This window comes from Nuphar pumila, chromosome 15 (genome assembly GCF_984573655.1).
Source record: "Nuphar pumila chromosome 15, dmNupPumi1.hap1.1, whole genome shotgun sequence".
Taxonomy (NCBI): Eukaryota; Viridiplantae; Streptophyta; class Magnoliopsida; order Nymphaeales; family Nymphaeaceae; genus Nuphar; species Nuphar pumila.
In genome coordinates, this window is record NC_143263.1 from 74,313,114 (window position 1) to 74,385,202 (window position 72,089).

Below are 72,089 nucleotides of genomic sequence, written 5' to 3' on the forward strand. Positions count from 1 at the left end.
TCTAAATGTGGCAACGTCGCCCATTCAAGGTGATCTCTCTCTCTCTCTCTCTCTCTCTCTCTCTCTCTCTCTCTCTCTCTCTCTCTCTCTCTCTCTCTCTCAGCCTTATGCCCTCCTGGTCGTCACCGATAAATCAAAATCCAGAGATTACGAAAGACTTCCTCGGCAAGATCAGTGGACGTCCTAGGAGTTCTGCTGCGGTCCGAATAAGAAGGGAAACAAAACAATTTCTCAGTAAACGACCTCTGCTGGAAACCCTAAACTCTTAACAAATCCGACAATGTGGAAATCGGGTCATGCAAAGAGGCATGACCACTTAATTAATAGCCCAAACGAGATTCTTGTGTACCAGTTTTCTCTTGCGAATTCATCAGAGCCTGTCATGAAACACAAAATATAAAACACTGCCTTAAGTTTTACAAGAAATGCAAACATCATCCCAACATTGATTACATACCAAAAGACTTGCAAAATTGAAGCTATCGTTGCTGGAAATCAGGTCGGGAGGAATGAAGGTTAGCACGTTGGGTATTACGTCTTTAGGGTATTGCTGCATGTTGGACATTACACGAGTTAGATATTGACAAGCTTCACTTAATCGGAAGCAATATAATGTCTTACATACCTGCTCATGAGAAGAGTTTTGTTGCTTTTGATTAGAGGTTGGTTGTTTCTTAGACCTTTTCTTGCCAATCAATTCTAGTGCACCCTTTGTCCTCCGACGACTGCAATCAAAGGCAGGTTTTCTTTTGATACCCTTCGCTTCATGAATATGTCCATCATAATCAACAACGTTCACTATCGACTTGTTGAACCTGATGTTTAGGCTACACCGCAACTTCTCAGGAGTTCGAGCGAAGCATGATTTTCACCTACACTGTTTGATCCCATTATCTTTGACTGGTATTCATTCACTGCAACGGACTGAAGGTTAATTAACTGCACGTTTTCAAGTAACTCCCTTGACGCTTTTCTTATACATATATAGCCTTCTTCACTTCTCGATGCCAAATCAGCAATATGCATAAATGACCTACATAGTTGTTGGTAACGGAAGGCTATGTGACACTTCTCGTCGACACCAGGTTTACTCATATTGTCCATATCAAGCATTTCAATCTTTGCTTGTCTTCTCCATCTTCGTATTACATAAGATTTCTGTATTTCTTGTATCTTCTCTTGATTAAGTGCCTTTAATGTATGACAGCATAAAATACTTTTGAATTCATACATTTTGCACGAACATTCAACTCATCCATTGTCCACATTTTACGTGACATGTGCTTCTTGCCTTTTGTGATGCTTTTCGCCCTCCCATAAAATACAGTATTTGCACATATTCTCACTTTGCATGGGTCCTTCAATATTGCAATTCATGACATGAAACACCTCTTTCTTGGTCCATTCAAATACAGTTAGTGTATACAGATCTGCAGGTCGCATCAATATTTTCATCCCAAAAGTTGAAGGTCGTGTATTGAAGCATTTCACGTCTTGTTCAAGCTCATTTTATCTTAGACCATCTATAAATAATTCATATTATTCCATGAAGCGAAACATTGTTAAGCATGAATACAAGATTTTCTTCAAAGTGACATGCATAGATTCAGCTCTCTGTGTGCTTATCATACCAGCACAAAAGTATTGTCTTCCATATGTCAATGCCCACTTCTTTTTTTCTGCATATAAATTTTGTAACCACAAACAATCTTCAAGGTCGTATGTCTGAATCATTTCCTCCCAATCAGACATAAAGGTGATCTTGTCTACGCTCTCAAGCACACACCTAATAAACTTTTTATCAAACCCTGTTTTCTGATTGAATATGTGTCCTATGTTCTTTGCTGCATTTTGAAAGACATGCCACAAACATAGCCGATGATGTGCATTTGGCCACACATGAAGCACTGCAGCCGCAATTGCGTGATCACCATCCGTAAGTACAGCTTCAGGTTGCTTCTCGTTCATTGCCTGTGTAAATACTCTAAACAACCACTCAAAACATTCCTTGGTCTGGTCATATAAAAACGTGTCGCCTAATATACAACTCTGTGAGTGATGGTTCACTCCGACAAACTGCGCAAATGGCCATTGTTCAGTATTAATCTTTACTGTAGTATCAAATACAAGCACATCATTGAAGCATTCATAATCTACTCTTGACTTTGAATCGGCCCAAAACATATTCACAGTATATCCATCTTCATCCAGTTGAATTGCACTAAAGAAACCAAAGTCATTGCTTGATTTCTTTTGTAAGTAATCAACTAAAGAACATATTTCTCCATTCTTCATGTTATCATTCATCTTCCTTCTCAAGTGGTTTCTTACATCCAAAGGTATGAATGACACATTATCGCGACCACCGTCTATGTGGGCAAACAAATTGTATGTCTTCCTTGGTGCAATGTCAGCGCTATCGGCTATTTCAGCCATTGCAGCATGCACTACAGTTACATTATGATGTGACCTTAACATAGGAGTCATAAATGATGCAGATAAATCATGATTATGATCACTGATTAAAGTACGAAGTAGAAAATTTTCATTCGGATGTCTTCTCAAAACCATTCTAGTTTGACATCCACATCTTGATTCTAGCATGCTCCTCGTTGGATTTTCCATTGATTTCTTTCAACCTTGCTTGGAACAAACATATGTCTTTCTCACCACGACACCCTGTGGATTTTTTGACCAAGAAAACCTTCTCACACTGAAGCCAACTTTTAGGGCATAATCATTGTAAAATTTATATGCAGCTCCCTCACTATTAAACTGCATTCCTTCTACCGGAACATAGTCAAGTGTACTTCCATGTTCATTCACAGTGCCTGCACTTTTATTATGTATATTGTCATGATAATCTACCTCATTATTGAATTGCATTTCTTCTACTGGAACATTCAAGTCAAGAGTGGGTCTAATGCCTGCACCCTTCTTATCATGTGCATCATTAGTGCAGATGTTCAATTCTTCAGTTGCGTCATTACTATAGATGTTCCATTTTCCACAACTTTCAATTGGTTGAGCTACATCATCTTCATTACAACCTGATGATAAGCTCAACAATGTTATAAGCAATATATCAGTTTGTGTTGCTAGCAACATGGCAAACAAATCGATATTAACTAACAAAACAATATCTCACAAATCGATAGTATGTTACTAATACAGTGGTTTGAGATACAAAGCATATAATGAGTAAATGTAGGATACCTGATGGGTTGGAGGCCCTTCCTAGCATTTGCAAACAAGCATTCTTGTCAACAGGTCCCAGCATCTTACAAATATCGATAAGTTTCCAATCATCGTAAGAACATGATCTACCTGCAGTAACAAAACAATGCCTTAATGGCACACAAGACGACATGTGTCCTTCATCGACAGCATGATGAGATGAAAAGCTACTCACGATGCTTTAATGGCACTGGTTGGAATGTTTGTGCGTCATTGCTTTCTTCCATAATGCCTAACGACAACACAAAAGAAGAGAAGACACGGGAATATTTTGTAAGCAATATATCATGTTGCGTTAGCAAGCGCATACGTTTACTACGATTTAATCACGATGCATATAACAACGGATACCGATAAGGATTAGCAAGTCAAAGAATCGATTTAAAGAATTACAGTATAAAAGCAACTGCGGTTTGATATCTGCTTATACTAAGCATCGAGTTATCACTTACCATGCCAATAAAAGATACGAAATGTCGTACATGTGTGTTGACGATAACGCTATCAGTAGATCCAAGAGGTTGTGAAACGAGTTCAATACAAATCACTGACAGAGCAGCGATTTGAATGCGTGTAACGATGTGTTTCTGCAAGCACACGTTTTCAAAGTTTGTGTACAAATATCTTATGAATAGATATTACAAAACATATAATATCTTACAAATAGATATGCATATCGAATAATATATTGAAAATCGATACGGCAGTTAAGCATAATAACCTACAAATCAACAATACAAAACCATAATATCTAAAAGGTCGATAAATATATCGCACAATAAATTACAAATCGATATGGAAGAAATTGGGCATAATAGCAAACAAATCGATATTAACTAACAAAACAATATCTCACAAATCGGTAGTATGTTACTAATACAACGGTTTGAGATACAAAGCATATAATGAGTAAATGTAGGATACCTGATGGGTTGGAGGCCCTTCCTAGCATTTGCAAACAAGCATTCTTGTCAACAGGTCCCAACGTCTTACAAATATCGATAAGTTTCCAACCATCGTAAGAACAAGATCTACCTGCACTAACAAAACAATGCCTTAATGTAACACAAGACGACATGTGTTCTTAATTATAGCATGACGAGATGGAAAGCTACTCACGACGCATTAATGGCACTGGTTGAAATGTTTGTGCATCATTGATTTCTTCCATAATGCCTAGCGACAACAGGATATTTTAATGAAGAGAAGACACAGGAATGTTTTGTAACATAACGTAGGCACGAGAAGGGGACAATGTGTTGTAAAACAAGATACAAAACAAGGCGGAAACCTTGACTGGAGACGAAGGCAAAGCTTGCGTTGACAATGGGAGCTACTGTTACAGCAGATGGCGCAAGAGTTTAATGAATAGAGAACGTCCACAGCTTAAATAGTTAACATCAAACTTTCTGGATGGAGGACTTTTTTGTCCTTTTCTCAAACCGTAGTTTCACAACTTTTGAATAGAGGATATTTTTGTCATTTCCTCGAACCATCATTTCAGGGCAAGAAAAGCAAGTAAGGGTGATTAAGTCTTTGCAACAGCACCAGAGTCCGATGCAAAGTTATGTCATCATACACGGGAATACGAGCCCCATGTGCATAAATATGTGGCGCTCATTTGCCCCCCCCCCCCCAACACAGACGTGGGATTCAGTGAATCATCGGGGGCGAACATACACCACCCTCCCAACGATTCCTGAATACGGTCGATTCCTATTCACCTCTAAATCGAACTGTATCGTCCAACTTTTAATCAGCAGTTGACATTTGTCACGAAAACATTAAAATATTTAAAAAGTATTTTAAGCATTTATTATTATTTTTTTGGAAAAAAATTAAATCTGAATCAAGTCATTTTATATCAATTTTTCCAGTGCTATGATACATATAGGGCAATTCAGGCCGATAATGACAACACTGAATCGGCCTAAAGACATACAAAAAAAGGGTGCAAAATTTTTTGAACAAAGGTTTAAGCCATTAAACGTTTTTGAAATCCAATTTATTGGCCATCCTATAGAATGTGGCGTGAGATGCTGATGGGGGGAGTCATTAAAAATGTGCGCAGTCTCAGCTACTTCCGGACTGCCCACCATGCTGAACACATCCAACAGCACCATACTCATTTCCAACACCGCCAGATCCCGCAACAACTACTCTTTCCTAACTACAGCTTCAGGAAGTGACCAGGAGGATCTGAAGATGCTTTGGAAGATTTCACACTCCCAAAAGCGCCGTCAATGAAAATAGTCCACGACTTCATCCATGCATGCCTCTTGGGGGTCTACTAATTTTCCAATCATGGAAGTGATCCTGGAGCCTATTCAAGAAGGCAATGTTAGACTTTTTGGATCGGGTGTAACCGAATGTGACCTGGTTTGACCTAGGGCACAACAAGAGGCTCAATCAAAGATTCACATTCTTGAATGTCATGCATACTCTTCTTCGACTATATAAGGAGATCCATAATAGCTTGATGAGGTCAAGGTGATTTATCTCTCTCTCTCTCTTTGGGTTCACACGTCTTGCTCACCTTTCAACCTGAGCTCATCGAGGGTGTCGATTGGCTGAGGAGAATGCTAGCTGATCACCCACGTCTATCAAAGCTTTGATCAGATCAACCAAGGCGGCTTCCCATAAGTTGCGTTCTCCATTGATTTTATGCCAACATTGGGTTATGGGCTCAATCCACACCGTGTGTGTGGGTGTGTCGGCGTCCATGTGATGTTTTCCAAAAAAATATTGGTCGGTGTTCTTTTCCCTAGCCGGATTCTTGTTTGTTTTTGAGAATTCGACAGCAAGGGGGGAAGCGCTAAACAAAGACCTACCGCTTGCCATCCATTGTAGCCGCAGCGCAGCGACTGTGGCTGTGCATAGCTGGAGATTTCTCAATGATTCAATTGGATTGGGCGCCTCTCCAATTCCAGTACAACTTAAATAGAGTTTTCACAAATTCTTTGTGTGGCCAATCGAACTTGGCAAAGCCTCTAATCGATGGCAATCACTTGCACCCAGTATTTGGAGGTTGGTCAATTGTCCAATGGATTCTGGAATTCTTCTTATTTGGGAGCATCCAACAAGGTCAAGTGTTTCAAGAGAACTCAGTTGGCAAACACTATGGGGCAAAAACCTTTGGACAGTCCTACCAAGGATGAGGGATTTTAGTGATGTCAAATGTCCCAACCATTCAGGCAAAAATGAAATTTTGAAGCATCCATCAAGGTCAAGTGTTTCTAGAGAACTCAGATAGCGAACGCTATCAGGCAAAAACCTTATGCCAGTCCTACCAAGGATGAGGGATTTTAGTGTTTCAAATTTGAGTTAAATTACACAACACCCAACTGAGGCGTCGTTTGGATGATGACAGGCAAAACTAGGTTTCTCAGAAACCTGGTTTTGCTTTGCAACCTGCGTTTTGGGAAACCTGATTTGCCAAAAACCAGGTTTGTTGGTGTTTGGATGACCCAAAACCTCAAAGAACAAGTTTTCAATTTTGAAAACTTAAGAAAAAAGGATTGCAAGCCGTTTTCAGCCTTTTTTCAAACAAAAAAGATTTTAAAAAAAATGTTAAGAAATGTAGAAAACATGAAGAAGAAAAAGAAAAAATGGTGTAGCCATGTTGTAGCATAAAACAAAACAATACAAAATTTTTTAAAAAAGATAAAACAAAAAAAGGCCCTAGTCCGACTGAGAAATGATCGAGCTAGTGGTAGCTGGCAAGAGAGGCACTAGTCCGACCATGTTTCGGCTGGTGGCTGGCCGAAAAATAGCAAGATATCAAAAAAACAAAAGAAAGATAAAAAAATGTTTAAAATTACAAAAAAATAAAACATGGCTGGGCAATTTTCCGGCCAGCCACCAGTCAGGACATGGTCGAGCTAGTGCCACCTGATAAGGGAGGCACCAGTCCAGCCTTTTTCTAGTCAGTAGCTGGCAGAAAATAGTTGGATATAACAAAAACAAAAGAAAATCTTTAAAAAAAATTAAAAATCATAAAAAAATAAGAAAAATAACCAGATCATTTTTCTTCTACACACCGGTTGGAAAATGGCCGGGCTAGTTCCACCCAGCTAGAGAGGCATCACTCCAACCATTTTCCCTCCAATGGCTGGCCAAAAGATAGCTAGATAGCCTAAAACAAGAAAAAATGTAACAAAAAAAAAACTTGGTAGAAAAGACCCGGACATCTTCCAACCAGCCACCAACCGAGAAATGCAGGTCAGTGTCTTCTTTTACCCAGTGCACCAGCTTGGCCATGTCCTGACTGACAGCTAGCCAGAAAATGGTCGACTGTAAAAAAACAAAAATATCAATAAAAAATGTTAAAAATCATAAAAAAAAAGAAAAAATAGCCAGGCCATTTTTTTGGCCAGCTGAAAATGGCCCGGGCTAGTGTCACGCAGCTAAGTAGTCGTTAGTATAGCCATTTTTCATCTAGCCGAAAAATGGTGGGATAGCCGAAAACAAGAAAAAATGTAAAAAAAAAAAAGGAAAATAACCAGGCTATTTTCCAGCCAGCTGCTGACTCCCCGAGCTGGTGTTTTCCATACCCGGTGGCACCAACTCCGCCATTTCCCAGAGAGCGGCTGGCCAAAAAATGGCCAGATACATGAAAGAAAAAAGCTTTCTAATTTCCCATCCGACACTCCCTTTGCTAGATGGGCCAACCCGGTTTTTATTAGAAGTCGTCATGTACGAGACAAGAGAGTTTGGGTTGGGAGAGAGGATCGTGGGTAGGGGTGGCAATCCGGTCGGGTTGGCGGGTTGGCGTGTCAGCATACCTCAACCCGAACCCGACCACTTTATTAAACGGGTCAGCTGTGGCAAACACAAACCCGACCCGTTTAATAAACGGGTAACCCGACACGACCCGCCAACCCATTTAATAAATGGGTTGGGTCGGGTAAACGGGTTTTCAGGTTCGCGGGTCAGGTTGGCGGGTTGACGGATCGGGTTGGCAGGTAGTCAGGTTGGCGGGTCGGGTTGGCGGGTTGACCCACCCGCCTAACCCGTTTATTAAACGGGTCAGCCGGGTTGGCATACCCCCAACCCGAACCCGACCTGTTTAATAAACGGGTTACGCGAGTCGACCCGTTTATTAAACGGGTTGGCTTAAGCCCAACCCGAACCCGCCTAAGAGTCGGGTTGGCGGGTCGTGTCAGAAATTGCCACCCCTAATCGTGGGGTGAGGATAACTTGACAAATCGGGTTTTCCTTTTGAAAAAATTCATAACCTGGTTCAAACCAAAGTTTTGCCAAAACCTAGTTTTCATGTTTACACCCAAAACCAGGTTTAAAACTTGGTTTTGGGTGTCATTGGAGGCCTTAACTATTTATATTGTTCTTTATTCGGAAAATGATATTGTATGATTAATTTGGCACATTTTAAAAAATGCCCCATATTTTAAAATTCACCCGGTGTCTAATTTTGCAAGTTCTTGATTTTTTTAAGACTTTTTTAACCTTTGCATGTGCTAACTTCACAAATTTAGCATCCCAAATACTCGAATTTCCTCACAAATTTATAGAACAACTTCTCTTCTCAGATGTATATTTCAGTCATTCACCATTAAAAACCAAAATTTTCATAGACACTGGCTGAGATACCGATCTCAAACTTTCCTATTTTGAATTAGAACAAAAAACTCCTCTATGGTTCTCATTTCTAAGATGCAAAACAAAAACATAAAATTGTTTTGCAGATTATTACAACCAAATAATGTGTTTCAAATAGCATTTCTCCTTAACTGTCCATCAGATTGATGTGGTGGCGTTGAAAAGTTAACTTCTTGATCTTTCTCTGTTATTTTTTCTATTTTTTCAAATTCTTGACAAAGGTGGTCGAAAAATAACATAGGATCACTAGAATAAGCGCAATTGTGTCTATTCATTTCTTGTTTTAGAAACGTTTTTAAGGTTATATCTCAGCGCTCGATCATTGATTTTCAATGAATGAAATATTGTTGGAAAGATATTCTCATCTAAAATCATTATTTTTTGGTGTTTTTTTTTTACTTTTTCATTTTTTGGGTCAAAAAGTAGTGGCAAGATGAAGTATCGTCGATGTGTGTTTCGCCAAAAATAATCACCAAAAATCGTGCCAACAGAGGAAAAGGTTTGGAAACCACCAGTTGAGGATCACAAGAAACCCTAGGTTATGTTAAAATAGCCCTGAGTTGTGCAGAAAAAAGTTTTAAAGAACAAAATATCGCATTTAGTGTCATGATTTTTGTACTATAGTACCACGCTTTTCTCTAGTGTCATGATCTTCAGGAATTTTGCAACCAACAACATGATACTCTTTATGAAATCCGTAGATAGAATATAGCAATTTTCTTATTATAGTATCACAATTTTCACATCACCGCATGTGAGACTTCGTAAATTTCATAAATTGTTCAAAATTTTCGTTAACTTTTCAGGAATTTCACAATCAACAACATGAAACTCTTGACAAAAAATTCTATTTTTGCATCTAAAAAGGAATTTTGCCTCTATAGTACAAAAATTGTGCCACTACTTACAAATTTCGTCAAGAGTTTTGCATTGTTTATTATGAAATTTCTAAAAAGTTTGCATTATTCCTGAAAGGTTTGTGAAATTCATGAATTTCACGAGGTGATGCGAAATCATTTTCAAATGTAAAAATCGTGACACTACTTGCAAATTTCATCAAGAGTTTCACGTTGTAGGTTGCAAAATTCTTGAAAATCATGACACTACTTGCGAAAATTGTGGTACTATAGTACAAAAATTGCCATAATAAATGCGATGTTTTATTTTTTAAAACCTTTTCTATACAACCCACGACTATTTTCACATAACCTAGGGTTTTTTGTGGTCCTCAACCGGTGGTCCCCAAACCTCTTCCATTTTTGACAATTATTTCTGACAAACATACATCGATGATATTTTATCTTAACAATGATTTTTTACCTAGAAAAATACAAAAATGAATAGAGATTTTAAACAAAAATATCTTTCCAACGATATTTTATTCACTAAAAAAAGATGAACGAGCACCAAGATATAGGTCTGAGACCATTCCTGAAACAAGAGATAAAGAAGTTTTTATGTGCCTATCCCAATGATTCTATACTATTTTTTTTTAATACCTGCAACAAGAATCCGAAGAAGCATAAAAACTAACAGAGGAAGATCAAGATGTTAGCTTTCTAATGACAATAAGATCACATCCATCTGATAAATTGTTGGAGAGAAACTCTTTCTAAAACACAAACAGTTCAACTGTAACATTCTGCAGAATAATTTTTTGTAGTTTTGTATCTCATAAACGAGAAACCTAGAGGGGTTTTTTATTCTAACTCAAAACAGGAAAGTTCAAGATATGTTTCTTAGATTTTCAAGGTTTTTGATGTTAGATGACTCAGATATAGATATGAGAACAGAGGTTGTTATGTAGATTTATGAGAAGGTCATCATATTTAACGTATTCGGGATTTTATCTTCCTGGGGTCTGCAAGATAGTTTTGCAAATTTGAGTAGGTTTGCACTCTTATCTACACATACGCTTCCATTTTAGCAAACTTCATGAAGTAAACTTATGAACTTAGGTCTCGCAATCAGGAAGTTGGTTTCAATTTTTACAATTGGGAGTCAAGCCATGAACATGAACACGTGCTTGACCTGCATCTAAAATTAATGAGCCAAGCCCGGACAACCCGAGCTCAACTTGTTCAGCTCGTTTACCTGCCCTACTTGTTACCATGACCAAACTGCTTACGCCTTGGAGCTTGCTGATCTAGCCTCAACATTGTACCAATCTTTCAAATCTCAATATCCAGATTTTCTCAGCAATCCATCTCCCTGCCCCAAAAAGAGCTTGGTAAAACTTAAGCATGTTTAGAATTTAAAATTTTAAGAAAATATGTAAAACCTATGCAAGCGTATTGAAAACATAAAATATAAAATGTTTTAAGTGCAGAAAGTGTTACTAAGGTAGGAAGAATTAAGTACAGAAAAGAGAAAAGAATACGAAGAAACAGGGTAACGAGCGATCATTCTTTATGAATAAAATGGTTTTTTTTTAGAATTAATATAGCAATGAAATCACAATATCTTTAAAGTAGGACATATCATGAATTGTTGTGATTTTATTATTTCCTGAAAACAATGTGATTAAATCATGATAACTTTTTCTTCAGTATGAAGAATTTTTGTGACAGGGCTCTATTGAGGTTGAAAGCAGTTGACCAGATATTGGTCAATCATGGTTGAGCTGAAACCAGATCTATTTTGAAACATAAGATCCAAATAAAGAATTCCAGTCGAGTCCCATCGTATGCATCCAAATTTGTGGGAGGATCTCCTGAACAAGAAACTCACCTAGAAGCTATGTCAAATGGGTGTGGGTGCGGCACTTTCAAAAAACTTGGGTGCAGGGGTGTGGAAAAAATATAAAAAATCATATATATATTAACAGTTTACAAGAGTAACACTAATGAAATAAAAAATAATTATCATAATATCATCAAATCAATTCATCATCATGCATGCAATAAATCAAATTAACAATCTACAATTCTATTCGACATCATAAAAACTAACACCATAATTAAATCAACCTAAATATATTACAAAAACAATTAAATAAGTAAAGCAGAAAAGAAGTAAATTATACAATCACTACAAGAAAAATGTTAATTAGCGACGAAAATTTGCAACGAATTTTTTCCGTCGCACATTTGCGATAGATTAGCTAGAGAAAACTATCCGTCGCTAACATTTGTATGATTTGTGAAATTAGCGACGGAAAAAAATCATCGCTAATCCATCGCTATTTAGCGACGGATTGGCGACGACAGTTTTTTGTCGCTAATTCTCAATACAGGAAAAATATTTTAGCAACGGATTTAGCGAGAGAATTTTTCCCTCGCTAATTCGTCGCTAAGTAGCGACGGATTAGGCACGAAAAAATTCCCTCGCTAAATTTGTCGCTAATTTTTTATTTAAATCAACTCATCTAGAGCGTGAAATTTTTGCTCTTTCCCCGTTCAAAATTTAAACCGACCTCTCCATCGCTCGATTTAAACTGACTTCTTTGTGGAGGGCGACGAAGTTTGAACGACTTTTTCGTGGAGGGCGCAAAGCAGTTCACTACGGCCGGGTTGACGCCTTCGTTGACGAGGTCATTGACGCTGCAGAGGTTCTTCCGGAGGCCATTTCCTCGACCGTCATTGGCGAAGCATATCAAGGCATCCCTGGCCAAGTGGCAGGGAAAAGGGAAGCAGAAAAGCAGAAGGGTTGATATCGAAGAACGACGGCGAGGCAGAGCGACCGCTGGATAAAAGTTTCATGGAGGACGGCAGGGCTGATATAAGAGGATGACGACGCCGGAGAGCACGTTGGTTCTGTGCAGAAGACCCCACAGTGGTGGGTCGGTCCGCTCGGATCTAAGACCCTGAGCAACGCCTGTCGGGTGTGGTACAAATCTGGCTTATTGCTGCGGGAATATTGCCTGACAGGGAGCAATTTTTATTTTGTTTTTTTTTTTAATTTAGCGACGGATAATGTTTTTCGCAAAACAAAATCTGTGTTGCTTATTTAGCGACGAACTTGCGACGGATCATGTCCATCGCTAATCTATCGCAAATTAGCGACGAAAGTAACGACGAATAAGTTTTGTCACTAATTAGCGACAAAAAATTTACTATAGGCGCTATCCATCGCTAATCTATCGTCAATCCATTGCTAAAAAGTTTAGCGATGGATTAGCGACGGATTAGCAATGGATATCATCCATCGCAAATCCATGATTTTCTTGTAGTGAATATACCAACAAAAGAAGCAAACAATATATAATTACATACCAAAAGTATATCCTACATAATATATATGACAATGAGGTAATGAATCCTAATAATTTTCTGCTTCATCATCAAATGCATCATAAGAAAGAAGACTTGGCTCAGATAAATCCATGTTCGTAATGTTGAAATCATGATCTCCATCTAAGTCACACTCCTCTGGGTTTACATCCCAAAATTTGGGTGATCCATGTCTGCGTTACAAACCCAATTTGAAAATGTTAAATACAAGTAAGAAATAGTCAAATAACTAAGAGAGCAATTAATACTTGTATTCATTATTGGTTTGCAAAAGTAGTCGAATATTAGAACGAACATATACTATGCACACTTGCTGGTGAGTTTGTTTCTCTTCATGTTGTAGATTTGAGAATATGTGTTTCAATTTCTTTCACAATAGGATGAACTAGCAGGCTGAGATAACAATCTCAATACAAGACGTTGGAGAATAGGTGTTTCTGATCCAAATGTTGACCATCATTTGATAGGATCTATATTCTCCTTCTCTCTCGCTAGTAATGCATGTTCATATAATCTCGAAGATGCAAATTTTCTAAACTCTTGTGTGACTTGATTTAGAATATGTGATTCTGGATAAAGTCTTGTCATACACATATTTCTATGTCTTGATAGCTCTAGGTCTAAATTTGGAGAAACACGACCAATACCACCTTCCTACAACTTTTTTGCATAAGAGAATGTGGCATGCAATACAAAGAAGTGTTGCTTTTATCCCATCTTCTGACAAAAATTGAATGAATATGATTAAAAAAATTTGAATCATCCAATACAGGATTTTTTTCTTTATTCTTGAAAACAACTTTTATTTTTTCAATCACATTATCCTACACTTCATAAACTTTGTGAAGCATGGGTTCATCCTTATCAACTTCTCTCAATATTTTCTAAACAGGTTGCGTAAATTCAACAAAATATACAATATTTTCCCAAAACTCGTCATCACCAATGAATTTCTTAATTTTTTAGCCTTGACGTCATCATCAGCATGATAGAATGTTCAATTTTCATCAGTCACCATGCTAACCAAAACATTCTTCACTTTCTTAATCATCTCCACCATCACAATGATTGACGCAAAACATTTTTCAACAACCTTCAACAATTTCAAGTCAGAATGTCAATCAAATATAGCATTATCATGCTGGTGGTTGACAACAAAATTCCTAATGCTTTTGACATTTTTTTCTAATTTCTCAATCAATAAATATAAAGTATATATTGGTGAATTTTCTTCTTCTTTGGGATTGCAGATGCTCTTAAGGGTCAGATTTAAGTATTGTGCTATACAAGGAGTCCAAAAAATATAAGGATACTCACTCTCCAAACTCAATGTTGTACTTTTATAAACTTGAGCGTTGTCTATGATGATTTGTACTACTTTCTGAACACCCACTTATTTTATTACTTCTATAAACAACTCATTCAAATACTCAACATTTTTATATTCCCCAGATGCATCAACTGCTTTAAAAAAAATGGCCCACTAAGCGAAGAAATAATGAAATTGATTAATGGACGCCTTTGAATATCTGTCTACTCATTAGAAACAATGGAAACTTCATTTTGCTCTCATGAATATTTTTTAATTTCTAGCAATATCTCAACATTTGCCCTCTCTTCTGCAAGAAATATGGTTCGTAGTTTTTCTGAACTTGGAGGTACATAGCCACTCAAATTATAATTTGCCAAAGAAGTAACTAAATCCTTCTACGAAGGATTTCTAGTTGCATTAAACAGGAGTGAACTAAAATGAAAATACCTTCCTACTTTTGTATTTATCTTCTCTCTTCCATATGTATTGAATTATGCTTGTATTGTTTCTCTTCATCTACCTCCTACATCCACTTTTGTTTTTTGAGCATCTTCTTGGTGGCTTAAAAATAACACATTAATTACACAAAAATCACTCATTGTCTTTCTCTTCTTGTATTTTCTTGTATTGTCTTCGCATTGCTTCATCAACTCTTCTACGTCCTGAAATGTCGTGTCCTAGTATCTTTAACAAATGAACCTTAACTCTTGTGTAAGACCCAACAAAATCTCTTTAACAGAGCTTGCATCGAAATCTCTTGTTTCCACCACCTCCTCCAGTTTTTGCAAGCTTATCTACATGTACCCATAGTGACCCCCCATCATCACTCACACTACAACTATTATCAACACTAGCAGCAAAACTCACATGTGGGGATAAAGATGATGTAAATCATTTTCCTTTATCAGTTATTTTTGTCTTGAAAACATAAAAAAAATTATATTAAAATTAATTATACACACAATCAAGACTGATAATATTGAGTGCAAGGTTAATAACATATACAATAAGTTCTAAAAAATATAATAGTAGTATATATAAATAAATACCGAAAAGTATGAGAAAAATATATAACAATAACATTAATGCAAAGTGAACACTCTTAAGCATGGGATTATAAAAAATATATATAAGTGTCTGCACTCTGCAAACATATTTTTTCACTTAACATGCATTAAAGTATTTTTAGTTTTATGATTTTATCATGTTTAAATGGGTTTCTAAAGAAATCCAATTAAAATTAATGATCCTTATTGCAGCAAAACTTTGTGATAAAAAATCAAATGTTTTGGTTGAATTAATTCGATATCAAAGCATATTTTCTAGTAACAAGCCATGATAAATGCATCTACAATACATGCGTGTTCAGATTTAGGAAAAACACCAACAACAACGATTTCTTTTTTAATTGGTGTGTGTGGGTGACACAAATATCACCCAAATTTTGAAAATATTGCTAAAACAAAAAATACTATTTATTATTTTTGAAATATTATCTATTTCTTGCTAAATTAATTCAGTCCAAAGCATGTTGCTTACTCTACAGGTTCAGACTTTAAACATATCAGATGTAAATAAGAGTTTTAAAGGAATTCGATATATATATATATATGTGTGTGTGTGTGTGTGTGAACTGCACATATTAGGCCTCGTTTCTCGTTTTGCCCCATTCTGCCCCATAGTTTTGAAGTGTCTTATGATAGATCTAATCCATTAGATATGTTTAGTATGCTAAATTTAGTGAGAATCGACTCTTGGATTTTGATTTTTTGATGAAAAATATATTTTTTTCACTCATGAGCAAAAAAAACTGTCATAAAAAAAACTTGTATATAGGACAGATTCCGGTGATCCAAAATACGTAGCGGTCCTATCAGAAGCTCAAGGGGATTGAAACAGTTTCGGAAAGAGAGATTGAGAAACGAGAGGAGAGAGAAAGAGAGATTGAAGGAGAGAATGAGGGAGACAATGCATACCGGAAGCTTGAGGTCATCGCCAACGTCGAGGTCGGGTCGCAGCGTCGGCTTTCGGAGGAAAGGTCATCACTGGCATTGAGGTCGGAAAATCGCAGCGTCGGTTTCAAGAGGAGAGGTCGGGAGGATTAGGGCAAAGAAAATTTGCCCTGATCCTCCTCTCAGCCCATTTCATCGGGCAATTTTTTTTTCTTTTAAAGTCTAAAAGTTAGACATAAATGACCCTAAGTCACACCCAGGGTCGGGTTGACCACACCGGGTGCACACCCACATCGCATCGAGTCAATGCGGGTGCAGCACATAAGCTAAAAGTCTAGAGAATCCACAAGTTCATATAAGAATCGGAAAAATGAATTGTGTTTGACCATATTCAGTAACATCCTGGTCCAGATCCAGATCTGTAATGCACATCAGAACAAGGTAAAATCACATTCAAACACTGTGTCTACATCTCATAACATGGGTCAGCTTCGAGATCTAGCCCACTTGAGAATCCCTATTCAATATCAGGTAGACATGCAAATCTTACACATTCTGAAGCTATAGCAGCTATTCAAGTAGTAGCAGTTAAAACTAGAGCCAGGTCTGGAGTATATATACTGGAGAAGCTGGAAGTAGATTTTATGTATGAAGAAGTCATTGAGCCATATCCCATTGCAAACCGCATTTTGCTTTAGGCCGTATCAGAATATGCGGGATCCAATGATAACTAGTATCTTGCTAAATGCAATCAAAACATACCAACTACCTTCGCTGCCTACTGAACAACTTGCAGCTACTACTACAGATCAGAACACCTGTCAGTTTTTTTTTCTCAAACTCAGCTCAGCTTATGGTCAACAAAGATATTACCTCCTGTCAGCCCCTCCATTCTTATGTGCATCATCATATGTCCACTTCTTATGTGCCCATATATTTCATGGTCCTCTTCAAATGTAATTTTGCAGTACTCATCCATCTCAAGAGCATGTTGCCATGTGGTCTCAAAGACAGAATGGCTATCTGTCATGACTTCAATATGAGCAGCTATTTGCTTCCCCCTTTTGAAGTTTCCCTTCAAGTTCAAGTGAAGGGTTCTGCTTTTGAACATTTTAGGAAGAACAAAAGACAGCTGTGGATCTGTAGACTTACAAAGCCTCATACATCCGGAAATTGAGAAGTGGGATAAGCGTTCAAAGTCTGCTTCCTGAACAAGAATGACAGCATGAATTCAATCAGTAAGCAACTGTACGGTAAATCCATTAGATAGTTTCAAGTAAAATAATTGCAGATGGTTTTGAGTAAAACAAGTGAAAAATTTGTTTTCTACAAGGAAAATGTACCTTAAGTCTGTTCCTTAAAGCGTCAGAAAGTCTGTTACAATGTTTAAGGCTCAACTGCTCTAAGTGTTTCAAATTTTCAAGGCCTGGAACATCAGCAAGCATCTTGCATCCATCTGAATCCAATATTTGCAAGGAACTCAAGTTTGAAACGTCTGAGAAAAATTCCAAAGCAATGCAATCTGTTACGGTAAGATTGATCAGTGATGTGGGAAGTTTAGGGACAAACTGAAGCCTTTTGCAGTCATATAAAATGAGTTCCGTAAGTTGAGAAAGGCAATGCAAACTTGAAGGTAAGCTGCAGAAATTGCTACCAGTTAAGTTCAGTCTTTTAAGTGAAGACAATTTACCAAAATCATCCCCATTTACCCCCTCTAACCACTTACATTCAACAGCACTCAAACTCTCCAATGACCCGAGATGGAAAAGACTAGAAGGAACCATGGTGAGCTCAGGATTAAGATCTATATCCAAATGTCTCAAATTACTCAAGTTTCCAAGGCTTTCAGGGAGTTCCCTAATGCCAATGTGTCCTTGTTTTGTGCCACGTACTGATAATGTCTTGAGATTTCTCAATAATCCAATGGAGGAAGTTATAACCTTGAGATTATCACAGCCATCTAGTGATAATATCTCAAGCTTTTCCAATGACACAATGGAATCAGGCACCTCTTGAATGGCTGTAAAACTTAAAAAAAGCTGCCTCAGATTCTTCGCTTTTCCAACAGAATCAGGTAAAGTCTCAAGTGACTTGCAAGCTGTAGCATCTAATGTTAAGAGGTTGGTCAAAGACCCGATGGACTCTGGTATTCTTGTTATAGCACACTCCTGCAATTTGATCTCTCTCAGGCATTCCACTCTTCCAACCCATTCTGGGAGTTCTGTGAGTGATTGGCACCCTTCTAAAGATAGTAAAATGAGGTTCTTCATCTGTGACATGGACTCAGGAAGAGTTACTATTCTGGTGACATGGACAATGAGCCTTTTCAGTGATTTCAAATCCCCTAATTGCTCTGGCAATTTAGAAATTTTATAGCAACGAGAAATGTCAAGTGTTTCAAGAGAACACAATTGACAAATACTATTGGGGAGTTTTTTCAGTGCAAAGCAATCTGTCATGCTCAAGTACATCAAACCCTTAAGATGCCCAATAGATTCATGAACTTCAGTCAACTCATAACACATGTCTAGTACCAACTTCACCATAAATGGCATGCTAGTGAAATCAGGAGTAGCGACGAGATTTTCACACCAAGAGAGATCAAGGACTTTCAACTTATCAAAGAGCTGCCAAGAATTAAAATAATCATAATAATAATTAGAGCTTAACAAAAAAAGGAAAAAAACAATTGATACGATATGGGATCCATACCTTGATTTTTGGTCCTTGTTGGTTCCAGACTTGAGTTACCATGCTATAAGATAGGTCAAGGACAACAGCTTTCTCGAGGTAAAAGTCATAGGGCAACGACTCCAAGGGACATCCTTTCCATTCCAACCATTTTAGTGTCTCAGGCAAATGTTGACATTCACCTTCCAATCTAGCATAACTCATATGAAGTAATCTAAGTTCAGTTATTGCTGCAAAAGCCTTTGTGGTCAAACATGTATCGTTGTCCTCTTGTAGGTGGAGAACAATGCCTTCAATATTCCTTGTTCCCTAAGGTAAAGAAAGAAATCAACCATAGAAATATTAAGAACTTACTAAATTCAGCACAAGATTTTGCTTCAAAAAAGGATCGGCTTCATTAAGAATTGATGACACTATACATGTGTACTGCTGACTCAAATCGATCACAAAGTTATGGCATATTTCTAGTACTTGAGCTGTTTAGGAGGCAGTCTCCTACAATTTTGATTTGTCTTATAAAAACTTTAGAATGACATGTTTAACTTCTCTTTGTTAGGCATCTCTGTTCGTTTTTGTTTGAAATTTGAATTAGAGACATTCAGATTACTGTAAGGAATGCAATCACATAGGAAAGAGAAACAGAGAACATTCTACTTATCTTAATTTTTAGGAAAAAAAAGTTGGAATCTGCTGCCCTCCTAATGCAATATTCTTCTTTCTTACAAATTCAATTTATTTTTAAGAAGTTGAAGAAAAAACATAGCTTTTGACTTACCTAAATTGACCAATAGGTAACATAATAAAGATTTTAACCAAAAACCTGACCTTTTCAAGCCCTCGATGAATCAAAAACCTATAAGAGTCGATCTAGCTATAAGAATTCTAGTCATGAGACATTTAGCAGTTCAATGATGACTAACAGCCTTTCAAATAAATTTTTAAGAGTTAAGAGTCTCTCCATGTCGATCCATTTTAATGAAGCAAACTCTACCCATGATTTTTATGAGGATAATAGCAGTCACCAATTCGTCAAAATTAGTTATTACTCAAAGCTGAGGAAATCCTAAGGCAGATTCAGATGAGAATGAACCTTTGATAAAAGACCAACACCATAACCTAAAGTAGCAAAAAAGGACCACTGCAAAGAAATGTATTCTCTTACCATGAGATTTTGCAACACCTCCATAATTTCGTTATCATTCCACAACCTACTACGCAGCCCGGGGCATTTCTCATGTAGAACAATTTGTCTACCCATGTCTCGAATCTGATCATGCATTTCAAATTGATCCTCGTTGTCAGCAATTCTAATAAGAGATTTGTGCAATAAGACTTTAATTCCTATACTCGGAAAGAAATCACAATCCTTCCACATGAAGATTGCATTTTCCTTGCCATTTCTAATAAAAAAACATGCAATGTCCAAAAATATTTGCTTCTCTGTTTGATCAAGTCCATCATAACTTATTTTCAGAATCTGATGAATATCTTTGTGTTGATTCTTTAAGGTCTCCAAGATGCTTTCCCATTCCTCTATATTGGTCTTATCAAAAAACAGTGAGCCTAATACTTCAAGTGTTAATGGTAGCCCACCGGTACTCTGCACAACTTTCTCAGATAACTTGATGTATTTTTCCATTGGTTTGGCTCGCCCAAAAGCATGATAGCTGAAAAGTTGAAGTGATTGTTCATCATTCAATTCCTCAAGCTGGTAAGTCTCATCTTCTTTCAATCCTTGCAAATTCAAAACATGTTTATTTCTTGTTGTGATAAGTATCATACTTTTTGGGTGAAACCAATCTCTACTGTCAGCCAATGCTTTAATCTGATCATAGTGATCGACATCATCGAGAACAATAAGCGCACTCTTGCAATGAAGTCTTCTCTTTATCACGTTTATTCCTTCACTGACACTAGTTACAGATGTATGTTTATCACCCAAAACTTCAAGAATAAGTTGCTTTTGCAAGGAAACAAGTCCATTGAATTTTTTAGATACTTCCTTAATATCCGAAAGAAAACAGCGAGCTTCAAAGCTGGAAGAGATTTTACTATAAATAGCCTTAGCAACAGTCGTCTTTCCAACTCCTCCGATGCCATAGACACCAACCATTCGAACGCCATAATCTTTTAGATCCAACAACTTCATCACATGATCCACCCGCGAATCAAGTCCAACTGGGTACTTAGTCACATTAAAAGAAATCCTGTTGACTTCTAAAACCCTCTTAACGATCCATTGTATAAGCTTTCCCTCTTGCCTGTCAAAAGTAAACAACCCCAAACATTTAAAATTAAGTGGTGTAGTGAAACGAAGCATACATAATTAAAATAGAAGAAAACAAGTTCCCAACAAGCCACATACGAGCCTATTCATATGAAAGGTTTAGTTCATCTGTGCAACCCTACATTCTCAAGATAAGTAAATGTTTGCTAAGATAGAGTATATCTCTGAGAGAGAGAGAGAGAGCATACCTATCAGCCTCGTTCTGCACATCATATCCCTTGATCTCCCCCGCTTCTCTCAAAGCACACCTCCACCCTTCCACCTTGTCCTCTCCCAATTGCTCGTCCCCTTCATATTTCTTGAAGGCCGCTTCAAATGGTCCCCTTTGATTCCTGACTTCCCGGGGCTGAACATCATAAAACACAGGAAGCATCAATCTTTTGCATTCGACCATTTTGGCCATCTCAACAAGGCAGGATGTGCTCTCTGCGTATCGTTTAGAGAAGATGGGTATGAAGATCTCCGACTTCTCAATGGCCCCCAACGCCTTCTCAATCATATCCTCCCTATTCAACCTCTCTTCTTCGTTCACGAAGAAAGCACGAACTCCTCGCTGCTTGAGGGCCTCATGGAGTTGCCAACAGAAGTCATTGGCGGTGTCTTGCCATCTGAAGCTCAGGAACACCTCAAACTCAAGCCCACCACCAACACCCTCTGATGGAGAAGGGGACACTGGAGATGGTACCCGGATTTCCTCAGCTTCATCCCTCTCAATGTTTGAAGCAATAGCAGTTGATCTTCCTCCTCTTCTTCTTCTTATTCGTATTGCCATTATTATTGCTGCTGTTATAATCACTGCTACCAGCGCCCCTACCATTATCAGCATTTTTCTTTTCGCCTCTCTCTCTCTCTCTCTCTCTCTCTCTCTCTCTCGGATGTGATATTGGTGGCAAACGAACGATAAGTTGCCAATATATTAACTTGCAACCATGGTTTTCTCAAATTTCTGATACAATCCTGCTTGCTCAAAGTTTTGGGTATCCAAGACTGAATACATGTCAATATCCAAATTTTGTATTACCCATTGCCCATCTGTCTTTGGATCCAATCAGAGAGAACCTGATTAGGTCGGATTCAATAAAAGCTACATCAGAACCGAACCTGACCTGTTTACATCCCTACTTGTGCCGTAGTGCTGGTGCGGTGCATCCTCCTGGCTTTTGATATCAAAAATTGGTGATCCTCTCATTATGAGATGCATAGGTAGTCAAATTAGTGTAATGCTAATTTTAATTGTGGGGTTAGTTAAAAGAATTCTGGTTTTACAGCTTAGGCCACTATGTCACATCCTAATGCCAATATTAGTTTTACTCGTTGTTGTGACTGGGACAAGTTGAACAACAATCTGGCTCGACTGCCCCCACACAATGCTTTGCTACGGGGAGGCTCTCTAGTTTTACTCTAAGTTGGGCCCTATGGGAAAAGAAAGATTGATTCTTTCCTTGATGCAGAGAAAAATAATGTTCACAAAGCATGCATTAAGTGCTTTGCATCTTGGATAAGCTTTAAACGCTGGCAGTACTTTATTTATTTACTTTTACTTTTTTATGGACAAGCTGGGGTTAAGCAGATTTCTGCCAGTTATACAAGATATATAATTGTATTTATCGAAGTTAACAAGCCCCTCTGACCAGATGAGCAGAGCATCCTGGACTATTTTTGTATTTTGATAGCACAGAGAAACCAGCACTTTGGGTTGGACGTCTCGTTACAAGCAACTTTGGTTCAAGTTTGGCTTGTTTTGGCTTAATACAAGCTTGAGCTTGAGCTCGGCCAGCTTTATCATGTGCCTAAGCTGGTTTATTCTAATACAAATTATTTCTAATAGAAAGATTAACTTTCAAAAGACAGACTTTTCTGTACATTGTTATATGATGTGCATTTTTATGGCAAAATAAAAGCTTTTAATTTTACAACCATACCCTTAAATGATGGCATTCAGACACACCCTTAAATGATGGGCTATCTTTTCATTCATTGCCACTAAAGAAAATAGTGGCAAGCAAAGGAGGACAAGAAATGAACAATCATGCTTGGAAGCAAGGAATCTCACATGGCTTAACCAACAAAATTCAAAATGTGATGCTACGTTGAAAGATGAGGGAAACCACTTTTGACACAGCGAGTCAAAAGCTTCAAAATAAACAAACCAAAAAACGCAGATGCTTCCTTGATATACAGTTTTGAATTGACTAATCAAACTTGTTAAAAATGCTAAAAATATTGCTCAACTTAGTAGGTCAGGCAACTTAGTGGGCCAGGCAACTGAGCTTGAACCAAGTACGCTTAGAAGCATGAGTATACATGCACTATGTTTCAAGCAATAGTTGTCCCACTTAAGATCAAGACCTTGATGCAATGGGTATTCGTGCAATTATATTTCGAAGATATAATCAAGCTTTCGCCTACTCGCAAAAAAATAGTTTACGCCCTGCACTGGGTAAGACCGATAACCTTGACATGAACAACTTTAAAAATTCTTTTAACTAGGACAGTAAGATCTAGTCTCAAATTAGGTATGGATCTTGGGTTCAGATATAGGTATGAATCCAAACTGTAAGTAGGTATGGATCTGAAAAATAATCGAATTCAGATAGCAACTGGATCTAGATCTTAGTAATAGATTTAAATAACAATTGGATCTAGAATCTGAATAGCAACTAGATCTGGATGTGAATGGTAACTTGATCAGGATTCAAATAACAACTAAATCTAAATTCAAACTACAATCGGATCTTGATATCAAGAATTGATCAAAACTCACACCTCAAAAAACCAAAAGAAGCGATAGCAGAGCTCATGGAGAGGCGAAGAGAGAGCACTCATGAGAGATAGAGAGAGGAGAGGAGAGGATGAGATTAGGATGAGAGAAATGAGAGAGGGTTGGGGTTTATATAAGCCTCAGGCTCAAATGGTTAGTAATAATGGGTAATGGCTAGCCAAAACAGCGAGCCATAAAAGCCTAAACTATTATGCAAAGAGGGGCACCAAAAATGTCCACTTTGACCCTATAAGATCCAAGATCGACCAAGACCAGGTCAACAATCAAAGGTCAAACTAATAAAGGATATGGGGTGGTTTCTAGATTTGAACTTTTAATGTCTATGCAAAAACGTTTGGGCAAGGTCCAAATGGATTCGGATAAGAGCCAAGAAGGTCTAAATAGGATTAATGCAAAGTCAAAATCAATAAATGGGCTGGTGAAAGTCGATTTTAGACTTGGTTATTAAATTTGTTTCAAGTACTAAAAAAAGTCAAAGTCAAACCAAACCAAACCCGAGTCCTAAGGTCAAGAGTCAACAGTTAAGATCCAAGATTTAAGATCCAAAGTCCAAGGTCCAAGAATAAAGAGATGCACAAGCCAAGATCTAATGCCCTTGAGGTCTTGCCCTTTAAGGCACCACCCCTCCACAAGGACAAAATATTTCAAAAAAAACTTCAATATGAGACTAAACTTATAGGAGAGATAAAAAACTCATAAACTTAAGAAAAAAAACATGGAAAACTTGATAATAGTTTTGAGCTAAATCCAACAAGAAATACACACATGTAATCACAACCATCAAATACAAGCTAATTATTTTTTGCTTGACTGGCTAGATATTTTTTTTCCAAGTACCAACCATTAACCATTATTTGGATCTGGTCAATTAACTTGATTCAATCTCCATAGCAAAATCTTATTGAGTTTAAAATTCAGCAACCAAATTTTAATCTAGTTCTAAATCACATAATACCATATCTGCTATTAAGGTGAGGTTGGGATCCAAACTGTATCTGGCCTAACGAAGGACCATTAAGGGTCCATCAAAGAAGGGGAGTTCCACCCGAAAGGTTCAAATCTCAACACTGAAACCTTGTAAGCTTCTTCCCTGCTGAAAAATACACTAATGATGAGATGAGCATGACTGCAACTCATCACCAATACAGATTATTTTAATTTCATTAGTTTCTCATGGTTTCCTTGCATAAACTTCAAGACCTTCCCAATTAGTCATATAGATAGTGTCTCCTATCGTGGTGGGACCATCGATCAATACATGAATCACCCTATATCCATTTCCTATATATGTGAGGAACAGAGATCCAAAGAGCAACAAACATGGTTATTTGACACAGCCAATCACATGACAGCATTTCATGTGAGGCATGCACTCTATAGTTGTGGGCCCTATACAATGTTGTTATGTGATTGGCTAGTGTCACATAGCCATGACACTTGCCCGCTCTTTGATCTCAACTCTATGTGTGAGTATCAGTCATTATCCTTTTTTAGTGTGGCCATGCAATATGTTGGATTTGGGTATCAGGTCCAATATGGTTATATGGGCTCACAAAGAGAATCCAAAGAGCCACACAATTGGTGGGCTCGTAACTTTTGGAAAACACAAAATGTGTGAATTAAAATTCCTATTAAAATAACAAATTAAGGTTAAAAAACAGCTACCCAAGGGAGGGTTATAAATCTCCAACCCCTGTGCACTGCAGGATCATTCATCCAAGCAACATCCCTCTTAAGCTGGTTATTTTACATAACCCCTTATTTTCTCTTCTTTTTCTGGTTCTCCTCCCTCTCTGCACACACCTTCGATCCTAAAATCCAACATTGGTATCAAAGCGCAGGGAGGGTGCACGAAGACTCTGTGTGAACACACAAGAATGGTCGTATCTTTGAACGATGCCTCGACAGCTAGTTAACCTCATCCCTAGTCATCGTGGTAAGGAGAAATCACAATACCCTTTTTGTGTCAAACTGAACAAACCCAAGAACCGAGAAACCCTTTTCCTAACCACCTCCTCGAAAAACTCAAAATTTGCTGACCATGGTCAGTGGATCCGTTTGGGGAATAATGGTTGTTGAGGAAAGGGGTACCTCCTCTAGACAGTCATACTTGGTACCAGAGGGGGGGGGCTATAGGCGGAGATTGAACCTCCGTCCGACGAGTGGAAAACCTGTCAATCTTTCTATCAGCATCAAGTGAACGGAGGGAATACCTTAGTTGTATGGGGCCCTTGTTGCTGGAGTGCACAACTATAGGAGAAAAAGAAAAAAAGATGTTGAGTTTGAATCCAGGGAGGGTAGATGGAACCTACTCACTAAGAAAACCCCTTTTTCTAGGAGAAGAAAAATACAAAAATAGAGGGGATGATAATGCATAAATTCTGCATTTTATACATATATTTTTATGCATGATCTATTGAAAAATTACATTAAAAACTCAGTCTTATCAGTATTTTTGAGAAACTTCTTTAAAATTCAAAATAAAGTTTAAATCGCCAATTTTCAAGTCTTCCCTATGTTTTTCAGTGTTTTAATTAGTTCAGAACTTTTTAATTGGTAGTTTAATTAGTTTAGGAATTGTTAATTAATATTCTAGTTAGTTTAGAAGCTTTTTTTATGAAATATGTTTTTAGAGGAGAGAAGTTTTTAGAATTTTTGAAATTTAGTTAGACTTTTTAGAAATTTTAGTTTTGACCTAATGTTTTCAATATAAATAGTATTATTTTAACAGAGGGGGGTGTCTCCCTCTTGAGAAAACACATCCTCTTCTCTTCCTCTTTCTTTTTGTTCTCAACTGGTTCTCCCTAGTTTTCTTCCTCTTTCTTCTTCGTTCTCTTCTTGCTTATAATCCCTTCTGACATTGATTCTTCTATCCTTGTTGGCAGAGGTAGGTGCAGCCCGAAGAGAGACTATTTATTCTTCTCAACCCTTCTATCAGAGGTAAATTGCAAGGTTTGCTTCTTCTTTCTCATATCTTTATTTGATTAGGATTTAGTTAGATTTATTTCAGTTCAATGAATATATAAACTAGTTTTTTTTTATTTTAGCATAGCAGGTAGCATAAATTAGTTTTTGCATCTTAGTGGCATCTAGCGTAGGATAGAATTTAATTTACTGCAATATTCAATTAGTTGAGTTTTATTTTCATGTGTTTTAGCTATTTTAGTGATTTACTATTTTTCTTTTAGAACACGCACATCGTGAAATCATTAAACGGCCATTGAACGGACCTGTGGGATCAAAATGTTTTACGCGGATCCATTTATGCATGTGAAGTGCCTAAAGCATGCAAGAGACAGTGTGTGCACACAGTCTTGATAAGGTTGCAGCAAGAAGTATTGATTTGTGTGATCTTTAGATCATGCAGCTCGTCTCTTTTCCCTGATCGACGTGAAAATCAAATTATACTTCTCTGTGTGAGTTGTAAATCATGTCGTCAAGCTTGCAGTCGATTTGATTAGTGTTGATTTGTAGACCTGCACGGCTCAGAAATTGTTTTTATGATCGATTTTCCATTGAATTGACCTAATCAAACTATTTTGATAAACAAAGATTTGCATGATTTTTAAATCACGCAGATTAGTGTAATTTGTGGATTGGGTATTGGGATGCATATATGCGGATTTGAGTAATTTAGATCAGAAGTTTAACATTTTGTCATAAATTTAAACTTTCTGATCCCTAATCAGAGTGCAAGTCACGGTCTGCAGAAACCAATGTAAGTGTTGTCTGATCATGCATATATTTTGTATTTTATTCATCTTATTTTATGCATGATCCAATGAAAAATTGCCTTAAAAACCCACATTTATTATTGTTTTCAAGAATCCACTTCGAAATTGAATTTTCAAGAAAAATCATATTTTTTTATTCAACCCTGTGTTTTTTTGGTATTTTTATTAGATAGAATTTTTCTAATTCATATTTTAGTTAGATTATTACCTAATTTATTATTTTTAATTAGTTTTTGAAAATACCCTTTTGAAAAACATGTTTTTAAGAGGCGACTTGTTTTGGAAATTGAAAAATATTTTAGACTCGTTTTGAAAACTTTATTTTTTAACCTAATTAGGCTTATAAATAGTAGTTTTGAGGGCTGAGAAAATTGTTTTTTTTAGCAACCCCCTTGCCTTCCTTGCCTCTTTCCTCCATCTTCCTTTCTCCCTTCTTCTTGATTCTTAGTTGATTTCTCCTCTTGAGCTATTTTTCCTTCTTCTTCCCTTTCTTATTCTATATTTCATCCGTCTTCTAAACCCGTTCTCCATCAACTTTGCTTACCTTCTTTGTCGAAGAAAGCATGGATGCGACTGGATTAACCGTCTTCTCTTATCAATCAGTCCATCGAAAGTGATCTGCAAGGTGATCTTCTTTTCTCCCATCTCAATAGTTTAGGACCATTCATTGCATGCATCATACTAAATTTTTTTTCTGCATATTCATCACATATAGCATTATTGATTTTATATATTATGTTTTTAGGTAGATTACAATAGTTTAGATACTGCCATTATTGTTTTTGTAGATTGTAGGCTGCTCATTTTGTTTTTGCAAAGATCACACGGGTAGTAGAATCGTGAAGCCATCAATCGAATCTGCATGGATTCCTATTCACATAGGTCCAATTCATAAACTTCAATCAGCACTGTGTGATCATGTGTTTGATCATGATCTGAACCACCACAACCAGCGTCAATCACGCCAGTCTGCGTGATTGATGGTGGCCATAGATTCGAAATGATTATTTTGTTTATGACATCAGATCATGATCTGCATGTCGATATAGGTGTAATTAATAGTAAATGAATTTTTTTTAGGAAAGCATTAACAGTCATTTCATTTAGGGTTATTAGTGATTCAATTGAGCATACTTGGTTGTTCTGTTTGTCAGCTAGTGTTAGGTAATTTTGTTAGTTTAAATAGATGAATAGATTTATATCTATGTTAGGTTATGATTTTTTTTATAGGTTAGTTGTTTGATAGTTTTATTCAATCAACGTGTTTGTTTATTTTCCAAGCAACCTTAATAGCTTTTTGTTTAGTTTCTTTACATCAACACCTTTTGTTTATTCTTAGTTTTGTCATTAGTTTCTTTGCAGCAACACTTTTAGTTTCTTTTGTTAGCCGGTCTTTGCATATAGCATTTTATTCTAACATAGATTAGAGTGATTAAATTTCATCTTGGTTAGTTGTTTTACTTAATTCATTAGCATTAGATGTGTAGCTGTGTTAGTCATTATATGTTTTAGTTGTGTAATTGTGTGATCGTGATTCACTAGTTAATTATTTGTTGCATTAAGCATTTAGTTGTTTAGACGTATTGGTTCTAGTTAATTTATCAAGGTCTAGCTACATTATATGATGTGTTGTTTACTCTTAACTCAAATAGTCAAAGTCGTTCTATTTAGTTTAATTAAATCCAATTTAATCACTTTATAAGTTCCTGGTCGTTTGTTTCATAATCTGTTACGTAAGTTATTACAAGTTAGTTCATACTTAGTTCATGTTATTAGTTTATTTCATGCTAATTAATTCATATTTTTTTATGATTTTTCTTCATATTTATTATTAATTTTCTCATAGATTTCCTTTTATTGTTGTGTGTTTTATTTTTTGTGTTTTGTAGGGAAGCGTGTGGATGTGCAGAAGAAGCTATTTTGATCCTCTGAAAAGCCCTCTGAGGTTCCAAAAAGGTGCCCTCAAGTCACCCCCCAACCCTCAGAAGTGCCTTTCAGAGAGCCCCTCAAGCGCCCTTTTGAGGAAGAATATAAATAAGATTCAAGCAAGGGACAAAGGGACCACAACAAGGACTCAAGCACTAAAGACTTTTTCCCATTTCTTTTAGATTAGGAATTTATTTATTTCATTTAATTTGATTGAGTCTATAATAAAACCATTTATTTATTTGTTTAAGCCCTCTGCGTAGGGTCGTACTTCCTTAGTTAATTAATTAATTAATTAATTCTTTTTATTTTAGCAATAAAGAGTAGTTTAGTTTGTGTGTTTGAATACGAGTATCTCCCATTTCCTGAGATCGACCTAGACTCCACCACTCGTGCGAGCCTATTTTTTATATTTTTTGGTGTTTGGCTTTCACATTCTTTTTATATAAAATATTATTTTCAAAACCATTTTTTAAAACTTACACCAAATTTTGGCGCCATTGTCGGAGAACGGCAAGTAATACAAGTATTCACCTTATTGTCAGTGTTTGTTTTCGTTTTGTAGATTGTTAGTTTTTGTTTAGTTCTTTATTTAGGTTGTTTAGTTTAAATTCCTGCTAATTATTTAGGATTGCGAGTTTGCTTTCTGTATTTAGGTTTAGAACCACATGCTTGCATACCGTAGAGTACTTTTTCTGCATAGTCCACCCACTAAGATACCCTTAGAGGTGACTGCGCATGATTGGTATTGTGCTTATAGATTTCATTTTCTGCAAAATCCCTACTAAGTGCAATTGCGTGGTGTTCTCCTTTCTTCTTCTTCATTCTTGGCTGATTCCTCCTCTTAAGCTATTTCTCCTTCTTCTTCCATTCTTATTCTTTATTTCATCCATCTTCTAAACATGTTCTTCATCGGCTTTTCTTACCTTCTTCATCGGGGAAAGCGTGGATGCAGCAGGATTGACTGCCTTCTCTTCTCAACCAGTCCGTCGAAAGCGATCTGCAAGGTGATCTTCTTCTCTCCCATCTCAATAGTTTAGGACCATTCATTGCATGCATCGTACTGAATTTTTTTCTGCATATTCATCACATATAGCATTGTTGATTTTATATATTATGTTTTCAGGTAGATTACAATAGTTTAGATACTGCCATTATTGTTTTTGTAGATTGTAGGTTGCTCGTTTCATTTTTGCAAAGATCACATGGGTAGTAGAATCGCGACGCCATCAATCGAATCTGCATGGATTCCTATTCACATAGGTCAAATTCATAGACTTTAATCATCACTGTGTGAACAGGTGTTTGATCATGATCCGAACCACCACAAACAGCATCAATCACGCCGGTCTGCGTGATTGACGATGGCCATAAATCTGAAATAATTATTTTGTTTGTGACATCGGATCATGATCTGCAGGTCGATATGGGTATAATTAATAGTAAAATAAAAATTTTTAGGAACCCAAAACAGTGTTTCACGTTGTAATTAATTGTTCTTCATGTAGCGTGTTTGACGTTACCAAGGGAAACTGCGTGAGAGGTTGTAGCTATTAGCATTAACAATCATTTCATTTGGGGTTATTAGTGATTCAATTGAGCATACTTGGTTGTTCTATTTGTCAGCTAGTGTTATATAATTTTGTTAGTTTAAATAGATCAATAGATTTATATCTATGTTAGGTTATGTTTTTTTTATAGGTTAGTTGTTTGATAGTTTTATTCAATCTACGTGTTTGTTTCTTTTTCAAGCAATGTTAATAGTTTTTTGTTTAGTTTCTTTACAACAACACCTTTTGTTTATTTTTAGTTTTGTCATTAGTTTCTTTGCAGCAACGCTTTTAGTTTCTTTTGTTAGCCTGTCTTTGCATATAGCATTTTATTCTAACGTAGGTTAGAGTGATTAAATTTAATCTTGGTTAGTTGTTTTACTTAATTCATTAGCATTAGATGTGTAGCTATGTTAGTAATTATATGTTTTAGTTGCGCAATTGTGTTAACCGTGATTCACTAGTTAATTATTTGTTGCATTAAGTGTTTAGTTGTTTAGCTAATGATTGTCTTAGACGTATTGGTTCTAGTTAATTTATTTCAAGGTTTAGCTACATTGTATGATGCGTTGTTTCTTCTTAACTCAAATAGTCAAAGTCGTCATGTTTAGTTTAATTAAATCCGATTTAATCACTTTATAAGTTTCTGGTTGTTTGTTTCATAATCTGTTACGTAAGTTATTACAAGTTAGTTCATAGTTAGTTCATGTTATTAGTTTATTTCATGTTAATTAATTCATGTTTTTTTATGTTTTTTCTTCATATTTATTGTTAATTTTCTCATAGATTTCCTATTTCTACTATGTGTTTTGTTTTTTGTGTTTTGCAGGGAGACATGTGGACGTGCGGAAGAAGCTATTTTGATTTTCTGAAGAGCCCTCTGAGGTTTCGAAAAGCTGCAATCAAGGGACCCCCAGACACTCAAAAGGGCCCTTCAGAGAGTCCCTCAAGAGCCCTTCTGAGGAAGAATATAAATAAGATTCAAGCAAGAGACAAAGGGACCACAACAAGGACTCAAGCACTGAAGACTTTTTCTTCTTTCTTTTAGATTAAGAATTTATTTATTTGATTTAATTTGATTGAGTCTATAATAAAACCATTTAGTTATTTGTTTAAGCCCTCTGCGTAGAGCCATACTCCCTTAGTTAATTTATTAATTAATTAATTCTTTTTATTTTAACAATAAAGAGTAGTTTAGTTTGTGTGTTTGAATACGAGTATCTTCCGTTCTCTGAGATGGACCCGGACTCTACCACTCGTGCGATCCAATTTTTTATATTTATGGTGTTTGGCTTTCACATTGTTTTTATATAAAATATTATTTTCAAAACCGTTTTTCAAAACTTACACCAAATTTTGACACCATTGTCGGAGAACGACGAGTAATACATGTATTCACTGTATTGCCACTGTCTGTTCTTATTTTGTAGGTTGTTAGTTTCCGTTCAATTCTTTATTTAGGTTGTTTAGTTTAAATTCCTCCTAATTATTTAGGATTACTAGTTTGCTTTCTCTATTTAGGTTTAGAACCACGAGCTTGCATACCATAGAGACCATCTTACTTTTCCTGCACAGCCCACCTACTAGGATACCCTTAGAGGTGATTACACAAGATTGATATCATGCTCATAGATTTCATTTTCTGTAAAATCCCTGTTGAGTGCGATTGCGTGGTGTTTGTTTATTTACTTGCTTTCTAGTAGTGTTTTCTCATACTTGCTTTATGGTTTGTTGTGGTTTGGCCGCTTAGCACGTTAGGTAGGAAAAAAACAAGTGTCTAGGACGGTTGTTGCACCGGTCTACCCTTTGGTGCATGCAAGGGTGACGCTCGCTTGACCCCGAGCTTGTTGAGTTTGTTGAGGACCCCAAGTCCTTTATTAGGAGAGCCCGTCGATCCGGCCTCATGGCCCAATATCAACATTTGACCCATCCTCTCAGGGAGTACTTCACTTCCAATGTCTACACTCCGGCCTCCTACATCGCAAGACCCGTTGTGAGAGCACCACAATTCGAGATAAAGGCCAGTATTCTACATAACTAGAGCTCACGAGACCCGTTGTGGCCCAAAATAAGTTATTTTTCTATTAATTTTGTTTGTACCCTCTATTTTTCATAACTAGAGCTTTGTTTTTGGAAAATTCCAAAAACAGACCTATTATCTGAAAAATAGACAAGATATTATTGAAATTTCTATTTATACCTAAAAAGACTCTAAGACTTTCTGAAAGTTTAGAAAACCATCTAAACTTTTCTCTCTAACTCAAAAAATCTTAGAATTTGTGTTTTGGTGTTTTGGTTTGTTGTTCTTGCCCAAAATAGTCCTCTAACTTTTCATGTTTTATATAAAAGTAGTTTTGATTTGCTGAAATCTCTCAGTGTTTTATTTTTGACAAAACTGATTTGGATCTAACTATGATCCAAATTGGGGTTTCACTTAAGAAGATTGAGATTATATCCGGATTAACACGATGGGATATAAAATTGGTTTATATTGGCATAATTGATTTATATGTGTGTGTTTTGTATGGTACCTCTTTGGATCCTCTGATTGTATTTGTGGGTCCAAATTTAATTCAGACTTTATGGTGAATCTAGATAATTGCATGTTGAATATGTTTTGGATACAACATGACTTAGTATTGATCCAATTTGTTTATAATGGATCAAGTTGGAACATGTAATATTCTAATAGACTTGGTTGGATTATGTAAAACATATTAGATCTGGTTGAACTTGAATGAATCTAAATAGATTCCGTTGAATGCTTTTAGATTCAAGAAATACCATTGGATATGAACCTAGTTATGGTTTGGATAAAATTTATACATAATACAAGGGAGTTGAATCCATGTTAGCACTATGAGATCTATTATTAATATTTCATAATTTTGGACAGTTTTTTATTGGTCCTCTTATTTGACAAATCTAGTGATGGATCCAAAAAATATAATGTCGGATTTGTTGTATGGGATCTATTTGAATTTAGAATATAAGGATATAGATTGCGACTATTTTCATATACGTGTGACTCATGGTTTTGTTTAAGCTTACATATAGATTCATTTTTTTACTATAGATTGTGTTGGACTTGATGATAACATCTCAAGTTGGTTTTAAATATTAACTCATATAAATCTAATAGATTTGATATAGGTTTTTTTGTGAATTTGTTCACATGCTAATTGTGTGATTGCTTATTATCATATTTTATAATATTAAAAAATAAATGAGCTTATCATGTTTAGTATATCTAAATGATATTGGGACAGGAAAAAGATAACTCCTGATGTATATCCAAATTGAATATGAACACGCAAGACTTAAGTTTTACTATTAAAGCATATTGTTTCTAGTTTATGATGTTATGATGATAAATAGTCTTCCTAAATTATGCTCGTATAATTTGCTTAATAGATATTTTCTTATGCTTTACAAGTTTTATGCGCAATATCTATCATTTAGCATCCTACTAAAATTGCAGGTCTACTCACCTTACCCCCAAAAGAAAATTTTAACTTAACACAAACATCACCACAACTACTAACAAGGCCTTTCTCCGCAAGACCACCTTCGTCCTCCCGTGCCATTGCCCTCAGTGCGAAATTCAACTAGGTGGTAGTCGGTGGTTGCTCCAACTAGAGAGGATGTTGAGTTGATTTTGTAGACCAGATTAGCAGTATGATTGCTGAAGGCATTTCCGGTGAAGTTGGTTGTGGCAGAGCTAGCGATCCCAGGGAGCAGGGTGAGGGAGAGGCGTTGGAGGGTGGAGAGGTCATAGACACCGTGAACAGTGGAGGAGAGACCGGGGGAGGGTTTGATAATGGTGGCGAGCCGGTCGGTGTGGGCGTCTACAATGAGGAAGGTGATGGTGGGGTTATTGGGGAACTTGGGGAGGGTAAGGAGAAGGGGTTGGAACTCTCCAGCATCAGAGATGGAGTGGAGGGAAGGGTGGAGGCTCTGCCGATGATGAAGCGGCGATGGCCTTGTCTCAGACAAGGGCTGGTGGGTAGAAGGTGGGGATGGTGATGGCGCTTCCAGGCGAGGTTGGGGCCGACCATGAAGTAGGTGGTGAGGCAGGCGATGAAAAGGAAGAGGGAGGACATAGTGATGAAAGAGAGTGAATCCATCCTTTACGACTCTCTCTAGGGCTTCTCCACCATGAATGTCACCCACCAATGCCCCCCCCACCTCACCTGGAAGTGCCACCATTACCCCCCTCCTCCTTTCCCTCATTTTTCTAACATTTTCGTTTTATTTTTCTCATACTATACAAACAAATGAAAATTTTTCATTTAGAAAAAGTATCACATAAAAACTTCTCATAGGATTTTTTTTCCTATGAAAATTTTCTTTCCTCCAAATGCATGGTATCTTCGCCTTTAGCCTCTTAGGAAATGTCATGATGAGATTTATATTGGACCTTTGATAAAATTTGGATCAATTTTGGATTTGATAGAGGGAATCATGCTCCATTTTAATGACCAGATTCAGATTCTGTATGGAGTCTTACATCCAAATCCAAACAATATATCCAATTAACTGGTCAAGTCAAGATTCAACATTACATGTTCATCATCCAAATCCAATGCGAGTTACCTTTTGATTCATTATTTAAGCTCGAAATATTTTATCACCATATAACTGGCAGCATTACCCACACCTGAATTGCATGGTTTCAGTTTTGGTTACTCTCACGATGATTGGTTCAAATTCAAGTTCCAACCTACTAGTATTTTGGGTTCAAATTCAGATTTAGTAGGATCCTGATGGTGTCCAATCTATATACAAATGTTTGTGGGTGTCTTGAATTCTGGATATACACAAATTCACAACTCAATCCGAGTAATATTTTGAAGATTATACAATAATAATTTTCTATGAGGTTTGTAATGGAAGCGGAGTGCTTGGACCTGGCATGTTTTATATTTTTTTATTTTTGCATCAACAAGGGTTTTTTAACTTGTGGACTGTTCTTGACTGAACAATTTTTGGTCTAAGTACGGTTATGCTAGGAGTCCCTATGAAATCAAATATGTTGAAAGTGAGTATGCTTTATTTGTTTTCTTTTGGGTAAAACACGTTTGGCTACACTTGACTTTGACCAGAATCAGGCCATATTAATTGACCCAATTACGACTTGGGTCTGACTAAACATTTGTTTTGAACTTGACCCAGATTCAGTTATGCACTATCAGACCCATTAATATGAGATGGATCTAGTTTTAACCCTCGATCATAACTCCAAATCGTTTTACCTCCATATCTAGAAGCATATAAAACCTGCCCAAGAGGGTAAAAGCCTTAATTAAGTAAAGAAATGTTGATGGCTCATCGTGAGTAGGGGTGACAATGGGTCGGGTTTACCAAGACCCGACTCGGACCAAATCCTATAGGGTCTGGCTATGGGGAAAAATAAAACACCTGATTAAGACCTGAGTCTGGACCGAAGGTTCGATTAATACATGGATCCGGGTATAGTTTATGAAATTTTATACCAGACCCAGGCTGACACGAGTTTCAATTAAGACATGTAATTTTTAATGTAAAAATGATAAAAAATATTATTTTATTGGGTATGATCTGGGTCTGGTTCATGCAATTCTTATTAGGTTTGGGTATGGTTTCTCTCATAGTGGACCCGATTAAACTCAGGTCTGGACCAGACTAAACTCGAGTCCGAACCCGATACCATACCTAAAAATTGGGTCTAAGTCTTGTTCCACCTAAGTCCAAACCAAACCCGACCTATTGACACCCCAACTTGTGAGTCTAAGACCAAAGCACCTGTTAGTCCATCTACCAACCCCCCTATCAAAATTCAATTGGGTCTAAAATTTAGAAACCAAATTTCAACCTGGTTCAAAGTTGCATATTACCATTTACCACCATCTATATTCTGACCATCCCTGCTCCTAGAAAGAAACTTGCAACTCCCTTTTGGCAAAATCTTTCTTAAGTTTTGCTTCTGCCGGCCATCAAGCCTGCTCAACTCAGCCTGTGGAGTGAAAAGGCACTAGATTGAATTTGCACATATTTTAAAAAAAAAAGATTTTATTTTTTGCTGATGGTAATTATTTCACAAAACATGAATCAAAAGCCTGAATAAAAGAAGAGAAAAAATACAACCACTATGCTAAAGTAGGTAATATCAACTATTAAAGGGCATTTGTTTAATGCCCTTTTTTTTATAAAAGAGGCTCTCTTTTATAAAAATAGGGCCTCTTTCCTAGAATGGAAGAAACAAACATGTAAATGAGAAATATGTGATAAGGCCCACATAATAAATTCCAAAAAGCAACTTTCCTTTCAAAAATGGATTCATACCTCCAACAATGGGGAAGCACTTTCCCTCCAAAGTGGCCCTTTGAAAGAAAAGAGGTTTTCCTTAGGTGAGAGGGTAACAAACACCCTTTAGGAAATTGAATTGATGGCATGTTGATATGTTAGGAAAACCGCAAGCAAGAAACAACCGAAGGAAGCAATAAACAAGAATGATCAATCTAAATACAGCAAAAACACAGAGATTTATGTGAAAAAACTTTTTCTCAAATCCGAGAGAGTAAAAAACCACGGCCGCTCAGAGAAAAACCTTTATTGTTCTTTTAAACTATTACAAGAGAGAAAGAAAAGAAAGAATTTATAAGGCAAGGGTGACAACCCTAAACCTAAACAAGTCAGGTTTGATCCAAAAAGAAACCGATTCTCAAACATAAGCCCCAAAAAAAAATTCTTTAGGGCGCCCCCGAACCCCCCTACTGCAAGGACAAAAACTCTGAATTAGGCTCCACAACTCATCATGATATATAAAAGATCAGTTTCGTTGATAGATGAACTAATATGAATGGGTGTAAGCTTCGCTTCATCACAGGGTTCATCTAAGGGAGGGGAGAATTCCATCCACAAGGGTCACAATCTGAAATCTAAACCCCTGCAAGCTTATTTCTGTTAAGGTTCACTGATGACAAGATGAGCATGACTGCCTTTTCATTTCACTGCAACATGGTTTCCCTGTAGAACCTCAAAAGCTTTCCAAGTTAGTCATATAGATGGTGCATCCTCTTATAATGGAGCCATCGATCGATACATGCATCATATTGTATTGTATTCTTTTCTTATATCCATCATATTGTATTTTTTTCCAAGTTACGATTGTCGTGTTGTCTCGAAGACCAAATGGTTGTCCATCATCACTTCAATATGAACAGCTAGACCATGCCTGTCTTTGAATCTTTCAGTTATCTGCAATTGAGGACTTTTTTTTTGCAAAGGCAAGCTGGGGTTAGGCAGACCCCTACCAGAACAACAACCGCCCCATGTGACAGAGGGATTCGATCTTGGACCTTTAGCTTGACACAGAACCCTGCTTACCACATGGGATACCACCTTGGTGGTTGCAATTGAGGATTGTTGCATCTGAACATTTTGGGAACAATAAATGAGAGCCATTGATCTTTAAACTGGCAAAGGCCCAGGCTCCCATAAATTGAGCAGGACAAATATTCAAACTTTGCTTCCTAAACAACATTATGAGCATGAATTAGCAAGCTAAATTGTTTTAAATAGGAAAGTTTTAAGTAAAAATGGACAAACACATTTGCTACATCGTGGATGAAGTTACCTTAATTATGTCCTTTAATGCATTAAAATGATTGTTACAGTAGTCCAAAGTCAAGTCTTCCAAGGATCTTAAATTTTCAAGTCCAGGAGCATCAGTAAGCTTATCGCATCTATCTAATCGCATAGCCCACAAGACCTTCAAGTTTGAAACATCAGATATCATCTCCAAAGAAGTGCAACCCATGCTTTGTTAAGGAAGGGGGTAGTTGAGGGAGAGTTAAAAGCCTTTCACAAAATTATAAATGCAGCTCCTTGAGCTGACACAACCTAGCCAAACATGAAGGCAGAATGCAGAACTAGCTACCACTCAAGTTCAATTTTTTCAATGAAGACAGTTTCCCAAAATCATTTCCCTCTACCTCCTCTAACCAGTTATATCTACGGGCAAAACTAGAAGGAACTGCTAGGAGCGCAGGATTGTTGCCCATGTCTAAATCTCTCAAAGTTGTAAGGCTTTCAAAGCATTCAGGGAGTTCTCCAATACCAGTACATCCCAGGTTTCCTCTTATTGATAGTTTCCTAAGATTTTTTAGTAGTCCAATAGAGAAAGGCAAAACTTTGAGATTATCTCAGCCATCCACTAATAATATCTCAAGCTTTTCAAGTGATCCAATAAAATCAGGCAACTCCTGAATGGATGTATAATCCAAATAAACTCTTCAGATTCTTTACATTGCCAACCAAATTGGGTAAAGCCACAACTGACTCACAATGTCATGCATTCAATGTTAAAGGTTAGTCAAATACCCAATGAATTTTGGTATTTTTTCTACTATACTACCTTTTAATGTGAGCTTTCTCAAAGATTCCACTCTTCCAATCCATTCAGAAAGCTCTTTCAGTGATATGCACCCCTCTAAAGATAGTAAAATGAGTTTCTACAGTTGTTTCATGGAGTCAGGCATTGTCTTTATCATAGTTTGATCAAAGATGAGTCTTTTTAATGTTTTCATGTCCCCCAACTGCACTGGCAAAGTTGAGATTTGGAGCATCCATAAAGGCTAAGTGTTTCAAAAGAGCTCCACTAAATCAAACACTTAAGATCCCCAATAGATTCATGAACTTCAACCAACCTATAGCATCCATCAAGTATCAATTTCACTATGTAGGGGATGCAAGCAAAATCTGAAGTAGCAACAAGATATTTACAATTTCTGAGATTGAGGATTTTCAATCTATCAAAAATATTGATCAATGTCCTCTCGAAAAGATATCGTAAGTCACACAAATAGGCTGCTGGAAGGAAGACATATAAACAATCCGGTATCAAGGGTTATTGTGGAACATCTATGGCAGATGGATAAAGTTCAATGTGTTTGGGTAAACAAGGATCAACTTTCAATCTACGGCAGATGGATATAGTTTAGGGTGTTCTGCCCAATTACTGGTTTTGAAGACTATTGGTCATTCACAATTAGTTCAATATGCTCAAACTCTTAATTAGGTACTTTACAATCATTTATGATATCAATAAATACACCATCATCCTCATAATCAAAGCTACCTTTTTTACTTTTTAAGAATTCGACTTCTTTGCTTTGTTTTGATTTTTATAGGTATCTCATAAAAATGCACCCAATAGTCTTGCTATTTAACTTATCTCTTAGTTGACTAAAAATTAACACATATTCAGACGACTCCCACCTTTATAGATGACTTAAATCTGACTTCCTGTCACTCCACAACTCATGAGGTGCAAGCTCTACAGCTTTACAAGGAACCTTGTTCATAATATACATGGCAATGCTCCTGACTTCTTCCCAAAATTTATTAAGAGATTTTAGCATATGCCAACATGGATCTTATCATATCTATTAGAGTTTTTTTTTTCTTCTACACCATTTTGTTGTGGTATATAAGGTATAGTTGTATGGAAGATTATATTATTATCATAACAGTATGATTTAAACTCATTAGAGTTACATATCAGAACTAATTATTAGGATCTTTCTTCCTAATAACCCTTAAACTTCATATTTATATGCCTTTCTAAAAATTAAGTAGATATAATTATACCTAAAATAATCATTTATGAATATGATAAAATATGACTTTCTTTCATGTGTTTCTATGGTTAAGGGTCTACATATATTAGTATGTACCATAATAAATAGTTTAAATGTCTTATTACCTTTAGAAAATGATTTTCTTGTCATTTTTTCTGATATGCATGGTTCACATTTCTTAAAATCTATCTTTTTGAGTGAAGGTAGTAACCCCATGCTAACTATTCTTTTCATTTATTTGTGTTCACATGCCCTAATATTAAATAACAAAAATATGCATCCACAACCATTGTACAATCAATATAATGAGAAATAATCATTGCATTAATCTTTGAAGGACCTACATCAAAGCAAAATAGACTATAGTCTACATAGTGACTTCGGAACTTCACTTTTTCACGTTTCTCAATTGTAACCTTAACGCTATGAAAAAGAATTTTGAATATCTTCTTGACAAACTACCGATAACAAATTCCTTTCATAGAAGGTATATACAATACATTTGTCAGTCTCCTAATTGAAGCTTATAAGTTCCAATTCTCACGGCATCACTATATGTATTATATATATTGTGATCACCAAGCTTTAGCTCTTTCAATTCCATAAGTTTATTTTTTTGTCTTATGAGATGTGTGGCTAGTCATTCACTGTCCTAGGAGGTCGTCATCTGTGCAGACTTCACATTTTTTTGCAACCTGCTTTCTTGGATTTTCTTTCTTTGATCTACTTGGGCAATCATTCTTGAAACACTCTTATTTTCCATAAGAAATACAAAAACTCTTAATTGTTACACAACCCATGTGCAGCCATTTTTCTTGACACACAACGTGCCCTCAGACCACCCCTGTTTGACCCAAAATGATGAGACAATAGCCTGTTTTTTAATATGGTGAAAGAATAGTCTGACATACCAGCAGTATTTTGGAAATATCATACTTTTTAAATATGAAAAAGTGTTATTTTCAATATATTACAAACTTTAAGCATTAGAAGTATATTATCATACAGATGCTTTCTTTTTTATTTTTGTATATATATTTTATTATCCATATCGAGTGTGATTTTAATAGTCACAGGACCCGACCCCAATGAAGAGGTCAAGTCCTTGAACGTTTTCAAGGTCCTGCTCTGGTGCAGTGGAGGCTAGACCCGAACCGTAGGCAACCCCAAGTCCCAACAAACTACATTGTCATTAGGGGTGTCAATGGGTCGAGATTGACCAGGACCAGACCCGTACCAAACCCTATAGGGTTAGGGTTTGATAATAAATGAGAAGGTCCCATTGGTATCCGGGTATGGTCTGTGAAATTTCATACCAGACTCGGGGCTGACCCGAGTTCTGACTAAGATCCACAGTTTTTCAATGTAAAAAAGATAAAAAAACATTATTTTACTGGGTATGGTTCATATAATCCTTATAGGATCCGGGTATGGTTTTTCTTAAGGTGAATTCGATTGGACTCGAGTCCAGACTCTGTACCATCATTTCAATTCCTGCCTGGGTCTGATTTCACCTGGGTCTGAACCAAACCCGACTCCTTGACACCCTTAATTGTCATAGGTCGTCTCTTTCTCATGAGAATTGCGTGAAAGGTAATATATGTTCCAGCTGGATGAGCACGTTAGCTCTTACACTCAAAGAGCCCTTTGAATCTGACGCCTTTCTTTCCCGGGTTGGTGAAACGGAAGGCTTTTCCTTTCAAACAAAATATTTGCCCCTTTAATTTCCATGAACTACAAAAACGTCCTTATTCTATCGATTTACAATATTATTTGAGAGCAAGATGTTGTAGTTAGTTTCATTAATAGTGAGGGTACTTTAGTAATATCATCCATTAGTTTGGGTTATGAGCAACTAGAAAACCAGACTCGCTCCGGATTCTGTTTCTTCTGTTCCAGATATAAATTGGAAAAAAAAAATCGAATTCGCGGCATCTCATTTTTGCCCTCTCCTGGACTGACTTTCAGCAACTTGATCCCTCCAGATCGAGATTTCCTTCGTTGCCGAGTGTTCGCGATCGCACGCTCTCCTTCTTCTTAAGATCACGATCGGTTTGGGAAAAATCATGCCTTTGAGAGCCGAAACGGTGAAGAGGATCGTGTTCTTCGAGGAGAATAGAGCTCAGAATTGTAAGATTTTCTTTGTTCCCAAATAACTGATCGTGAAATTGATGCACTGCGTGTTTTTTATGCGTGTTCGGAACGATCGATATATTTCTTTTCGTGTTTTTTGACAGAAGGAGTCTGAAAAACGCTGAATTAGAGACTCAATCATGTTATTTGACGATATTTTCTATATTTTGATGAGTTCGTGTTTATTCGTTTTTTTTTACTCCATTCAATAATTTGATCAAATTGAATAAAAATGATACTCTTCTTCGTCGGCCATTTTCTTTCAAAATCCCCGTTTACACCTTCATCGAAATCAGAAAAACGTCGAAACCAAAAAAACAGCGTCAAATTCTCAATATTTTAAAATACTAACTCTCCATTTTGTAATTTGACCAAACTAAACAAAAGAATACTCTTTTCCTCGACCATTTTCTTCAAAATCCCGCTTTGTTACCTCATCAAAATTGATGCATTATGTGGATTTTTTTCTGCTAGGGTTTATCCGTGGGATGTAACTCGTCCTACAAGAGAATGAAAAGAAGAACTCACCAAAAGCCACAAAACCGATGGAAGTACAAAGTTCTTGCTTTGCTGCTAATCAGTTGCTGTTTTGGAAGCTTTGTGCTGATGCAGATGTGGCATAGCCACATTAAGCTCCATAATTTGTTATCTCGGAAGCCCAAGATTGCATTCCTTTTTATAGCACGGAATCGGCTTCCTTTGGATCTTGTCTGGGATGAGTTTTTTCAGGTGGTTTGTTTCTTTCCTTCAGTTTTGTATAATAATCTTAATCATTAAATTCCATGACTTTAAAGTCTTCACTTGAAAATGTTGCTGAGTAGATCCATTCTTGTCCTCCCAATGGTTTAACATATAAGTGCGCGACCTATAATTCAAAGTTTTCAGTCTTGTGTTCATGTTTATTTTTGTAACTGAAAAGATTTGAAAAAGGCTAGGTTTTGAGTGTGTTCAAAAGCTAAGCATGATGTAGTACATGGATGAACAGAAAAAGAATCTCCGAATGCATCCGTCAGATATGAGTGAACTCAGCCTGTCCAAATATTTGGAATTGCAGCAACTTAATAAGGGACCATGTGTGTGATTTCATATTGCTAATCAAGCTCTAGAGTCATTGGTTACATTTTTTTTGTACCTCACCAGGGAGAGGTCTAGAAGGGTCTAACTCCTCTGAACATGAAGTTTAGTCATGCAAGAGGTCATTGAACTGCACATAATACAATCTAAGGGCATATGATTAGATAAAACAATTTTGTAAAAGATACTTCTGATCAAAAGGATTACATCCATGTCCCAGTAACAGACCATTGAAAACAATTGTAGAGTTATTTTTCCTATATTGTCAGTGATTGACGTTACTCATGGACTAGTACTGAATGCATATCAGGGCAAACGAAGAAGGTTACCTCCCATGGTTGTATGCTTTGTTACTCCTCTTCTGATATCCCTTATGTTGGGAGAAATTCATTGCATGCTGATTTTCGAGATATAATTGCCCATTGTTAAAGAAAAGAGACTTTATACAGGTCACGTTGTTGCTCATGATCTGTCCAACCACTCTTCGTCTAAAATGTGTTGCCTGTCCCACCACTTTTATTTTGAGAAAATGAATTATTAAATCTATCAGCGAAGAAAGTTGTAGGAAGTGCATGGATTTGTGCTATGAAACGAATAGCATACAGATCTTTGGGGTGGTAAGAAGTACAACTCACCAAGGATTAAACATACTTCAAAGACTGTAAATTCTTATAAAAAGAATTTGTCAAGTTTTCTTGGTTTCAGGGTAACTAAAGAGGTGCTTTTGATTTTTTACGTGCATGATGCATCAATTCCTTGATTGAGCGGCTCTAGAATTGGAATTACCTCATGTTTCGGTAACAATAACTATTTTCTCTAGCAAATCATGGAGGCTTCTTTTTCATGTAGATGGAGAGATGATTTAAGCTGTTGTCTTATTTGTCAATTAAATCATATACCTATGCATATTTATTATTTTCTGCACAGTTGATTATTAGTTTAGGTAAAGATGTTTGTTGTAATTTTGTTTCCTAGAAAACTCACATAGCAGTGATATAATTAGAGAATTTTATTGTTGTTTAACTTGTTTGGTTATGTAACATGTTGGATGTGTTGGTTTTTAGTTTAAAAGAGTTGTAAACATGAAGAGGAGTTTTCTTTATCGTAACATTTACTCTATGAAGCATGAAAGCATTAAAATAATCAAATTGACCTTTTCTCCCCCTATGTGGTAGGGTACAAAAGAGCCTATATTTTCAATTTCCGTTCATTCAAGGCCAGGGTTTGTGTTTAGCAAGGCAACAACAAAGTGTGCCTATTTTCACGGTCGCCAACTCAGTGACAGTATACAGGTTTGTAGCCATCAAACAAGTATGCCTGATAAACAAAATTTTAACTTGGAGCCAATAGTGTTTTTTCCTTTAATGCAAGCATTCTGAGAATTGTTTTATGTCATTGCCGCTACACGTTTTTGTCTTTCCTCTCCTCAGTAAGAACTTGTAGTGACTATGATAAGCACTTTACCTTTTCAAAATGTCGTGTAAATCAGCCAGTCTTCTTCTGTCAGGGCTATTTTCACAGCTCTCTATTTGGTTGAGAATGAGAGATACTGTTTTGACTTTTGACCAAGGTTGTAAGTATCGTAAACGAATCATAAAATTTTAATATTTAAAAAAAAAATCCCCAAAAATCAAGAAAAATCAATAAAAATCAGAAAAAATTAGCAAAAATTCTAAAAAAATCATATCATATAAAACAGTGATGAATTGCACAAAATACAACCATAAAATCACATATGAAGCATTTATGTCTCCATGAGCTGCTATGAATGGCCTGCATATCTCATAAGAAAAATGTAAATTGTGAAATAATAAACAACACTAAGCTCACAAGTCATAAGATCCATAACATGGCATGTCTACAAAAAAAAAAAAAATTCCCCAAGTGCTTCTCAATACTTAAAAATTTTACATAACCATTTTTTTTTAAGTTCAAACAAAAATGAAGACTTCTTCTTCTTCTTGCAAGAAATCAAGCCCTAAATCACTCTCAAGTTCTTTAGGAGTGAACACAAACTCACCTTAAGGAGTCTTCTTATATAATTTAAAAAAAAACAAATTAAGTGCAACATAAAATGCACTAATTGTGTATCATAAGATACACCTTGTATTGGGGTGTATTGTACAATACAAGGGGTGTATCGTACGTTACACCTGATACAGGTACGATACACAACCGTATCTCGATATGGGTGTGTATCGTATCGATTAGGTCCAAAGTGCGATACGGTACAATACTTACAACACTGATTTTGACTAGTTTTTCTCACACATAGTTATTAAGAAAAGAAAATGATAAAGCTGGTCAGCATGTTGTTTTTCTTGTTACCATCAGTGTCTTTGTGCCACTTTTTCCTTACTCATAATTTTACCATTTTATTTTGCTCATATTATATACTTTTTTAAGAATTTGTGTACTGCTTCAGTGTTCAGTAATCTTGCTAGAACCCCGGCACTGTTAGTTGATATAGTCGTTCATGAATGCTGCTGAAATAGGAAAAGATAATTATCTGATGCTTATGATCCTTGATGTTTTTGACTTATTTTTTTTGTCCATAATTTCAGGTAGACTGGGGGGAGGCTAGCATGATTCAAGCTGAACGTCTTTTGCTTCAGCATGCCCTGAAGGATCCCCTAAATCAAAGATTTGTCTTTCTGTCGGATAGGTGGGTTTCTCTGTATTATGTACTGCATTTGTGTGGACATAACATTTATGTGGACATAATATTTATGTGGTAGTTAATCTTAAGACGTTTAGGGGTTTACTCCTCTTTTCTCTTTATCTACTTTCTATTTTTATTGACCAACAAAAATTAGTTTTGAAGCGGATTGTATTTTCGGTATTTCCCTTATTCAGAAAAACAAGAAAAGAGAAAGAAAAATCATCCAACTTTTGAATTTGATGATTGAGCAAGAGAAAAGATAAATACTTGGTGAGGTAAACCTGATCATTGAAGTCATCAGGATGATATCAGCCTGCTGATACAACAACATTGTCTGATCTCTCTTGATTGAAACTTGAATCATAACCTTATGTTTTTTACAGATTCAACAAATGTTCTTTCATTTCATTTTCTCATTTCTTCTCGTGCCCTTCAACATTTATTTTTTTTAGTGCCAAAGTTTGCTTATTCAGGTCGTTTTTTTCTTGCTTTCCATTTCAAAACCTATGGCTACACATAATAGGCTCTTTTTGTCATTTTCTTACAATAAAAAATTTAAAACTTTGTTGGCACTTCTAACATTTTGGAAAAAATTATTTACTTAGTCTAGCCTCTAATATCATTTCTTAATAATAGCAAAATTTGGTTTTTATAGAAAATCAAGTGCATGATTGCATTTTATTTTTGTTGTTTAATCATCATGTTTGTGCTGCTTATGTTTTTGTTTTATGTATTGGCAGTTGTATTCCCTTGTACAACTTCAGCTACATATATGACTACATAATGTCTTCATCAACAAGTTTCATTGATAGGTAGGCTACATTCTTCTTTGTTTCAATTTTTTTCCTTTTTATGTGGGTTGAGGTGTAAGTTTCCATGCTCGAATTATTGTCTTATTTTTTCTCATTCTTGTTTGCTGCCCTTTTGGAGATGCTCTGAATTTTCTTTTTGCTTCTAGTTATTATAGATTTTAAATAGAAAATACAGATATATTGCTTTTCTTTTAATGAAGCAAATTTAGACTCTGACTTGAAGCACAACCACTCTAAATAATCCTTTTGCTCTTCAAACAGCTTTGCTGATACAAAGGGAGGTCGTTATAATCCAAAAATGCATCCAATAATTCCTGTTACTAGTTGGAGGAAGGGATCACAGGTAAGGCTACTCAGCCTGTTTGTTTTATCCAACTTCCTTCCAGTTTTTCCTTAATATTCTGTTGTGATTATTTATCCTTTCTTAGATCATTTGTCTCCTTTTGTTATTTCAGTGGACTGTTCTAATCAGAAAGCACACAGAGGTTATAGTTGAAGATGATGTAGTTTTCCCAGTTTTCCAACAGCATTGCAAGGTTTGAATAGTTTCATCAGGATCAATAAACACTATAGCTTGATGTAGTTATAACTTGTTGCAAGGTTTGTATTGGTTGATCCACATCGAAAAATAGCATAGTTTAAGGCAGTTATTAGCTTTCACTTCTTTGCTCATTGCCTATTTGCATGACTTATCAAGGATATATAAATCAAGTTTCTAGTGTTTCTGATGCTTCTCTAGTTTTGTATTTCACATAGCTTGACTTCGTACATTATTAACTAATATAAGATTTTTGGAGAAAAGTCTTATGTGTCTTCACCGGAGCCACATATAAATACAAATATTTATAAAGACATCATTTCAATGCAAGCGTGCATAGGGATGTTAATGCACAACGAATGTAAATGCTCTGATATGGTGCACTTGTTGTGTAAAATACTTTGTCCAACATTTTGAGTGCCTGCTAAATTAAAAAGTTCATCTATTCCATGTGACAGGAAAGTGTTTAGCCTTTTTATGTGGACTTAGCTATTTCCTTTTTGGCTTTCATGAGGTGCTTTCTTGGCTGATAGACTGGAAGAACAGTGTATGCAATTGCATCAGTCATCTGTTATGAAAAATTGCCCAGCTGCTTGAGAAAAGGAGAAGAAAAACAAAAAGGGATTTCTGCTATAACATTTTAGAAGAACCCACTAACAACTTGCCTGCAAATTTCACATTGAAACTACTCCCCATAAATGAATCAAGTACTAATTCAAATTGCATATATGGACACAGGCAATCATGAAGATGTTCAACATGGTCAATAATGCTCTTCAGTTCTAAGCCTCTGTGCATTGTGCATTCTGCAATGATGTTGCCACGTGACTCCGCCAGTCCACCTTAAGTTTGTGCCCTCATTGCAGATTCTTTATATGATAAGCTTAGCATTGGTCATGTTACAATTTCATCATTTGACTGCAATACTGCATTTTGTATGTCTGCTCATCACCAATTCATGGTGTTTCCTAGTTCCACTGCATTGAATTAACTAATAAAAATATACAGTTCTTCTTTTGCTTGGTTACAGTCTCATATTGCACACTGATTTAACATCTTAATGCAGATTGGTTCACCAAAAATCCACATTTGTTTGATTTTTGACCCACTCTTCTCTGCCATAATACAGCAGCTGCATGGTAAGACAAAATTTCATGTCTTGCCTGTAGAATAAGAAAATAAGTTGCACAAACCAGTGCCAAACTATCACTAAATATGGCGATGTGGTATTCTGCACTTCCATTGGGCCCTTAACTGTGTAAATAACTAAACATATTATTGTTGCTTCCACCAGTTACATGACATTATAGTTAGCCTCCAAGTCAGAAACTTTTTGGCTCATTTTTTTTTTCATCCAAACTAATCTGGATGAACTGATTAAGTGAACTCAGATGCTGGAACAAAGAGAAATCATAAACTGTGTGAACTGATTAAGTTAATTCAGATGCTGGAATGCCGAGAATAGCATAAATAGGTGAGCTTGTATCAGATATCTTCTTTTCTTTACTAAGATAGCAGCAATAAGGGCTATACAATGGCACTTAATCATTTATTTGAATGGTTGCAATTTGTTCTTATGTATCTTCACATTTAAAATTTCTACATATGGCTGAATAATAAGTAACTAAGTATCAACATACACACACACACTATATCTTAGAACTATTCACAATGCAGTGTGCACCTATTTAGTGAGCATGTGCTTAAATCCAAATCACATTCTCATCTCTAAAAAATGTTATGTAGTAAATGTTACACTGGTCTGATCTGACAGTGCAAAATTCTCTTTTTTCTCCTTTCTTCTTTTAGTGGGGGATGGGATGATTAGCAGTGGGAGGATTAAAATTCTCAATGATCTTTCCATAACATTAATGTGAAAATTAATCAAGTCTGCAGCTTCTTTAATGATTTTTTTAACTGTTTCTTTTTGTGAGAACTTACTGCCTTATTTCATAACTTGATATTCTGAATTGTTCAAACATATGCAGCGAAGGTCACTTCCAGAGTTTTGGAGGGATAAACCCTTTGTAAGTAGTTTTCTTTGAAGCTGCTTCATGAATTATGGGTAATTTGACACTTAATATTCCATGTTTGATTTTCTTTATGTATTTCCTTGTGCATTGCACATCTATATGTAGTATGTACACACACGTGTATATATATATGAGTGTGTGTATCTGGAGAGAGAGAGAGAGAGAGAGAGAGAGAGAGAGAGAGAGAGAGAGAGAGAGAGAGAGTTTCCATCCTTTAGGTTTGTATTCTGATAAAATGAAGTTCCTTTTCTAGCCTGCAGATGCATCCAAAGAGCATAACTGCATACCGGACGAACACTATGTGCAGACACTTCTGGCAGTAAGTTCTGTCTAGAATTCTCGGTTGCTCTGGTTTATATTTTCCAGGAATTAGGTTGCAAAATTTAAAATATATGCATTTTTTAATTATATTGACATGCTCAATGTATGTGCATGCATTCTGTTTTTTTGGATGACGAGGAACCTATGTCACAGGGATTCGGCCAGACAGGTGCCGCACCCGATGCGACGCAGGTGCGGCACCCGGTGCGGTCAACCCAACCCTGGGTGCGGTCAATGCACCCAGGGTCATTTTGGTTTATTTTTTCCCATTTTTTTAAAACTGAGCAAAGAAATTCAAAACCCTAAATTGCGGAACCAAATCGCAGAAAAACCCTCAATCGCATAAACCCGAGTAAAGGGAAATCTCAAAAGGCGAAACGAAACAGGAATGGGGTTGGACGAAAACACGCCAAAGAAAAGGAGAAGGATCGAAAACAGAAAAATACCTCGAGTGAGCCTATCGATGCTCATAGACAGCTGATCCTGTCTCCGCCCCACCCTCTACGACCGATCTTCAAAAACCCTAATTAGGGTTTCCAGCATCGACGAGATCCCTCTCCCCAACACCTCGGCACTTTCTCCGACAGCCTCCGTACCCGGGACGCTGCTGGGGATGACCGTATTTTCGGATTCCGTCGACGATTTTCTGGAATCGTCGGTGTGTAGGGTTTCTGAGGAAGGATTTGCGTCCATGGTGGGCAGAGTTTTCCATGGCAGAATCCCTTGGAATATTTGAATTTGCAAGGAAATAAAAAAAAATAAAAATAAAAAAGTGAAAACACCATATTTTTTCGGAAGCACATCAGGTCATGCTGAACATGAGCGTTTTTGCTCATGCTGGCTATCCGATTTGCATTTTAAAAAGCTCAAAAGTCAACAAAACCACGTGGCATTCATCCAAAATGCAAACAGACGGCCACGATGTCAACATGAGCAAAAACGCTCATGTTCAGCATGACCTGATCTGCTTCCTATTTTTTCTACGACCAGGGTGAAAATGGGTCGGGTCAGACAAGACAAAATACCCAAATGATAAAAATGGCTTCAGTTTTCGGTTCTGGATATGAAAATAATTTCAGACTCGTATTGTGTGTCAGGTCGGGGTTTAGTGCGTTGGGTCTTTACCGGTTCCGGTATGAATTGAGTTAGGAAATAAATGCTCAGGTCCGTATCGGTTGGGTAGCAATTGGTTAAGATCTACACTAGTTTCGAATTTGGGTTGGGGTTCATATCTTGGCCTCCACCAACCCATGGGTCTATAACAATCAGGTAAGATCTAGCCAGTTCAATCCATCGCTTCAGATTGGATATACTTGAGTTTTGAGTCCAAACTTCAAAGTGATGTCTGGACCATAAGATTGGGTCTCAGTTCTTGAATTCAAATTTGGCTTGAGGATATCTGGTTGTCTCCAAGGCTTTGGGGATATAAGTGGATCGGAATCAGTTATGCGTGGTGATTACCAAACATAAATTGGATACAATATAACCGAAAATTCAGAACCAGTTAGGGAGAGGTTCAAATCCAGATCCAGTTAACTTTTTAGAGGGGACGTGAACAGGTCAGATCAGATTAGGGGCACAAACAGATTGGCTTTGATTGGAACTCCAATCCGAATCACACTTTATTTCCAGAGACGGGTTTTTAAAATAAGATTCGAAGGGGTGTCCCGGGATCCGCACCCATGTGACATAGACGGGGACCCACGTGGCCCTCTTGTTCACCCGCGCAGGGGGAACCCCCGGACCCCCCCCTTCTCTCTCTCTCTATTTTATATATATATATATATATATATATTTGCCCCTGCCGCACCCCCGCACCCCCGCACCCGGGTTTTTTGGAAGTGCCGCATCCCTGCACCCGCACCCATGTGACATAGCGAGGAACCCTCACTGAAGCAAGGAAAACCCCGGGTGGGGCCCCACAACCACTCTGCCTTACGTGGCCCACCTCTGAAAGCTACAGGCCACGTAAGGCAGGGTGGTTGTGGGGACCGACCCAGGGTTTTCCTCGCTTCGGTGAGGGTAACTCGTCATAAAAAAACCCCCGAAGTTGACAAGGAGTTACAGAAAAGATGGATATTAACTACTATGAAAAGGAGCTATAGAACTGGTAGATATTAACTAACCCAGAAAAAGTATCTGAAAGTTGGCAGCTCTATTCTGATCTATATGGAACAAAATATATCTTTTAATTGTTATAATCTGTTTACTGCATATAAATCACCTGATAGGCATACTACATATTACTTATATGATAGGCATATCCTTTGTGATATATTCTGCTTGCAGCATATAATTATACAATTTTAACTTGAATATACATGTTGTTTATGATCGGAAATCTGCATAATTCCTTTGTGTCCTAATTTTCTTTTAGTCTTACATGTATTGTGCATAATATTATTTCTGTACATTTTCTGAAAAACTAAACATGTTTTGTGATAGGTGTTCAGTTTTCCTATTGAGCTTGAACCATAAAGTGAAATCTGAATATTCTCTAGTGTGCTATAGAACATGATATATGATGTTTATGGGGAAAAAAGCATATGTTATATATCTTCCAAAATCCTAAACACATTCTAACATTACAAACTGGAGAAGCGTGGAGTCTTTTTGGCTTGTCTTCCCTTACTAGGTTGGTATGTTAGATGGATTCTCTAATCTCATCCAAGTGTTCCCCTTGTTCTTGAAGCTGCAATTCTCTCGATTCTCACTGTATTCTTTTCTGTTAACAAAATGCATTTTATTATTGTTGTATGGTTTCTGTATTTTATTGTAATTTTCCTTTTGTGTTGGTCTTCAGCACAAAGGACTCGAAGAGGAAATCACTAGAAGACCATTGACACATTCTGCATGGGATCTCTCAGCTTCAAAGGATCCCGAAAGACGGGGCTGGCATCCAGTTACATACAAGTTTTCAGATGCTACTCCCAAACTTATTCAGGAGATAAAGGTATAAACAGGACATCTTGGGAACACTTGAACTAAATTCTGGAACTATAAATTTGAATCTGGTTTGCATATTTTTGTTACCTCTGGGAAATAAAGCCATACAAGCAGTGTGGGACTGGGATGAGTAGAGCTGGTTTGGCTTAATGAAATCTTTATCTCTACCATAAGTTGTAACGGCTTAAGTGCTATGTCACGCAGACTCTTCAAAAGGGTCAAAGCACCTGTGTCAATTCGGTGTGACATAGGTGCGGGTGCTGCACCTGACATGGCTAGATGCAGGTCAACAGGTGTCAGGTGCAGTCAACCCATACTCAACCATTTTGGTCCAATTTTGGACTCAGTCAACTCTGACCAAGTAAAAAATTGTCCAAGTTGAAGAAAATGCTAACTTGATAATTAGATTGAAAAATCCGATAGATAGTCAGGTCAATGCATCCTTTAACTCCTTGTATCTTCTTCATTGGATGCACACGGAATGTGGATCTAAAATTGGAGCCTTTAAATATTTGCCTCTTTTATGCTCCTCCAGTCCATTGCTAAATGGGAACAGGCTAAATGTAATTTGAGATGTTTTTCTTTTTGTTTTCCTCTTTGGATTTTTCTTCCAAATTATTTAGGTCATTACTTTTGCAGGCAATTGATAATATCCACTATGAAACTGAAAACAGAAGAGAATGGTGTAGTAGCAAGGGCCAACCTTCCACTTGTTTTCTTTTTGCGAGGAAGTTTGCTCGACCTGCTGCACTCCGCCTTATTAATACGGTAAGCATTCTTCCACGGAAGAGAGAGAGAGAGAGAGAGAGAGAGAGAGAGAGAGAGAGAGAGAGAGAGAGAGCTGCAAAATGTTTCTAGTAGCGATGTTTAATTGATGACCTTCCCTTTATCATCATTTTGCAAGTACTAGTTTTGTACTTGTATAATTTAGAGGACCAAAAGTGATGATATTGCTAAATCATCTTTGGTCAGCTTACTGATTTTGATGTAGGCATGAAAATGGTAAACATTGCCACATGTTCATCCAAACATGAAGAATGTGAGCATAGTCGGCATTATCTACCTTGGGTATGGAAAGTGATTCTGGACCATCCTTCAACTACTATGGTGTTAACCGGTTAAGTGGCAGGAGAGGGCATTCTGTGGTTGTTCATGATAGGGCTGCCTCCATATTGTCAAATCTTATTCAAGGGTTGTAATTTTCTAACAAGGTCAAGTCCAGACTTGTTTCATTTGCAACAGTCCTGATTCTGAGACAGTGTTTTGGTATTTTTCTCTTGCCAAAAACTTGAAAAGTTTTTGGTAGGGCTGGGAAAACGAGCTTAGCCAGTTCATGTTCGGCTCATAAAGAATAGGTGTTTGGCTCAGTTCGGCTTGTACAAGTTCGTTAAGTGGTAATAGATGTATTTTAGATATATTTTACATAATATGATATAGTGTAAATTTAAAACAAATGATTGAAACATTTGGTCTGCAAACAATGTACATTTTTGTAAACATATTACAACAATGTATTTTTTCTTTAAACAAGCCTGCTCGATCTTAGCTTGTTTAGCTCAGGTTGCTTATGTGCTCAAACTCAGCTTGGTTTGCCACAAGAATAAGCCAAGATTGAACACTTCAAGCTCGACCTGTTTACCAGACTCTCCTTGGGATGTTAATAACTCGTATTAGCAGCCAGTTTTGCTTCTATTTTCTTCCAAACTAATCTTTCTATTTCCTTTCGGTATTTTCTTTTGCAGTCTGTATTGAGTTTCCAGTGAAAGCATAGCTTCAGAATTCAGAAAGTTGCTCGTGATTAACCATGGACGTGATGCTCATGAAGAAACTCTGATGACAACATGGTGTATTAACCGCAGATGCTGCTTGTGCTCCTTCCAGCAAGGCTAGACATGTGGAGGAAGAGTGAACAGTATGTCATCTGATTCTTACAATTCGACAAAATAAAGAGCAACATGCGAACATCAAGATGTTTTTCTGTTAAGAATGAAGTTCCATCAAGGGTTTTGTATATGCTTTAAATAAGACTATCTGTAATTCTTCACGAGGGAAAAACGAAAAGATGGTTGTATGTGATCATAATGATCTTGGTCTTCAATAATTAAGCGCATCAATGATACTCTGCTTAATTTTAGAGAGAGAGAGAGAGCGCTTGTGCCCATCTAAGTAGTGAGTGCCAACCAAAAACACTGTAAAAGAGTGATGATGTGAAGAATTGGGCTACCTGAGTCCAGTTTACAAAATCTGGGAAGGAAAAAAATATCTTAATTTGATGCAGTTTCAAGTTTCAAAACAAAGTCTAGCAGATGTTTGGTGCAACCTGCACAGTTTTCTAAGTTTTTTTCCCGAAATCTCTATCATCTGCCTTGCTCCAAGTATACTCTTTGCAACTGAGCATGATGATGGAAGTCGACGTTAGGAATTTGACTCTCGATGAACATATCACTTGTTAACTTTAATGTTATCGCAATAGAACTCAAAGCTCAAGTCGTGTCATGTCCCTTAGCTTTGGTAGCAGAATAAAACTAAAAAAAATATTTCAATTTCGCCGTGTTGCCAAATTTACAAAATAAGTGGGTGCTTTTTAATTTAACAGGAGGAAATAGCCGTCCCACTGGCAATTGGTTTGAAAAACAAATGGATGCAATTTTTTGCCGCTAACTATAAAACTGCAAGTTTTTTCCTTGGGATCCGGGTCTAATCACATATGTCATAATTGAGGGGTCTTGGTTCTAATCCCGTTGAGGGTATCCCCAGATTGATTATTGAAAAAATAGTAATTCAAAAATTGTCACCTAAGTTCTCCGCATTGCTCAAAAATTGTACCTATGCTTCAAAAATTTTCACAAATGCATGTAAACTTTTTCATGGTTAATAAAAGAAACTGTACCCAAAAAAGAAAAAGTTTCTTTTTAATCTATATAAACAATAGTTTCATTCCTTTTCAGGGATTTTGATTGAGAATGGTTGAGTGATTGAAAATATATGGGATTCTTAGAAACCCTCAACAACAACAACAACAACAACAACTACAACTACAACTACGCCTTCATCCCAAAACAATTGGGGTCAGCGATATGAACCAAAAAAGAAAATCATTCTGGGTCTTCCACATGAATCCTTCTCCTCCAATCATTTCTATCCAATGCCATGTCCTCGGTGAGGTTCAAAGCATTCATATCCTTTCCTATCACCTCCATCCATGTCTTCCTAGGCCTACCCCGACCACTTTTAACTAATATATTTTCCCATTTGATTGAGAATGGTTGAGTGATTGAAAATATATGGGATTCTTAGAAACCCTCATCTGTTTTAAATTTTATTTCTTTCTTACTTTTTGGGTTGCCTAAATTCTTGGTTAACTATTTTAATTTTGCACACAGATCTCAGTACTACTGGGTTGTATAAATCAAGTATTAGGTCATGCTTGATTTAATGGCTAAATGCATCTATTTATCTAATGAGTCTTAACATGGGACATAATGGATTTTGTTTGGATCTTATTTTTAGGTCTAGATATTTGAGCTCGGCTTTATAACTTAATCGGCTTTTTCTATTTTTTGGTTCTGATCCGAATAGATATAGGTCTATAGGGAACCATTTTGCATACTATTTATAAGATCAAAAGTAGGAAAAGCTGTCAACATAGTAGTTTTCTAGTTTGGAACAAGTATCTTTTCATACTTCAACTATAAACTTTATATTATAATTCGTAATGTAAATTTACCAATATGTGGATATATAACCGATACCTGATATTGATAGTAAACTATAAGTTGCCTATACACTGGCTTGTGACAGAGCTTGAAGGTACATGCATGGCTGAACTAAGATGATTTGTCTTAGTATCACTAACAGAAAACGTGGCAAAGATTTTGGGAAGATTCACTTCTCATGTGGCAAAAATCCAGCGATCAGATATTGAGACAATTTTCTGAGCAACAACTGGGTGCATCTCAAATTTACAGAACCACATCAGGATGACATAACCAAGAAAGGGGTTTCAAGAGTTTTTTTTTACATGTTAAAACTAGTTTTAATGCAAAAAAATCTAGCAATTCCCCGATATCCTGTGTCATAGGAGTACTATCTGTCCTACATAGATTTTGTTAATTCACCTAGAATAACTGGCATTTTTATATTTAGTGCCACAAAAGGCCGACAAACAGGTAGTGGGCCATTTGAACACGGTATTGTTCACCAATACAACATTTTCTTGTTAAAATAGAAGTGTGAAAAGGAAATGATACTGACAGCACCCACTCAGTCTCTGAAGTTCAGGGGTGCTGTTGCCTCCGTGAAGTATTCCTTGCGAACAGTGTCTGCTGAGCAAAATCTTACCTTCAATAAAGTGCAGATAAAAACCATCAGAAAAATACATGATTAAATAAATAAATAAATTACTAAAACTAAAACTGATACATTGAATGAATATGGTCTCAAGATACATCAACATCAATTCAGTATCTTCTTTGCTGCAGCATAGATTGATGGAAACTCTTTGAAATCATATATCCATTCATGTAATTTATTAATTTGGTCTTCTCTATAAAATTCATCTATGATCATCTTGATCATATTTATTATTTATCTATATCTCTATTTTCTATGAATAGAAAGTCATTGCAATCATAATGTGGTTTCTACTTTCTATGAATAAAAAGTTTACTGGAACTATAATGCTGTGTGTTCTTCTAGTTAAACCATGCAAGCTAAACAGAAAAATTGGACTCGAGCATCAACAAGTAGGGATGCACAACAGCCGAGCTAGCTCGGAATCGGTTTGGGCTCGGCTAGTCCCATAAATGAGCTCTGAGGCTTGGCCGAACAAACGAGCAGAGCTTGATCGGCCTACCAAGCTCGATAGGAACCCTGCCCCGCTCCAACTCGAGCCCCATTCCCCTCCCTGTCTCTCCCATGGTGGGCGAGGGGGGCTCGACGCAGAAAGCAGATCAGGTCATGCTGAACATGAGTGTTTTTGCTCATGCCGACATCGTGGCCATCCGATTTGCATTTTAAAAAGTTCAAAAGTCAACAAAACCACGTGGCATTCATCCAAAATGCAAACAGACAGCCACGATGTCGGCATGAGCAAAAACGCTCATGTTCAACATGACCTGATCTGCTTCACTCGACGCAGGGGTGGGGCTCTCTCTCTTTCTCCCCTGACCTTAACTACCACTAGTTCCTATTGATGGAGAAGAGCGACTAATATAGCTAGGAGGTGGTGCTGCTGGAGCAGGTGTCGGGGAAGAAGGTGGTGGACACGAGCAGGGAGAGGAGGGAGATGGGGTCGGCGGACCTCATGGCGTCCAAGATTCAGATGGAGTCGCTACTGGAGGTGGTGGACTCGGAGCTGATGACGGGGGAGGAGGGGGGAAGGAGAACGGTGGTGGACTCGGAGCTGATGGCGGGGGAGGGGGGAAGGAGAACGGTGGTGGGATGGTGGGGATGGTGAGGGCAGTGGCGGAGCTGGCTTTCAGGTGCATGGCAAGGATGTTAAATGATATCCTCGTATGCTAGTTGCTAGCTACATTTGCTTTAGCTGATATTCGATGATATTTAGCAGTTGAAGAGAGGGTGGTGTATGTTCGCCCCCGATGATTCACTGAATCCCACGTCTGTGTTCGGGGCTTTGAATGAGCACCACGTATACAAGCACATGGGGCTCGTATTCCCGTGTATGTTGACATAACTTTGCATCGGACTCTGGTGTTGTTGCAAAGACTTAAGTACCCTTTCTTGCTATTATTCTCATAAAGTGATGGTTTGAGAAAATGACAAAAATGCCCTTCATTCAAAAAAAAAAACAGTTCAAAAAAAGGACAAACATGTCCTCCATCCAGAAAGTCGAGGATGATGTTGACTCTTCAAAGTCTTCTTCTTCTTTCTCCGTTCAAAAAAAGGACAAACATGTCCTCCATCCATAAAGTCGAGGATGATGTTGACTCTTCAAAGTCTTCTTCTTCTTTCTTCGTAAAACACTGTAAAACCCTCTCTCTCTCTCTCTAGAGAAGAAATCAAGGGAGGCAAAGAGTTCTCCCTGAAGAAGCCCATGAACATCAACCCTCTCACTCTCTCTCCCTTCTCTCTCTACTTTTGTGCACATCCAACAGACGATCCTACATTGCTCCATCGCCATCTTTTTCTTCTTCCTTCTCCGTAAAACACTGTAAAACCCTCTCTCTCTCTAGAGAAGAAATCAAGGGAGGTAAAGAGTTCCCCCTGGAGAAAGTCATGAACATCAACCCTCTCACTCTCTCTCCCTTCTCTCTCTACTTCTGTGCCTGATTTAGAGTTTTTGCCCTTACAGAAGGGGGGGTCCGTGGACTCCCCCCCGACGCTGATTTAGAGTTTTTGCACTGTAAAATTTTTTTTGGGCCTTCCAACAACGATTTGTAGTATTATCGTTGTAGTATTTATAGTATTTTCGGGTCTCCAACGAAACACTATAGTGATTTGCGGAAGACACTACAAATCGCAAATCGCTATAGCGATTTGTAGTGTCTTCCGCAAATCGCTATAGCAATTTGTAGTGTCTTCCGCAAATCACTATAGCGATTTGTAGTGTTATTCAGTAAGCAAATCGCTGCAAATCGCTACCCGAATTAGAACAAACTTGTCAGGGCCATATCTCTCTAACCAGAGGTCATATTTCAAATCCGTAAAAAGTGGTGTCTTTGTTATTGAGTCTAGTTTATCTCTGTAAATTTTTAGCAATTTTTATTGTCATTTCATTCCTCATTTTAACTAAAAACCAGACCTTTATTATTTTGTGTTATTTGAGTTGCACAACACCATTCTCGCTTGACGTCCACATCTTGATTCTGGCATGCTCCTTGTTGGATTTTTCATTGATTTCTTCTAACTTTGCTTGGAACAAAAATATGTCTTTCTCACCACGATACCCTGTGCATTTTTTGACCACGACACCCGGGACCCGTGCCGGGGGGAGCCCCCGGACCCCCCTCCTGTAAGGGAAAAAACTCTAAATCAGGCTCCACAACGAATCAAGTTGAACGATGCTATCCACGCTGGGAGGAGCACCCAAACCCTCCTCCTATAAGGGCAAAAACTCTGAATCAGACTCCACAACTCATCAAGCTGAATGATGCTACCCACGTTGGGAGGAGCCCTCAGATCCCCCTTTCTGTAAGGGTAAAAACTCTGAATCAGACTCCACAACTCTTCAAGTTGAATGATGCTACCCACGTTGGGAGGAGCCCCCAGACCCCTCTCCTGTAAGGACAAAAACTCTGAATCAGGCTCCACAACGAATCAAGTTGAATGATGCTACCCACGCTGGGAGGAGCCCCCAAACCCTCCTCCTGTAAGCATAAAAACCCTGAATCAGGATCTACAACTCATTTAGTTGAATGATGCTACCCACGCTGAGAGGAGCCCCCAAACCCTCCTTCTGTAAGGGTAAAAACTCTGAATCAGGCTCCACAACAGTCAATGTGCAGGTCAGCCGGTGCTTGATGGAGCAATGTAAGATCTTCTATTGGATGTGCATAGAAGCAGAAAGAGAAGGGAGAGAGAGAGAGAGTGAGAGGGTTGATGTTCATGGCCTCCTCAAGGGGAGATTTCTTTCTTAGATAATTCTGCAGTGCAGAGACTGGGTCTTAAATAATCATCTTCGGGGCACTTAAGTCTTTACAACCACTCCTTTTCAAGAATCATCATTTTTTTTTGGCACCAATGGAGGAGAGGGTACTTAAGTCTTTGTAATCGCATCAAACTCCAATGCTAATTAATGCTAACAAACATGGGGATACGAGACGCACATGCTTACATACATGGTGCTCTTTGGGACCCTCGAACATGAGATGTAGCTAACTGCCCTGTTCGGGGGGGGGGGGGGGGGGGACATATAACCTGCTTTGGTTGAACATTGCTACATTTATGCAGCGATATCCGAGACTCAGCAGTTGCTCCATTTGTGTCTTGTGCAACCCATTGCCACATTATCTGATACACACGGTTATCATGGTTACCATCTTATCTCCACAACCAATTCTGAGATACTCGGTTATCATGAAATTGGTGATATCACCTTCACAACCAATTTCGGCTATCATCCCAATAGGCAGCTGCCAATATCCCTTGTTTATCGAGATAGCCTTGTCATGTAATCTTGTTGTAACTTACTTTTTCATTGTTGTATCTTTTCTCCTTTAGTAGCAATTAGTTTGGCCTGGTAGTTTATCCTTGTAATAAATATCTAACATATCTTCTTTGAAATAGAAAAAAATCAATTTTACAATCCCGTTATCGTGTCATCATATTTCTCTTAACATGGTATCATAGCCAATGAGATAACACTGTGTTCCAGTGATTCATTCATCATGGCAGATGGAGGTGCGTGATCAACTCAAAGTCGGTCTAGCCGATATAAATCATAATCAACTGTTGGTGAGTCAAATGACAATCCATTCTTTTTACAACATTTGGATAACCCAAGATAAATACACGGGTGATAATTATGTGTCATGGAGCCGAGCCATGACCATGGCTCTGTCAACGAAAAATAAAATGGGCTTCGTTGATGGCTCCGTTGTGAAGCCGAACATGTCTCCACCCACATTTGCCCAATGGACCATATGCAACAACATGGTTCTCTCATGGGTATTGAACTCATTGTTAAAGGATTTAATAGAAAGTGTAATTTATGGAGAAACAACAACTGAGGTATGGACTGAACTCCATGAACGGTTTTCTCAAACCAATGGACCATAAATATTTCAGATTCGTCGCTCCGTCGTGACTTTACATTAAGAAAATCTCTCTATCTCCGATTATTATACCAAAATGAAGATTTCATAGGATGAGTTGTCAATATAACTAGCCCTTCTTATATGTATTTGTGGAGGTTCTAAGTCTCTCTTGGATTTACTTGAACAAGAGAGACTTATCAAATTTTTAATGGGTCTCAATGAATCCTACGCTCCCATAAGTAGTCTGATTTTAATCATGGATCCATTGTAAAGTGTTAATAAAGCCTACATCTTGCTATTGCAAAAAGAAAGACAAAAGGAACTTAGAATAATGCCAATGATTGAAAATAATGTGGCTACTGCTGTGGATCATGGTGAGCGGCAAAACTGTTTTCCACAAAATAATCTCCGCTTCAAGAGTAAAGGGCAACGAGAATGCCCAAAATGTGGTCATTGTGAAAAGTTGGGACACACTAAGGACCGATGCTATCATATTCACGATTTTCCCACAAAACCCACCAACTTTACCAATTCACGTGTTGGGAGTTCGAATGGAAAAAATCATCAATCTCAAGCCTTTGCAGCGCAAGCTTAATTCGAGACAGTACCTTCAACCAACAATCTTGCCCCTCAGCTCACTATGGACCAATAAAACAAATTCTTATCTCTCATATTAAAAGGTAAAGAACCCATGGTGAATATGACAAGTAATCATTTTGTCAACTTAATTCATTCTTTTTCTAATGTGTGCATTTTTTATTCAAGAGCCAACAACCATATGTGTTGCTCATTAAATACATTGTCTGTTGTCCAACCTCATTGTTCACAACCGGTCAAACTTTCCAATGAAACACTTTCTTATGTGACCTATATTGAAAAGGTCATCATTTCTCAAGACATTACCTAGACCATATTCTTTATGTACCATCTTTTAAATTCAATCTAATATCCATTAGTAAACTTATTGAATCTTTAAACTATGAGGTTCACTTCTTTTCTGCTCATTGTGAAATACAAGACCATCGATCAAAGAGGACGATTGGTATGAGTAAAGTGCGTGCAAGACTATATTACCTAGAGATGAAACCAGATTATACTGCTGCAACTTTCACCAACCAAATGCAATACTTCGACCTATGGCATTGGCGATTAGGATACCCATCACTTTAGCGCCTAAGGCATTTATCTCAATACAATAAGACGATTTCCTCTAACAATCATCAATGCAATATATGTCCATTAGCTAAATAGAGTCATTTAACCTTCTTTGACAGTTACATTCTTCTTGTGTTTTTTATTTAATTCATGTTGATATTTGGGGAGGATATCTCATTCCTTCCATTACTGTCGCATATTATTTTCTCACTTGGTTATTTTTAATGTGTTTCAAATCTTAAACTAAAGAACTTCTTCAGACCTTCATCAATATCATTAAAGTGCAATTTAACTCACAGGTTAAATGTATTAGGTCCGATAATGGTTTGGAGTTCTTTTCTCATGATATGCAGAATTTTCTTACTACCAATGGCATTTTGCAACAACATTCTTATGTTTCAACGCCCCAACAAAATGGAGTAGTTGAACACAAATATAGACATGTTTTAAAAGTTGCAAGAGCCTTGAGATTTCAAGCCAATTTACCTATAAAATTTTGGGGTAAATGCATTCTCACGTAGCTTATTTGATAAATTGATTACCAACTTCAAGGTCGAATAAAGATTTTTTTAAAATGTCGTATGAGATGTTGTATCAATCTACACCAAAGTATCATCATTTAAAAGTCTTTGGTTGTTTGTGTTTTGCCCACAACATCAATTACAAATACAAATTTGATTCACATGCACGTAAATGCATTTTCATGAGATATTCTCTTGGGCAAAAGGGATACAAAGTTTCTGACTTTGAAAGTCAAGAAGTCTTTGTGAGTCGTGATGTCATATTTCATGAAAAAGTATTTCCTTTTCATTCACATGTTGAGAGAACCCTTATTGACCATGTCCTGCCTTTTCCTATTTTAGATGACCAAGACCCAAACATCATCTCGTCTAATCCAATGAACCATACACACTCTGAAGCCGCATCCCTTCCAATGGATCCACTAGACCCATGCAGACAATCTATCAGGACCAAAACTAGACCCGTGTACCTGAATGACTACCAATATTCACAAGCCACACTTTACGCATACACGTCTGACTCTAAGGTAAAGAAGTCATCCTTTCCACTTTCACATTACCTATCTTTTTCTCAGTTTTTAAAGGAACATGTAGCTTTCCTGGTTTTCATTTCCTCCCATGATGAACTAATGAATTACGAAGCTGTAATGAAAGATAAGAGATTGTGTGAGGCCATGAGAGCTGAGGTTAAGGCGTTGGAAGAAAACAATACCTGGACACGTACTACCTTGCCCCCACGAAAGAAAGCAATTGAAAATAAGTGGGTTTTTAAGATTAAGTACAATTCTGATGGCTCCATTGAAAGATACAAGGTGCGCTTGGTAGCATAGGGGTACACGCAACAAGAAGGTTTGGACTATCATGATACTTTCGCCTCAGTGGCTAAACTTATCACGATGAGATGCTTATTAACAGTTGCAGTCATTTCTAGTTGGCTCTTGTATCAATTAGGCATCAATAATGCTTTCCTACATGGAGACCTGAAAGAAGAAATCTATATGAAGCTACTACCCAGATATACCACAGAGGGGGGGGGGGGGGGGACAGGTTTGTTGCCTCAACAAGTCTCTTTATGAACTTAAACATACATCCCGTCAATGGTTCACCAAATTTTCTCAAACTCTTAAACATGCAGGTTTCAAGCAATCTTTGGATGACTATTCCTTGTTTCCTTAATAAAGGAAACCAAATAGATCTTTGTTCTTGTTTATGTGGATGATTTCATCATCATCGAGAACGATAATCATCTCATATCCCAAGTAAAGACCTTACTTCATGAGAAATTTCACATTAAAGATCTAGATAAATTGAAGTATTTTCTGGGCATTGAGGTTGCTCATTCACAACACATAATATTCTTGAACAAAAAAATAGGTTTTGGATATACTGAAGGATGCATGGTATCTTGGATCCAAACCCAATGACATTTTGATGGAGCAACACTTAAAGTTGGTTCATACTCGCGAAATTCTTAAAGACCTAACACCATACCGGCGACTCATAGGCAGGCTCATATATTTGACTATTACATGGCCTAACATCATGCATTTTGTTAATATTCTTAGTTTATGCAAGAACCTTGTCAACCTTACTGGAATGCAGCCATAAAACTACTCAAATATTTGAAAGGAACCTCTGGAAGAGGAATTATACTACGTGCTAACAAAACTATGCACCTTTCCTGCTATACAGATTCAGATTAGGCTGGTTGTCCTATTGCCAGGCGCTCCACCATCGGATACTGCACTTTATTGAGGGACAATCCCATTTCCCGAAAAACCAAAAAATAAAACATTGTATCCCGCTCGTCTACTGAAGCTGAATACAGATTCATGACAATGGCTACCAGTGAAGTCATTTGGTTAAGATATTTACTAAGTGATCTTGGTTTTTTGCTTAATGAACCTGTAATTCTATATTGTGACAATCAGTCTGCTTTACATATTGCGGCAAATCCGGTCTTTTATGAGCGTACCAAACACATTGAGCTTGATTGTCATTTTATCAGAGAAAAACTCCAGCAATGTATCATTACTACTCAATTCGTCCCTAGCAAGCAGTGTTACGAAAAACGTTGAGGCGTAGTGAGGTGCTCCACCAAAATTTAAGGCGCCTTAAAGCGTAAGCCTAAAAAAAAATTTAACTTAAAAAAAATTATAAAAAATATCTAAAATTATAAATAAATAAAAAATGCTTTATTGATGAAGCAACAACCAACAAGAAATAAAAAATCTCAAATAAATACTGAAAAAATATGAGATTAACATGTAAAAGTAACATTAATGCAACAACTTGATCTATGTAAGTATCTAAGAAATAAATTATGAGCATTCATTTAATAAAAAAATAAAAAACTGAGCATTCATTCAATAAAAAATATGAGTTTTTTCCCTTGTAGGGAGGGGGCTTCGGGGGCTCCCCCCCCGACGCGGGTTTCGCTGCATGTTCAGCAGGCGAGGGTCTATGGGGGGCAGCGCCCCCCAGAAGAATTTTTTTATTGGGTTCTGCTTAAAACAATAAATGGCAGGAGCCTTGGCCCCTGCCTGACAAGGACCACAATCGACAGGGGCCAAGGGCCCTGCCTATTGGAATAAATTGCACGGCAGGGGTCGTGCCCCTACCTGATGGAGAGATTGAAGAGAGGGAGGCAGCCACGAAGGAAAAAAACATGAAGGGGATCGGGGTTACCTGGGGTCTGGCAAGGGCTGTCGGCGTTGCGGCTGCTTCCGACAAGAATGAGGAGGCCAAGAAGGGCGAGACTGTGAGAGACGAGAGAGAGGGACTGCGAGAGACGACATAGAGAGGGACTGCGAGAGACAAGAGAGAGAGAGGTGGGAGAGACCGAGATGAGAGGTGAGAGACGAGAGAGAGTGTGGCTGCGAGATACAAATTAGGGCCCCCGACCCTCATTAGGGTCGGCGGTAACATTTTAATGTTGGTCAAATGAGGGCTTTGACCCTCATTTGACCAACAACATGAGGCGTGCGTGCCTCACGGTGAGGCACGCGCTTCATGGCTGCGCCTCAAGGCAGGCGCATTTTTAATAACACTGCTAGCAAGGATCAACGTGCTGACATCTTCAACAAGTCACTTGGCCGAGGCCAACTTTACTACTTGCTTGGCAAGTTGGGCTTGATTAATCCTCAAGGACCAACTTGAGGGGGAGTATTAAACGATATCTTCATTTGCTAGTTGCTAGCTACATTTGCGTTAGCCGATATTCGGTGATATCCAGCAGTTGAGCGTTGTTACATTTATGCAGCAATATCTAAGACTCAACAGTTGCTCCATTTGTGCGTCTTGTGCAACCCATTGCCACGTTATCTGATACACACGGTTATCACGGCTAGCATATTATCTCCACAACCAATTCCGAGATACTTGGTTATCATGAAATTGGCGATATCATCTTAACGAATTTTGGCTATCATCCCAATAGGCAGCTGCCAATATCCCTTGTTTATCGAGATAGCCTTGTCATGTACATCTTGTTGTAACTTACTTTTTCATTGTTGTATCTTGTCCCCTTTCGTAGCAGTTAGTTTGGCCTGGTAGTTTAGCCTTGTATTAAATATGTAACACGTCTTCTTTGGAATTGAAGACAATCAATTTTACAATCCCATTATCGTGTCATCACGTTTTTCCTAACAAGGGGAGAAGGATGACCGGCCGAACATGAAGGGGGTGGTGGAGCAACTCAAGCGCATCCGAGCCACCGGAGGGCTGGTTGAGAATGGTGTCTAGAATAGATGGCTAAGGTTGGCACCTCCATGCATCTATTATGTTCATCACCAAACGCCCCCTGTGTGTGTGCCCAGACTGAGCTTAACGAACAGAGCGGAGCCCAGGCCAGCTCGGTCCGTTGCGCTTAGAACGAGTTTACCAAACTGAGCTGAGCTCAGCCCGGGCTCGACACCAGCCGAGCTTGTTACTTGGGCGAGCTTGAACATGCCAAGCTTGGCTCGTGTGCATCCCTATCAACAAGGACCACATTTGGTTCAATCCAATCTTTCATCAACTGCTCCGCTTCCTGTAACTAAGGCCAATTCTTAGCCAATTATCTCAAGTTGCAGCAAAGATACTGATGCATGAGATACTCCATGATCCCAGAACAAAAATTCAATGAACCTTACAAGTGGCCTTTTTGAGCTTTCGTGCTTCACCGTTTAAAACATAGCCTCAGGTCCTTGCTTGTTCTTTTGCACAGGAAAACATTTTCTATTGAAATTGTTCTTGCCATAAATTGGAACACTGGAAGATTGGTCAATTATCACTAAACTATATATATGAAAGTTTTAGACAGACTTCTCAAGAGTTTGAGATAAATAGTTTAAGTCCTTATGTTTGAGGCTGCTAAAATTTCCTAGTCATTATTTCATTTAGCATGGCTTATATTGATTTAAGGCTGCTTGCTGATCATCCTTCAAGTTGAACATCAGCTTGAGATGTTGATGACTTACTGCATCTCATCCTAAGACTTCCACCTTGTGATATTGACTAGGTGGTTCCAATTTGCCCTTACACAGTTTGTCTAACGTAGGTTATGCATCAAAGGTTATTTATTATCAGGAAAAAATGAACTGAACTTGTTAACACACACAATAGGCTGTTCCTGTTCATTTTAATAGCATTGCATGTATGCACATGTACACGTGTGCATGTGCATATATACCACTACAAAATGTTGAAAATAGTCGAGTATCATAATCTGAGAAAGTAACTACCCACTTAAAAAAATGAAGAAAAGGTCATCAATGAAAAGAAAAGAAAAGAAAAGAAAAAAACCTTAAGGGTCGAATTATCAAAATGTGAAAAAAAAAGTCATGCATGGATACTAATCACATGTCCATTTAAACATGCCTAAATGTATTATGGTATGAACCAATTGTAAAAAGTTGATGTGATGCCACAGTTGAATACATAAATTGGCTCAGTTTATTGTGTAGATCTTTAATAGAACAAAAAGGCTCATTAATTTTGCATTTTTCAAAATAGACGAGAACAGTCAACATTTTAAAGCATGCACATGTTAATGAAATAGCAAAACATACAAAAACAATGCCACTAAGGGTTTTACAAGATTACAATCACAAAAGCGCATAAGTACAAACCAATGGAAATAAATAAAAGAATAAAAAAAATAAAAAAATATTTATCGTTATTGAGCATAAATGCTTAAGAGACATTAGTTACAAGAGAGCAATTCAACCCTTATTTTTATACACAAAGGGAGAGCATAAGGCTCCATTGGAGAGCTTTCAGTAGTCGTTGGGAGCTCCTAACGATCACAAATGTGACTATTGGGGAGCCCCTAACGACTATATGGTCTTTTGACCATAGAGCTCATGCTCTTTAAAAAAAAGACATTAAATAAAATGATAAAAAAATAACCAAGATAAAAGATTGTTTCTAATGAACAATACTATTACATAAGTAAAATAACAAAAATATCCTTAAAAGGTATTTATTTATTACATCATTACTGTCACGGGCTAATTTTCGCTCAATAAGCCCATGCGGCGCAACGGTCCTCCTTACCGCCATAAGCCTTCTAATCGCTATCTCATAGCCACTTTTGCCACGGGCATAGAATAGCTCGCAACCTATAACATGCTAGACTAGCCAATATGGCCAGACTAACGGCCACAAGCCACTCACCAACACTTTCAATGTGCTGAATGAGAATATTGGCCTTGTGTGCTACCCCGTGCACAGCTGCCTAGCGGAAGCTCTTCAAGCACATCTTCAAATGCGTTCTATGTTATCAATGCCACTTTGTGCATAGTCGTCCCATACCAACTAAGCACTTCCGAGAAGGGCACCAACCTGCCTTAGCTTGGAATGTCATGGAGCACATCGCAGCTCCATGCGCAAGCCAGTTGAAACCTCGCCATTGAAGGAACAAGGTCTTGTGATCCCCAGTCCAAAGACCAATTGATGATTTCATGCCATAGCGAAGAGCACCACCCAAACTCATTCGCTGGCGCATGGGCTCTCTCTTGCCTAGCCCCGAGTATCTTTACTTGTTTGGAATCACCTAGTGTGACTCCTGGGGGAATTACTTCTAACCCACATGCACCCCCGTGCGTCCAATCGCCTCACGTGGGATCTGCAAGTTGAGAGGTTCTTAAGCAACTCTCCAAAGGCAACACCCTCTGGTCCGCTGGCACTGCTTAGCCAAACAACGCTCCACGTCTGTGCCGCCATACAGCGATGCACTAACGCCGATATTGTTGCCTATCGCATGTCATGCTACCACCGCACGTCATCGATCAAGTTGACGCATACCGCACGTTCTTACGCTCGATGCATTTTCCACTCAGTAGAGCTCCGCACTGCTCATGCCCCATTCCAAACTCGGCCCGGGACATGCTCCCCCACCCAAGCCATTATACGTCCTCGATAATGTTGGTGTAGGTAAGAACGCAGTTAGCTTGATCTTCCAGTTCCCTTTTTGTGTAAACTTTTGGCTAACTTATTTTTCATCCAGCTCAACTGGTTCTGGTGTCCATCCACCATCTCCACAATCTTCAATATGCCAAGTCACATACCTTAGCGCATTCTGATCGATTAGACAGCAGTCTTCCGCTTTCTCGCAACGAGCATTCTATGCTCGTGGAACCCCAGTGTAGTTCCAACTCAAGCAGAGCATCCTTACCTGCACGACAAGCTTGTCGTCATTAAGCTCATGGCTGGGTTGCCTTCCAACCTCAACAAGGGCACTTTGATCCCTTTGTGATCCTCTTAGAGAAAGATGACCACCAATGTGTACCGCAGAGATCTCTATTCCTTTAGCACAACATTTACGGTTTTTCGATGATCCATCTGAGTCCTCAAGTTGGGAATGCTTTGCTGGAGCATTAACCCAATGTGATCCTTCAGAGTGTCTTCGTGGCACTCGTCCTCCTCACATAGGCACCTTCGGCCCAATGTTGTTGCGTCCTCCTCACATAGGCACCTTTGGCCCAATGTTGTTGCTCCCCTCTCGAAGCCTGCATGCTGCAACTCTCTTCTAGAGTCAGCAGAGAATTTCTGCAGGGATCAACGATCTAAGAACAACAACTCTTTACGCACACACACTTCTCAGAGAACTTTCAACTTAAGGGACTAAACCGACGAGCATCTTTGCTCAACGTGGGTACTCCGCTAACCCACAAACTTGGGAGAGAGCATAAGTTTTATCAAGTCTTCCCGACCCAAAGGTGCAAATCCTTCCAGCCGAATCCAACGTGCATTCTCCGCATGCACAAGGCAAACGCTATGCTCCACCTGTGAGCCTAACACACAACTGGTGAGAATCTTTTTGATTTATCTGCGTTCCCGTAGCCGGCAACTGAACAACAACCTTACGCTTCAGAATATCGGGGTAAAGATGTCCCATACCATCCAACACTACTTTGCTTCAGGGATTCGATTCACCAATCTTCAGTTACGCAATTTTGTATCTCAAGGATAAACCATCTTTGTTCCTTTCAGTGTCGCACGTGAACAACAAGGTCTCTGTGAACCTTTTCTTTTTTAGTGTATCTTCCTCAAGATATCGATCTGCTCTGATGCCAATTTGTCATGGGCTAATTTTCGGTCAATAAGCCCATGCGGCGCAACGATCTTCCTTACCGCCACAAGCCTTCTAATCGCTATCTCATAGCCACTTTTGCCACGGGCATAGAATAGCTCGCAACCTGTAACACGCTAGACTAGCCAATATGGCCAGACTAACGGCCACAAGCCACTCACCAACACTTTCAATGTGTTGAATCAGAATATTGGCCCTGTGCGCTACCCCGCGCACAGCTGCCTAGCGGAAGCTCTTCAAGAGCATCTTCAAATGCGTTCTATGTTATCAATGCCACTTTGTGCATAGTCGTCCCATACCAACTAAGCACTTTCGAGAAGGGCACCAACCTGCCTTAGCTTGGAATGCCATGGAGCACATCGCAGCTCCATGCGCAAGCCAGTTGAAACCTCGCCACTGAAGGAACAAGGTCTTGCGACCCCCAGTCCGAAGACCAGTTGATGATTTCATGCCATAGCGAAGAGCACCACCCAAACTCATTCGCTGGCTTATGGGCTCTCTCTTGCCTAGCCCCGAGTATCTTTACTCGGTTGAAATCACCTAGTGTGACTCCTGGGGGAATTACTCCTAACCCACACGCACCCCCGTGCGTCTAATCGCCTCGCGTGGGACCTGCAAGTTGAGAGGTTCTTAAGCAACTCTCCAAAGGCAACACC

General features: G+C 37.7%; 1 protein-coding gene across 1 annotated transcript; it reads left to right on the plus strand.

The window, feature by feature from the left end:
• Positions 1-42,836: 42,836 nt before the first annotated feature.
• On the plus strand, positions 42,837-55,581 carry LOC149815619 (Core-2/I-branching beta-1,6-N-acetylglucosaminyltransferase family protein). The gene is made up of 12 exons (XM_089988795.1): positions 42,837-43,075; positions 43,553-43,807; positions 45,328-45,444; positions 46,717-46,817; positions 47,555-47,626; positions 47,888-47,969; positions 48,082-48,162; positions 50,153-50,191; positions 50,451-50,516; positions 53,322-53,471; positions 54,104-54,232; positions 55,207-55,581. The coding sequence occupies exons 2-12, from the start codon at positions 43,589-43,591 to the stop codon at positions 55,225-55,227; spliced, it is 1,077 nt and encodes a 358-aa protein (XP_089844921.1). The 5' UTR covers positions 42,837-43,075; positions 43,553-43,588; the 3' UTR covers positions 55,228-55,581.
• The last annotated feature ends 16,508 nt before the right edge of the window (positions 55,582-72,089 follow it).

What these genes read in the sequence shown, in the direction of transcription:
- LOC149815619 (XM_089988795.1), top strand. Translation starts at nt 43,589, where the DNA reads ATGAAAAGAAGAACTCACCAAAAGCCACAAAACCGATGGAAGTACAAA. An exon ending in TTTGTCTTTCTGTCGGATAG is followed by an intron (nt 46,818 to 47,554) that starts GTGGGTTTCTCT and finishes ATGTATTGGCAG; the next exon opens with TTGTATTCCCTTGTACAACT. An exon ending in ATGTGCAGACACTTCTGGCA is followed by an intron (nt 50,517 to 53,321) that starts GTAAGTTCTGTC and finishes GTTGGTCTTCAG; the next exon opens with CACAAAGGACTCGAAGAGGA.